The sequence below is a fragment of the Pygocentrus nattereri genome, chromosome 4 (assembly GCF_015220715.1).
Source record: "Pygocentrus nattereri isolate fPygNat1 chromosome 4, fPygNat1.pri, whole genome shotgun sequence".
Lineage (NCBI taxonomy): Eukaryota > Metazoa > Chordata > Actinopteri > Characiformes > Serrasalmidae > Pygocentrus > Pygocentrus nattereri.
The window spans coordinates 24,511,308-24,583,396 of NC_051214.1; the positions used below are offsets into that span (position 1 = coordinate 24,511,308).

General features: G+C 40.7%; 2 protein-coding genes across 5 annotated transcripts; both read right to left on the bottom strand.

The window, feature by feature from the left end:
* Positions 1–7,180: 7,180 nt before the first annotated feature.
* prrx1b (paired related homeobox 1b) lies at positions 7,181–32,288 on the bottom strand. 4 transcript variants are annotated; one of them, XM_017718468.2, is made up of 6 exons: positions 32,199–32,288; positions 16,355–16,784; positions 12,222–12,397; positions 9,858–10,039; positions 8,924–8,989; positions 7,181–8,725 (listed from the first exon to the last, which is right to left on the bottom strand). In XM_017718468.2, the coding sequence occupies exons 2-6, from the start codon at positions 16,563–16,565 to the stop codon at positions 8,593–8,595; spliced, it is 768 nt and encodes a 255-aa protein (XP_017573957.1). In that variant the 5' UTR covers positions 16,566–16,784; positions 32,199–32,288; the 3' UTR covers positions 7,181–8,592. The 4 variants fall into 4 exon arrangements, with proteins under 4 accessions (XP_017573957.1, XP_017573956.1, XP_017573958.1 ...); XM_017718467.2 differs by lacking the exon at positions 32,199–32,288 and having other exon boundaries at positions 16,355–17,094; XM_017718470.2 differs by lacking the exon at positions 32,199–32,288 and having other exon boundaries at positions 8,575–8,725; positions 8,928–8,989; positions 16,355–17,091.
* A 3,315-nt stretch (positions 32,289–35,603) lies between these two features.
* Positions 35,604–41,541, bottom strand: gorab (golgin, rab6-interacting). Its single transcript, XM_017718472.2, has 5 exons — positions 41,335–41,541; positions 40,227–40,545; positions 39,606–39,707; positions 39,384–39,524; positions 35,604–36,205 (listed from the first exon to the last, which is right to left on the bottom strand). Exons 1-5 carry the CDS (start codon positions 41,396–41,398, stop codon positions 35,788–35,790), a joined length of 1,044 nt encoding a protein of 347 aa, XP_017573961.1. The 5' UTR covers positions 41,399–41,541; the 3' UTR covers positions 35,604–35,787.
* Between the last annotated feature and the right edge of the window lie 30,548 nt (positions 41,542–72,089).

Consider the following 72,089-nt stretch of genomic DNA (forward strand, 5'->3'; position numbering starts at 1 on the left):
TCAGAATGGGGGAAGAAATGGGATTTAAGGGACTTTGAACGTGGCGTGGTTGTTGGTGGCAGACGGGCTGGTCTGAGTATTTCAGAAACTGCTGATCTACTGGGATTTTCACACACAACCATCTCTAGGGTTTACAGAGAACAGTCAGAAAAAGATAAAATATCCAGTGAGCGGCAGTTGTGTGGATGAAAATGACTTGTTGATGTGAGAGGGCAGAGGAGAATGGGCAGACTGGCTCGAGATGATAGAAGTGCCCTAGAGTAAGGCACCTAAACCCCAAGTGCTCGCCGGTTGCCGTGGATAGGGTTGCTCACCACTCTGGGCAAGTGTGCTCACTGCCCCCTGGTATGTGTGTGCACTGGTGAGTCACTATACAGAGGTGACAAATAAGGACTAATAAGGGTCTCTAAAGCTAAATGTGATGAGACGACATCTGTAGAAAACGATCCAAAAGACCGCCGGACTGTCTCGAATGATTCTCATATGTAGGGGCACGGCAGGGGTGAGGGGGCATCATCATGGGGCAGTGATGTTGACTGACTGGTTTGCATACTGTGACGTCATTGTACTTTGGTGTGATGACATGTCATCCACGCCTATAGCACAGTTGAACCAAAGCAGCGCTGCAGAGGTGGAACTGACCAAGATAAAATGATATTTTTACAGTTTGGAAAGACGTTTTCACATCTTAAGCAAGGCTGGTATATTTTTTTATTACAGAGCAGTGCATTTCAGCGGTTAAAGAAAAAGGGTCTTAGGGTGGAGTTACTGTTTAAAGCTCTAAATGATCTAGCACCCGCTTACGTCACAGTCTTCTACAAACACCTTCTGTAAAATATAGGAAACATGGAGAGACTCAGTCAGTGATTCTGCTTCTAAACTGTAGAGCTGAGTTCACCCTTTATTGGAAGGTCAAGTTCAGCATCAAAAACCATAAGTCCTTAACTTAGTGTTTAATTAAAACTGTGCATATCTTTTATGTACTTTTTAATCTGATCTGTGTCATTTTCTTATATAATTTCAAATTGATATTCGCAGTGGTGGACAAAGTACACAAATTATGTGCTTGAGTTAAAGTAGAGACACCCAAGGTAAAATATTACTCCAGTAAAAGTAGAAGTTCCTCCCTTTAGACCTCCACTTGAGTAAAAGTACTAAAGTATTTACCTTCAAATGTACTTAAGTATTGAAAGTAAAAGTACTGAAAGAGTAATTATGGCTCTGATGTCCTGTTATCATTTTATAACAAGACTCGCTTCATGAACTAATTTTAGGTGAAAGTCCTCCAGTGTCTCTCTTGGTAAACCAGTCTTTTAATAGAAGGTCATTAATTAGTGACGCTGACGTCTATTAAAATGATCATAAGCACAAAACACTGAAGGTAAACAGTTTCCATCAGGGAGAACCGAGTGGCTCTGAAATCACTTTTTACAAACAAGCAAAGTTTCAGTTTCAGATTTATTTACAACTTAGTTCCAAGCTTAAGTTTAATAAAAACTGGCTTTAAACTCAGGATCACAAATGAGTTTCCTTTACTATGTTGATCTGTAGGTCTCTGTTCATAAACATAAACCAGCCCAAACTAATTTACTATAAAATGAAATGGTGTTTGTAGAAATTCAGAAAAAAGCCGCGTCAGTCACGACTGCATATGTGGACATATTTCTATATTGTGCTCTATTTACACAAAGTTAGGTTAGTTCATCATTTATGTTGAAGAGACTCTCGAAATTTTATGCTGCTGTGCTGACGTTGAACCGTGTGTTGCACTGGGTCGGTATGACCAACAGGTCAAAACAAGCTCTAAACAAAGTGACCGCTGTGCCCTGATTGGTGCTCTTGCTTTGCGCTTCTTTCGTTTTGACCTGTTACGTTTTTATACACACAGAAACCAAAAGGAACGACAGATTTCTCAAAATGCAGTGGAGTAAAAAGTCAGATATTAGACTTTGAAATGTAGTGGAGTGAACAGTAAAAAGTCACCCAAAATAAAAACTTCAGTAAAGTACAGATACACAAACTACTTAAGTACAGAAACCAATTACATTTACTTAGTTACTGTCCACCACTGGATATTTAAAATTTCTTCTATTACTGTTAAACTTTATCACCTGTCTGTAAAGCACTTTGAAAAATGATGATGATGATGATTATTTTTTTTATTATTATTATTATTTTTTTTTTAATAGCAGTTGTTGATCTGCACATTGTGCAGTTTTACACAGGGCTGCTATCTGAAAATTAAAGTGTGTTATTTTTTTTTTTAAACTCACCTTCAAATTATCTCCGAAGTTATTTCCTGAGAGAAATAATTAGCCACAGGTACAACTTCCTTGTTTTTAAAGTGACACATTTTTTCTCGGAGGAAGTCCTGGCCTGTTTGTGTTTTCCTGTGGTTTGGCACTGTGGAGGCTGGTGACCTTTGCGTTTCGCTCGGGTGCTGCCATCGCAGTGCTGTTTTCTCTTCAGCAAAGGTGGCGCCGCCGAGACCTCCGTCATCCCCCTGCCATGGCGACAAGAATAATGAGGGCAGGAAGCTCTCCCTCTTTAAATTAGCCATAGTTTTCCCCTGGAGGTCAGCCCCTCGCTATATCAACACACGCAGGACGGCCGAAAGGGCTCAGAGCCTGTCAGCCACTTAAAAGGGTACTTGAGGTTTGATCTTTTTTTGAGGTTCATGTGTTTGAGGAGGTTATTTTAATTTAGTTTTATTGCCTAGACTTTCTGGGTCATTTATGTAACAGAGATCAGGAGAAAAGGTTTACTTTGTTTAAGGAACACGTGAGCACCATCCATGTTGCCCTGATCCTGCTGTAAAACCTACTTCTGTTACAGCCTTTGACCAGAAGAAAGTACTGCTGTGTTGCTGACCTGAGAGGTCCTCCAGCGGTCCACAGGATGGTGCTGAAGAGCTGATTCCTCTCTTGTAATGACTTCGATAAGTTAGGTCTAGTGCTTAGATCTTTGAGTGAAATTGATATCTTGAACACCAGCCTTCACAGGCCTGTCACAGCAGAGTACTCAGAGTTGAATTAACGCTTATAGCGTTAAAGCCCCTCTGGACTCCAACGAACATCATGAAAGTCAATTCAAAACTGAAGATTTTGCAAAAGGTTACTGAGAGTTTGTGCTAATATATGTGTTGTCGGTCTTCGTGACCACCGCCAACGAGCCTAGACTTTTAGTCTTGACCACAGCAACACTTTTCTAAGATTCCTAACAATGGCCGATGGCTAATAGGGCTGAGATAGCATAACTAATTAATGCTAAAGTTTGTTCTTTGTTAGGTGAATTGTCATCAAGGGCCATGTTAAAGCTGCCAAATGATTAACAGTGCTCTGTAGTGAAAAAAGCGAAAATAGGAGGAGAAAGGGATTTTGTTTTCCAGAGCGATTTGGCAGCCGCCGTGGAGGGGAGCGATGTTTTGGTCTGTGCTTTCTTCTCTGCTCCTCACTCCAAAACTCGGAGAGTTGAAAGCTGTCACCGGCTCGGGCCTACGTTCATGTCTTTCGCTCTGAGTTCTAGAAACCAAAAACCCCAGTCCACATCTCCACATTTCACTTACAAATAAAAGCCTTTTAACAGCACATACTTTAAATAGTTTGGCTTTTGGAGGCCTACGTGTGCCTCTTCGTACGAAGTAGAACCGAGGCTGATTATATGGCATCGATGACAGGGGACCAACGTCACGTCTGTCACCATAATTACCGTTTTGGTCTGCTCTTGCTTGGCGGTCTGTTTGAGGTCGAGGAAATGAAAATGCAAATTCATCCTGGGCTGAAACTGCCAAACAGCCAGTTAGCACGGCCCAAATGTTTAAAAGCACGATAATGAGCTTTCTTTGAACATGGCGAAACATTCGTAATTACAGTCTGCTAGCTGAGCGCAGAGAGTGGGAGGAAAATGGGAAAATAGAAAGTTCAGTGGCTGTGCTCCCACATGGAGCTGCAGAAAGCTTTCGCTGAAAGTAAGGGCCGGTCCATAAAATGGAATCCTGCTGAACTTGCACAGTAAGCATTTAAACAGGGCTATTTCTGAGCGTTCAGGGGCCCCAAGCGACATCCTACTTGGGAAAATAACACTACTTTGTAAGAAAGAATTAGCAGTGAAACTTGCTAGCTAACATAAGGACACAGGACTGAGTCTGTTTGTTTTGCTACTATTACCAGTGAAGATCTAATCACTTACAGTCCAAAACATCTGAGGAGCACTTTAGAAAATCAGGACATGAATAACAAACAGCAAAAAAAAATTTAACTGTTTACCAAATGAAGGAGCATTTCATTAAGTATATGACTACATTCTTGCAGGGCCCCCTGGTGGCTTAGGGGCCCCGTATAGCTTTCAGCAAGATATGACCATGCGTTTAAACACTGAACTACGTTCTCTGATCTCAATTCGATGTACTAGACCTTTTTAAATATGAGCCTTTGATCGCTGGGATACTGTGCAAAAAAAAGCATATATTTAATAAAAATATAAACAGAAACCTCAACAACTGCGTACAATATCACATTTGTCATTGTTTACTGTGTTCACTCTTGGCCTTTCCTGCAGCTTCCATTTCCGGAGTCTTGCTTTCAGTTTTTCAAAGAAGTCTGCAGGGATGTTTTTTTTTTTTCCAAAGCTCAAAGTTCAGTCTTAAAAGTTGGTTGAATTTACTGATTTTTATGATCCAACTAATCCCAAACACATTCAGTGATATAACTGACAGCTACACATCCTTTCAGACTCATAGTGTTGAGTTGTCTGCTCACAGTGGAAGAATGGCCAGAAACACCTGTGGATTTTTTTAAAGATCTGAAGCAAAAATGGAGCAAAAAAATAAATGATGAAAGCTTTAAGCACTGTTTAGCTGCTGGTGACAGGATGGTGGTCTACCAGGTCTTGCATGGTTGTTATCAGTCCTATTATCTCTACATATTTTAAGCACTTGTGGAACTCTACTTTTAGAAACTCCTGTCTTTTCACTTATGTTCCTCTGACTTCCCCTTTCATTATGCAAGAAGTTATTGTACATTTAATCTCCTCTGAATTATCTCCTGAAAAATGATTAACGTGCACTCGATGGCCATTTTGACCAGAAATTGAATCAATATAGGCCTCTCGTGTTTTGCATAGTGCTGTGCATGTAAAAGTAATTGAATTAAATAGCCCTTTTGTTTTATGCAAGTCCACTGTTTTCTGCTCCTCACTGCACAGGCGGTGCTGCACTTACACACAGCAGGTGGATAATGGTGCTGCGGCCTCAGTGGCTCAGTATGGCTGAAACGCATTTTGCACGTTCATTCTACATTGGCACTGGGCTAAGGACATTCTTTTGGTTGTTCACCCCAACCGCACGCTCTTAACAGCTGGGCCATATTTCACTCAAGCCCTGCAACATTTAATAGTTTCTTTTCTTTCTTTTCTCACAAAACCTCCGATCCAAGAGCTCTCATTAATAAATTTTCCGCCATCAGAAGGCCCTAATGCCTCAGCCAGCAGTCTGACAAGGGAGAGAGTGCGGTTATGAAATGGGTGTGGGGCGGAGAAAGAGAGGGAGAGAAATGAAAGAAAGAATAATGCTGAAAAAAGTTTTTTTTTTGTCTCCAAATTGATGCATATGTAAACATCCCGGCGTACACAGGCGTTCACCTCCCTCCCTCTCTACACATATACATTCCTTCTCATACAAACACGCACACGTATACACACACTCTCAGACTCTTCCCCCCCTCACTCTCTCGGACTGTCTCCTCTGTAATAGGCTCCAGATGTGGTGCTGAGGGGGTGAGGCGCTTGTATGTCATCCACTGTGAGCGTGCGGCCCGTCCAAGGGGACGCCGGCGGGGCTCGAGGTGCTGGGGCCAGTGCTGGGGCGAGCGGGTCACTGCCTACACACATCTGGAAGCACTTCAGGTCAGCAAGGCCTCGGCTGCCTGAAAGGTGAGACACCGTGCTCCGGCCTGCCGCGGAAAACACGGAAGGGCCCCGAGCGCGAGACGTACAACGTCGCACCATAATTTACGAACATATCTATAAACACATGGCATTTCATTAAGCTTCAAGAGTCTAGGGTTATCTTCATCTTTCCATACAACTGATTCACATGGTATAATTATTGTAATTACATAATTAGACCGTTAACTACAAAATTACACGAATAACACATACAGTTTATGTTCTATATTGACAGATTTGTGTATGCACTTTTGTCACTTCATGTTTGTTTTTTTATATGAAAAAAGGCCAAAAACACAGCACAAATTTCAAGAATGCTTTTTTCTTACTGCAAAAATCGAGGCTCTGCGCATAATATCTTTTCATAAAATTTGGATCATAATGAATAAATTTCCTCTCCTACTGCAAACACAAATGTGGAATGATTTGATAGATCAGGATCCACACTTTCCACAGAATTTCTCAATTCGTTTCAATAAACTACAAGGGAGAAATAATTCAACAATATGGGTTTCATGCTGTGCATGGCTTGGTGCACCACCATGACTTTAAGCACCATTTTAAATGCATATAAACAACATTACACTACATTATTGTGTAATATATGATATTATTGTTATTTGCACTGATTAGCTAAACTGCATTTCATTGGCCATTTACTTGTACTCTGCACAATATCAAGGAAGCAAAACCTAAATATAAAAAATACTGCTGTTGTTTATACTCATTTAAAAATATCAATATCAAAACAGAATCTGCTTTGCACATATGGAACTATGATCGCTGTTTATATTCCATCAATAATCTCTTAAATGTGCCAAAAATATACTCGTTTTTCCTCCACAGAGGACCCTGTAAGCATATGGTCCTTTCGGAGCAGCCGTACACAAGGGCAAAGCAGCAAAAGATGTATTTGTGCAGTAGTACCTTAGTATCAATATGACGTACATGTATACATAGACGTGCCCCGGTGGGAGGAAGATAATGTGCAAAGCTTGATTCTACATAAAGCGTAAGTCAGGAAAAACAGAAACCTGGCCTGCACCACTGTGGTGACCAAACCTTAAGCCCAGGAAGCTCCCATGGAAGTACTTGAATTACATTAAGAGAACATCTATCAAGCTCGGGGTGCAGTCGGAGCCTGCCAAGAACACACAGATAACAACCCAACATCTGAAGAGTAATGGGAAAGTAATGTCTGTGTAAACACAAGGATGCTCGACAACCATACAAAGAATAATTCAAGGAATCATTTGCTTTATCTCAATTACTTGGATTAAAAACAGCAAGTGTTAATCATCTCTGAAAACAAACACACTAAGAAAAAAGTATTAATTCACCAGCCCTCACACAACACTGCAACTTCTCTGCAAATGCTGCGATTACAGCATTTAAAAAATACATATTTCAGTTTTTGGACATGACCAGATATAGGCACAAAAGGAAAAGATTGGAAACGTCCAATGACTTTCCAATTTTCCTTTTTCATGGAAAGAGCCGGATCTGGAGTTAATAAAACATGTTTATAGATTTTATCACTATACTTCCCAAATTTAACATCATTATCATTAACATTTGGGAACTCCACGATATTAGGCCTTACTGACTTAGTCTTACCATGTTAGTTAAAGATTGAAGCAAAAAAAAATTAAATTTATGGTTTTATGTTATGATACGTGCTCTGTTGCCTGCAACAGTTATCAGCAAAGACCAGGGATGGGAAAGTAGCAGAAAAGCAAATGATGAACTAGCTTTGAATTTGGTGCCAAATCTGTAAAAAATCAGATGATGTGATGGTCAAAGTTGCACCACCTTTTTGAATCGATTAAAAAATGTCATTATTATTGATTTCAAAGCTGCTCGAAGTGAAGTCATTTTTATTCTCATAAGCTTTGCAAATATAAATGTCATACAGATGAAAAGAGGAACTATGAATGGTTGTTCTCCAAAAATACAAATAAAAAGAGTTACATTTGTGTTAGTATGTGGAGCAGTTAGATAGACCAAGGGCCAGCAGTTACTAGTCAGTGGTATAGTATCAAGAATAAAATGCATTTAGAAACTTCCCCTGGTTGGCACTGAACACAAGGTCTGCTGTTCTGAGTGTTCTCGATCAGTCCATGGGTCTTCGTTCTCACATAACAGAGTCGTAGAATTCCACATTGTTTTCAGTGAGTTTTCATACTTCAAATTCAGCAAACTACAGTCCTCCACTGGCTTTCTTTGAAGAACAAATCCAGTTGAGCCAAAATTTAAAAGCCACAAAAAGAAGAACAACAAAGAAAGAAGAAATGACCTCATCCAGACACTATGACTGCCTCGCAGTCTCCGTATCAGAGTCCAGATATATGAACAAAAAAAGTAGCTACATTCATCGGCAGTGATGAAGATGGTAACGAAAAAAGCCAGAGCAGAAGGGGAATGAACCATAATTCCAGGAGGGTGGTGGGGGGGGAGAGCAGGGAGACTGTTCCATTCTCAGTGGAGTTTGGCTCTGCAGAAGGGTGAAAGAAGGATCTCTGCTTCAGACCAATTCATCCAGCTCTTTTGAGGCCTTCCAAGTCATCCAACTCCGGCGAGGCCTTCTCTTTTCTCTTCTGTCCTCCCCTCCCTCACTCTCTCACTCCCCTCTCGTCGTTCTGTCTAAGCTCAGTTAACGGTGGGCACCTGGTTGAGGCTGTACTCTTTGGCTTTCAGTCTTAGGTTTGCGATGCTGTTGGCCATGTTCATTCCCTGGGTGGAAGTGGTGTTGGCACAAGTGGGTGGGTAGTTTGCCATTGTGCTGATGGAGAGGAAATACAGAGAGCAAAAGTCAGGTTCCAGTGCTGAGAAAATAAATGTAAAACTTTACGTGGTCAGCTGAGATATTTTTAAGCAAACAGTCTCCAAATGGGAGGGACTCCAAACAATGTACAGTACAGATTAAACTATATAATGATTTAGAAATATAAAAAAAGACACATAGTAAAATGAAATGTACTTGCTTTCTGTGGGCAGCATTTTCTGTGGCATTCGCACTGGCCCTCCCTCCGACCTTGGGAACCAGCTTAAGAATATATAAATAGTTATTAATGCTTTGTATATATGTTATTAACATGTAATAATCATTGCAATATATATGCACATCAGTGCCTTATGTGTGAACTGGATCAGCAACGCCTTGTTTTACTGGCATGGTTACTGTTCATGATGGTAGCCGTGCCAGAAAACATTCCCGGTTGAGGAACACATTTGGACTGCCGGGAACCGAGGTTTTGGCCTGGACGGCCGGGTCAGCTATTCAATACAGCACTTTTAAGGGCTGAGATTACTGTAAATCAAAACCAATGTAACCAGAGTCACAGAAAATCCTGCCCAGTGGAGCTTTTCTCCTGTGTTTGTTAGCACGTATCCTATAACCCAAAGGTCATGAGGTTCAGAGGTGGATTTAATATGGTTTGTTTTCAGATTATCACCTTATGGTGAAGGGATCGCTCCCACCCCTCCTCAACTGAGAGAGAACACTGCGCAGAACTGGCAGAGTATGCAGTCAGTCTACACTGCTTTATTTTACTGTCATTTTGATTAGCGAAGCATTTCATCATAGTATTTCATATGCTCCTTTTGGTCATTCTGTTTGGCTACGAGAAATATTTTAAAAAGTGTCAAAACCATTCAGCGAGAGTAAAGGGTATGAATATCATGCTGCAGGAAACTTTGAAGACAAATATCCAGACGGGTGAAATGAGGCAAGGTGGTACAAATAAGGAGAGCGAAAGGCTGGGTTAATAATGCAGGGATGGCAGCAGGCATGAGTCAAGAGGAAATGAAAGCAAAACATAGCGGGTACCTGGGGGCATGCTGGGATTGAGGGGGCCATGAGAGCAGGGGGTACACGCTGGGGGTAAATGCTGCTGGAAGGTTATCAGGGTTACCTGTATGGGGTGGCGCTGCCCCATGATAGGTAGTCGTTGGGCCGGGGGGCAGGGCGGGGGACGATGGGCTGCTCGACCGCTGTTACGTCTCCTGAGTAGGATTTGAGCAGTGAGGCATTCTTGCTGGCCAGCATGGCCCGCTCGTTACGGCGAAACTTCGCCCGTCGGTTCTGGAACCAAACCTATGAGGGACACAGCACGAAACAGAATATTTCTGTTATGAGAATCTGTGGTCAAAAAATGCCTTTTAGTATAAAAACTGTCCATTGTGTTGAGGTAAATTCTTTGTCTTCCTTTTCATTTAGTTCTTGCTCTTTCACTGCAGTTCTAATACATCTCTGATAATTACACTGATGAACGTGAAATTTGACAGACAATCTAAGGCACACAAGATTCAGTGCATCAGAAGTGGTGAAGGACTGCATATATCTTTTAAATGATAAAGTGCTATAAAATAATAAACAAAATATTTCTTCTCTCAAAAAAACCATGCAGAAAATAACATGGAGTGTTTCCATCATGTGTCCTGTTTGAAATTGTTGGAAAGGGTTTCCATGCAGAAATAAATGTAGCATGTGTTTGATTATTGTGATTATTATGCACACATATGAGAAAGGCACAAGCAAATAAAAACAGCTCAGCATGTCTGCATTTCACCATGTATTTGTCAAGGAGGGTCAGGAATTGGAAAAATGGTGTCATTTTCATTTAGATGAAGAGCTGTGTAAAACTTAAAAACAGTTAAGCCCTTAAATGGCCAGGGCCCAAATGCAGGCCTAAAGTTTTATTACACACTTCTATAATCTAGGATTGCATTGAGGTCCCTGTAGTTACTGAATAATACGTTTTAGTATGTAATACTTCAGGGATATTAATGGGGTCACTGGACAGCAGAACTGAACAAACTGAATTAACTGAATTATATTTGACATCATGTTGAAAAGGCAGTTTGCAGATGCACTTTTGTCTAAGAGTTTTTAAGCCTGAATCCTCCATGCAGGAGTGAGAAAATAAACCCAGGTGCATCGCACAGGCCAAATGGCATCCTAGCACACACATACAGGAATCTCACATCTTTCTACAAACTTTACGCAATACAGTTATTTTGTGATGGTTAGAATTTGAGAAAATGATGATTGAAAATAGTTTTTTATATGATAACAGTATGGTTTTTTCAGCACATACTGCTTGTTGTGGTGTTAGAATAGTTGCTTTATGCTGCTTGGATCTACTTTTCTGCTATTATTAAAGGCAGACAACTGAAACCATGCTCTCCCTTCTTTACTTACTTTTATATTCACTTTGCAGTAATGTTGTATAAAAGCAATGCAACATGTGAGATCACAAAAACACTAAAACACTCAAGATATCCTGCTCTGTCTCCTGGTCTGTTGTTTAAAGAAATGCACTATATCACACTCTAAAATACACAGTACAGCATGCACTATCTACGGTGTGCTACTTTCTGCATATACAAGCACAAATGACAGACCTAGGAGTCATGAAACGCCACTCATCTTTCTCTAAACGCTGGTGGAGCCAGACTCTCCTCTTGCGAGCTCCGGCCGCAGCCGGCAGGCCTGGTGGAGGCGCAGTGTCCGGTTACGCAGTGCCTCAGGAATGAGCTCCAAGTCGCTTTTATCAAAGCCTTTCTGAATCGTTCACCCTCTCTGGGACACATTAATCACAGATGTGTTTTTGCTCGCTTTATTTCTCTCTTTTCCTCTCTCTCTCTTGCTCTCTCTTGATCTATAAACGGGCATAATCCCCATCGTTTGGTGAAAAGGGGGAAAAAAGCCTCTCATTACAACATGTGCATTCAAACTGAGCGAGAGCTCTCAGCCGAGCATTTTCAGGACGCCAGCAAGGTCCACACACAAATCACAGATGCTCTGAAGTGCATCTATAGCAGTCTCTTCTAGACTGAGTAGAACATCTGGGTTAAATGTCCTCCAAAAGAGTGACAGATGTTCCTAATTAAGTTATTTAATGGCGTGGTATACAATGGGGTATCACAGACAAGTGCGATCAGAACTGGATATGCAGAATATCTCCTGGTTGAGCAGAACCCAAGGTGTCTTCCATAATTATCCATTGGCGGAGTGGTGTATCCAGGGGCCAGACCTGGTGTCACACACTGAGAAACCAGAGAAACCGTCTAACCATACACTTTGGATGTCTTTCCCACAGGTCAGACAAAATCTACATCGTGAAAAGCTGAGCTCGTTTGTATCAGACATCTCGATCCTGACTTAGGCCTGCATTTTTTTAACTTTTCGTATCATATCAGTATCACCACATGGCTAATTTCCAGCTCTCGTGGCTAGATTTGAGACATTTGATGCATTTGGGCTGTAGGCCTACCTGCACTCTGGCCTCTGTGAGGTTGACCCTGCGGGCCAAGTCCTCTCGAACGAAAGCATCGGGGTAGTGCGTCCTCTCGAACACTCGCTCCAGCGCCTGCAGCTGGCTGCTGTTGAACGTGGTCCTGTTCCGCCTCTGCTTGCGCTTCTTCTTCTCCTCTGAGTTCAGCTGTTCATCTGTCCACACCGTCACATACAATATGCACATTAGCAGTGTTCTCTGACTGCAAATAACACTGTTAGAAGCCGCTTCTGTCAACCAAATATCTAATAAATAACATTCCAAAGGTAGGCCAGTCATGCAGTGTGATAAAATCAGTAAGCCCTCAAACCTCAGGCTTGTTACTTGGTTATGAGTCTTAAGATTCATTATTCAGGAACTATTCACTGTTAGGAATGGAGCAAATTAGAGTACGAGAGGTTAAAGTGAATGAAGAATATAAGAACTATTTATTAGGCCTTTATCTTCAGATCTCTTGTAGAACAAGAAACTGCTTCGAGGCAATAGCGCTGACTGTTTGAGGCCTTTGAGCCCGTGTTTAGTTTTTGTACAGGTAGGCATATAAAGTCTAGCCTGCTGACATATTAAACCTTAATGGGACTCTTACTCATTAGAGGATTAGCCTATAAATGTTTACTGTGCTGACGGGACGTTTTACTGTCTCTGACGACTGAGGAAGTTGAAATTAGAAATATGAAGTAAATGACTTCAAGGCACCAGCTGTAAAGGCACTGTAGGCTATCGGATATAAGCAGTCTAATGCTAACTGTGAGCTTCAGACCGAAACTCATCTGGGAACCTCAGACATCCTCAATATTGTTCGGATAAACTTATTATATTTCAGTCCTAAATACAAAATGAAAAGGTAACATTTTAAAAGAGCTGATCATATATTTTTTTGACAAAGCTTACTTGATTAATATATAACTGATTTGATCATGTCGCTGTTTTGTCGGAACAAAATCACATCTCCATTTTTGACTTTTTCCGTTTTTGACATGATTTGAAAGTACCTGTTGTCCTTCACATTATGCGCAAATTGCATGATGAATGGACCAAAAGAAACTGCCCAAAATGACCTGGAAAAAATTCTGGTTCCATTGACTTCCATTAAAAGTAAAGTAGTTTTTTCCTTCTCCTGTAAAGTTACCATTTTGGAGGCTTTCTTCTGACAACAGTGCTGTATAACACTGTCTTTATAAAAAGCTTTTAATTATCCATTCATTAGCATGAGTGATCAGTTTAACTGTCTGTGATGTGATTTGGGACATGGCCTGTATTTACAGTGTATGAGCTGCGATGTGTTTTGTACCGCAGGCACTCAAACGCCTTTTCACTTCACAGGGTAGTTTAATTAGGAGAGGCGCGATTAGCAGAGCAGAAAAATATTCAACGCTACGCAGCTGCCATTGGTCACAGCGCTATTAACGCTCGCTTTTCATTGGCTGTTCTCTCGGCGCTAATTAGAATAAATCCACTCTACCAGGATCATCTGCAACACTTAGGTCCCGCAAATACAACACAAACGATGTGTCTAATCTAATAACCAGCTGCGTTGCTCTTTTATATGAAACGCTTTTAATGCATATTTTATATATTTATGTTTTCGCTGATTGTGAAGGCAGAGCCGTGTTCAGACAGGTCGTTAAGAACCAGCAGCTCGAATAAAACGTGCGGATTGTCCGTGTGAACGCGCGGTCTGCGCTGTTCTGCCATAAACCGGAGTCTACAGAATTAACCGGGCTGGACAGATTAAGCCTGCCCTCAGTCAAGGTCATGGAAAAGTAATGTATGGCTGTTCACCTCGTCACCTCACATCTCCAAAACAATGACTTTACAGGAGAAGGAAAAAACCTGCTTTATTTTGAATGGAAGTCAATGGAACCAGACGCTTTCCCAAGCCGTTTTGGGCCGTTTCTTTTGGTCCATTCATCACGCAATTTACACGCAATGTAAAGGGCGATAGGCATTTTCAAATGACGTCAAAAAAAGACAAAAAATGGAGATACTTCCTTCCGACAGAAGCGAAATGATTTTAGTAAATAATGTTATCCAGATTTTACTAAATAAATAAATAAGTAAATAAATAAATAAATGTCTTTCGTTTGATATGTAACGATTTATGCATTTCAACCGCAGTATCTTACACACACACACACACACACACACACACACACATATATATAAATATATATAAAACGCACAAATAACACACAATGTTTTATATGTATATATATATTATTAACACAGGCCTACTAGAGTAATATTTTGTCCGCACTGTAAGAACAGATGTGACTGGGCACAGCAGTGCGTTCAGTTAGAGACGAAAGCATGTTGAGTTCGTTTAAACACAAGCTGTGCTGAAATATTTCAGCGCCCTCTTCACACGGTTTGCGTTACTTTTAACAGAGAATGACTCAGAGTCACACGAGTGAGTGCGTTGCTATTAAACACACAGCGTTTCTGAGCGAAAACCGCCTTTACATTCATCTCTGTGAGCTGCGAGCGCTCTTCATGAAGGGAAAACAGGGTACTGACACACACACACACACACACACACACACACACACACACGCAGTGTCTTATAATCCGACTGGTTATATCGCTCTTCGCTCCTGGTCATTTAGGCCGCGCTGCTTTCAAGCTATTCACTAAATAAAAAGATATCAAAGAAAAAAAAGCGGCACGATCCACAAAGTCCTACAAGAATTATACACAACTCACAGACACAGAACCGCAGGCGAGACCAATAGGCTCATTTTATTAAACTGGAAAAAAACCTGAGATACAATCAAATAAAATCAGAAAAACTGGATTCGGGTTTTGAAATAAAGCCACAGCCCCAACGCGGTAAACGACGCGCTTTCTCCGCCTCACACAACCACAGATCTCCGCTCAGAGGGCTCAGGTGGGCTGTTCATGGTGGTCTGATGGGCTGAATTCGTCGCAGATTTCCCGCGCTGTGCCGTCAGCTCATTCGCACCTTCATCCTCCTCTTCACGATTCGCTTCTGTTCACGAACTCGCGGGTCCAGTTCTGAGCGCTGGACTCCCGGGCGCTGCGGGCTTCAGGTCAGAGCGGACATTGAGGAGCTCTTGTTTCGGCTGATGCTCCCAGTGAGTGTAAACGGACTAACTGCGCTTTAAAACGAGTTTATGCCGAATTGAACAGGAGTTGTGTTCATACGCGCTGTCCGAATTAACCAAACGATCTGGTGTTTTATTTTAAGATGCGAGCCTTAAAGTCTCTAACATGTCACTTAACTCAGGACTAACTCAAGATAGCACGAGACGACGCAGGGACAAGCCACGGTTCGGTCAGTTGTGCTCGGACTGATAAACAGCCAGCTTTTAAAGCTTCATCACTTCACTGCCCAGCGGTCCCAAACACAGAAGACACGGGGCTGAGAAACTTCTGTGTCATCCACACCGCTAGAAACGAAGCTTCTGCGCAGGTACATGTTTTTCGTGCAAACACCGTAACAGCCGGTTTCCAGTGTATTTGTACCTTTTCATAACCGAATGCTTTAAAACAGAAGAGCGAAATAAAAGTCCCGGGGCGAGACGCGGTGCGGGGGCAGTGCAGCTCAGAACACGCAGTTTCAGTGCATGATGGTACAGATATGTCCCCAGATATGTCCCCCGACTAAACGTACTGAGATGGACGCGACCACCCCAGTGACAAGAGGGGCCCAGAGACCTTTATTTCTGCATATTACTCGACATTAGGAGGTCGCGTTGAATTGGATGGGGGGCGAAAAACCCACCAAAGCCCCTCACCGTGGTGGCCACCTCAACGGACTTTTATCGACGACCAGCCTGCGCTTCATTCACGTGTGAAAACATCCGCGCGCTGAACTGACCACACTCAGAAAAAAGGGGCATTGAACTGTCACTGAGGTGGTCGCCTCAAGGGTCTTCGGTATCTTCGGTTAGACGGCAAACCTGCGCTGTAATCCGCTGAGATGTTAGCTGCGCTGCTTTATTTCACTGCGCTGCTCTGTTTGGTTATTAAAAAGCGTTTCTGACAGACGCGCTTCTCCTGCTTCTCCCAGTGCGACCAGTGTGTGTGTGTGTGTGTAAGTGTGCGTGTGTGCCCTTAGGTGGGCGGCTGTGAAGCCCCTGGTCACTCACTCTCGTGCTGCGCCGTGTCGCTGCCGCTGGTCAGTCCGGGCGACTCCAACATGGCCCGGCCCGCGTCCCCCGCGCTCTCCTCGGCCTGAGGGCCCACCATGTCCGCCGCCTCCTCCAGGTCCAGCAGGTGGCTCACCGAGAAGTTCTTCTTGGCCTGCAGGCTGTCCGTCTCCAGTCGTCTGTCCATTACAGGGGCATAGCTGGAGGTCATGACAGCGAGCAGGACGCCGGCTGGGAGGGGGAATCGAGCCGAGCCGGGGGTCCTCGCGCACGTACAGCCCAAACGAAAACACTCTCTCACGCACGCCGACCAGCTCGCGCAGAAGTGCGTGTGTCAGAGGTGGGCGCAAGCGGTGGTCCGAAAGTGTGCTCGCTGGGCTGGAGTCCGCTGTAGAGTCCGCTCCGCTTCAGCGCTGCGCTGCTCCTCACACTGAGCACAGAGAGGGAGAGAGAGAGGGAGAGAGGGAGAGAGAGAGAGAGAGAGAGAGAGAGAGAGGGAGAGAGAGAGAGGAAAAGAAGCTGAAGCGTCGTCCGAAAGCTCGCGCAGGAGGGCGAGCGCGGGCCTGCAGCTGTGCTGACGCGCGCGAACTCAAAAAGTAGCACACACGAGTGCGCGCGCGCTCTCACAAACGCTCTCACAGGGACTTCAAACGAGGCGTTCGGTCGCGCGCAGGAGAGAGAGAGAGCTAATAGGCGCGCGGCATTTACGTGGCACAAACAGAGTCTGTGTCTCTGACGTTGAACAGAGCAGACTGCCCTCCTCTCTCTCCCTCTTTCCCTCTCTCCCTCTTTCTCTCTCTCTCTCTCTCTCTCTCTCTCTCTCTCTCTCTCTCTCTCTCTCTCTCTCTTGCCCTCCTCTCTCTCTCGCTCTCTCTCTCTCTCTCTCTGTCTCTCTCTCTCTCTCTCTCTCTCTTGCCCTCCTCTCTCTGTCTCTCTCTCTTTCTCTCTCTCTCCCTCTCTCTTCTTTCTCTCTCTCTCTCTCTCTCTCTCTCTCTCTCTCTCTCTCCCTGTCTCTTTCTCCCTCTCTCTCTCTCTCTCTCTCTCTCTCTCTCTCTCTCTCTCTCCCTCTCTTTCCCTCTCTCCCTCTTTCTCTCTCTCTCTCTGTCTCTCTCTCTTGCCCTCCTCTCTCTGTCTCTCTTTCTCTCTCTCCCCCTCCCTCCTCTTTCTCTCTCTCTCTCTCTCTCTCTCTCTCTCTCTCTCTCTCTCACTCTCTCACTCTCTCTCTCTTGCCCTCCTCTCTCTGTCTCTCTCTCTTTCTCTCTCTCTCTCCCTCCCTCCTCTTTCTCTCTCTCTCTCTCTCTCTCTCTCTGTCTCTCTCTCATTAGGCGCAGTGATGAGCAGTGACAGATCAGAAGGCGAAATAATAGTAGCATCTTAATAAAGTCATTTCATACGTTTTATTTATTTAAATTGGCTCTGCTCAGCGTTTCTTCAGGAGTCGAGGGCACTAATATGGGGTTTGTCCTTCTTACTTACCAGGAAGGCTTTACAGATGTTGGAACATTTGTGAGAATTTGATTGCATTCATCCACAAGAGCGTTAGTGAGGTCACATAGTGATGTTGGATGATTAGCTCTGGATCTGGAGCTCAGTGCTGGGGAGCTTCAGCCGATCATTAACATTGTTCTGCTGTGTAGCTTGACCGATATCAAAGAATAGCCAACAGACAACACCGTGATCTTACGCCTGTGGCAGTGTTTCTGAGAGGGTCTGCTCCGGGACAGCCCCTCTGATAGATTCTGTCACAAATGCACACTCCTGCCAACATGCACCCGTTAGCTTCCATCAGAACTACACAGACAGCTCTGACTCCTCTTTATCTCCCTCTTCTTCATAATACAGCGCATTTCAAATTCTGTACAACCTGCAGTTTGATATATTCATGATTTATAACGCCGAGGCACCACTGAGGCACAGAATAGAGGGCACAGGTACAGCTTTCCTTCATCAAGATACAAGCAATTTAAATGTATCCTCAGAGGTTTAACGCTAAGGTCTTTCTCTCCAGCGGGGATGCACATATTTAATGCAAACTTAACTATATATATATATATATATATATATATATATATATATATATATATATATATATATATATATATGAAAATTCAAGTAATGAAATATCGCTGCTGTCAGAACAAAACAGTGTATCTCCACTTTTGTCCTTTTTCAGCTTTTGAAATAATTTGAAAGCACTTGTGGTTCTACATATTGTGTGTAATTGTAAAATTGTAAATTTATGAATTTCGTGATGAATGGACCAAGAGAAATGATCCAAAATTACCTGGAAAAACGAAAAACGTCTGGTTCCACTGACTTACATTAAACGTAAGGTAGGATTTTTCCTTCTCCTGTAAAGTTACCATTTTGGAGATGAAGGTTTTTTGATCCGACAACAGCGATATATATATATATATATAAAATGCTTATTTTTTATGTTCCCTCAGTAAAGGTACTGAAGACGTACTCTTAGGTGTAGCACCCCCTGTGACAGTTAATAAGTATAAGGGGTTTAGAAACGGTTTCAAATCAGTTTATTAATATTACATATTAGTAATTAGGTAATAAGTAGTTAAAAATCATCAATAAGCGGTTACAACACATAAATAAAGAGGGCAGCAGTGACGTGCTGTTTGGCTAATAGTGAATCCACACTCATTTACAGTGTTAAGGCTCAGATCTAACAGGACACTTATCTTCCTCTCCATCAGTCATTAAACCTGTCAGCTTCGTCAGATTTTCATATTGATCAGACACTGAAGTGGCCCGTCTGATCTGCCCGTACAAATGACGGTGGTATAACAACTGAACCAGGTTTATTCAACTCAGACACCGCACTGATTGAAAGAATCGTTCGTTTAAAGCATTTATTTGGGTTGAATAAATCGAGTTAATTTACTTGATGTCATTTTTAATAGGTAGATCTGACGAGCCACTTTTACAGTGCAGCTCATTTTTGCTGCTTTTATTAATGTGTTATAACAGTTTATTAATGATTTCAAGGTGTTGATAACCAGGAACGAATAAATTGTAATTAATAAATAAATAAATTGATAATTTTTCCTCTTGGGTGTCTGTATTTTTTATACCGAGGGCAATTTAAGACCCTAGTTAAGCCACTGCGAGTAAATGGAACCGATTCTCTTTTATTGCAGGTATTTTCAACAACGCATTAGCGCAGCACGCGCAGCAGCAGATCAGCTGATTAACACACAGAGGCGTCGCCCTTTCTAGCCGTCCAACAGCGCGAGACATGAGACTAGGTCAGTCTTCTGACCAGAGAGAGTCGGTGCGGATTGACGGGCTCAGTGTTTGTGTGTGTACGTGCGTGTGTGTGTGTTTGTGTGTGTGTGTGCATGTATATGTGTGTGTGTATGTGTATCTGTGTGCATGTGTGTGTGTGTGTGTATGTGTGTCTGCGTGTGTGTGTGTATCTGTGTGCATGTATGTGTGTGTGTGTGATTGTATGTGTGTGTGTGTGTGTTTATGTGTGTGTGTGTGTGTGTGTATCTGTGTGTGTGTGTATGTCTGTGTATCTGTGTGCATGTATGTGTGTGTGTGTGTGTGTGTGTTTATGTGTATGTGTGTATGTGTGTGTGTGTGTGTATGTGTGTGTGTGTGTGTGTATCTGTGTGTATGTGTGTGTGTGTGTGTGTGTGTATGTGTGTGTGTGTGTATGTCTGTGTATCTGTGTGCATGTATGTGTGTGTGTGTGTGTGTTTATGTGTGTGTGTGTATGTGTGTGTGTGTGTGTATGTGTGTGTGTGTGTGTGTATCTGTGTGTATGTGTGTGTGTGTTCAGGTATGGGGGGATCAGAGCGCTGCAGTCTGAGCTGCTCTCGGCTCTCCGGCCCGCAGATCTGGGAAAAGAACACTTGATGCCATCAAAGAGAAACGGATTGAAACCAGATGTGCTGCTTTCGTTCTTTCCATGTATTTAATTAAGCCGCCGTTGGGACGGAGTCGACTCTCTCTCCCTCTCTCTCTCTCTCTCTCTCTCTCTCTCTCTCTCCCTCTCTCCCTCTCTCCCTCTCTCCGTCTCTCTTTTTTCATCATTATTTTCTCTCTGCACGCTCCCTCCTCCGCGCGGGCCTCTCCAGCTCCAGCATGGTTGAGTCTGCGGAGCTGAAGTCTGAAGTGCTGCTGGTGGTTTTTTCTCAGACTGAGCTCTAAAGCCCGCAGACAGCGAAGCCTCCTCAGCTCTGGGAGATGTTGCAGCGTCACAGCAACGGGCCAGCATAATTGGTAAAGAGGTAAAAATGAGCTCATTGGATGAACATTAACATGACGGGAAACGACGCGAGGGGAAAAAACTAATCAGCAAAAATGTACAGACTGAAAGCGCTTAATGACACAAACTGCAGAAAAAATGTCTGAAATTCACAGAAAAGTCTGTTAAACAGCGACTTTAAAACTGTGGAGAGAAAAAGGAGAAAATACTGTTTCCAAAGCATCAAAACACTGTAAACAGCGAACAGAGCGAGCATGTGATTTTCATACATTTGTACAAATATAAAAGGAGCTGTATGAAAATACGATCTACACTGTTACTTCTCAGCTTTACTCGCCCAAACTGGCACCTATACAGACTTCACTTGTAGGTCAGTCGCTCTACAAAAAATAAAAAATGAGAAAAAAACTACATGCCAGTAATATTTCATCTCTGAAGAGCGATTTGTTAGTTTGGTAATTATTTTATAAAATAATAAAATAAAAAAAATAAATAATAAAATAATAAAAATTTTATTATTTTTTTTATCTTAATAAAAAAAGCCATTTGATGAAGCGACCCTTACATTTTCAGTGCTGCTCAGCTAAACTGCTGGTTAAGTGAACATTTTTATAGAAATAAATCAAACTATTCAGGCGTGGTGAATTGTATTATAGCATTTTCTCTTTAAGGTGCATTTATTTTTGCCAATCACAGCTGCCAGTATTTCACAGTCAATTGTCTGTATTTACAGAAAAATACTTCTGCACAAAAATAATGTTTTTATAGTGTATCTCTGGCAACCACAGCTGCCAGGGGTTTACTGTAAATTCCACCAGACAGCAATACGCCGTCTTTAATGATAATACTGTAAAAAGAAAAGATCAGCAAATGTCTGGACTTCAACCCACAGCAGTGCATTTACTGTAAATAAACAGAATGTCTGTTACCGTAAAACATACAGGATAACATACGCTGCCATGTTTTTACAGTAAAGTCCTGGCAGTTTTTTACAGTGTTGGTTTGGGATGATTTTTGATGCTGAGGTCAACAATGAACTCGATTATGTGTTAAAAATGTTTGGATTCAGCAAAGCTGTAATTATATACTACACAGACGGCTTTGACTCAGAAAAGTACACACTGCATTATAAAACAGGACCATGTGCTACACTGAGCTATAAACAATACAGAGGGTCTGTCTGCCTCATATCAAACCTCAAACAACATAAAAACAATAATCTGCCTCAAAAAAACCTCAAACAACATAAAAACAATAATCTGCCTCAAAAAATACTCAAACAAAATAAAAACAATAATCTGCCTCTAATAAAACATCAAACAAAAAACTACACTGCCTCAAATAAAACCTCAAACAACATAAAAACAATAATCTGCCTAAAAAAAAACTCAAACAACATAAAACAATAATCTGCCTCAAATAAAACATCAAACAAAAAACTACACTGCCTCAAATAAAACCTCAAACAAAATAAAAACAATAATCTGCCTCAAAAAAAACCTCAAACAAAATAAAAACAATAATCTGCCTCAAAAACCCTCAAACAAAATAAAAACAATCTGCCTCAAAAAAAGTCAAACAAAATAAAAACAATCTGCCTCAAAAAAAGTCAAACAAAATAAAAACAATCTGTCTCAAAAAACCCTCAAACAAAATAAAAACAATCTGCCTCAAATAAAACCTCAAACAACACAAAAACAATAATCTGCCTCAAATAAAACATCAAACAAAAAAACAGCACTGCCTCAAATAAAACCTCAAACAACATAAAACAATAAACTGCCTCAAATAAAACATCAAACAAAAAACTACACTGACTCAAATAAAACCTCAAACTAAATAAAACAATAATCTGCCTCAAAAAACCCTCAAACAAAATAAAAACAATCTGTCTCAAAACCCCTCAAACAAAATAAAAACAATCTGCCTCAAAAAACCCTCAAACAGAATAAAAACAATCTGCCTCAAATAAAACATCAAACAAAAAACAACACTGCCTCAAATAAAACCTCAAACAACATAAAACAATAATCTGCCTCAAATAAAACATCAAACAAAAAACTACACTGCCTCAAATAAAACCTCAAACAACATAAAACAATAATCTGCCTCAAATAAAACATCAAACAAAAAACTACACTGCCTCAAATAAAACCTCAAACAACATAAAACAATAATCTGCCTCTAATAAAACATCAAACAAAAAACTGCACTGCCTCAAATAAAACCTCAAACAACATAAAAACAATAATCTGCCTCAAATAAAACATCAAACAAAAAACTGCACTGCCTCAAATAAAACCTCAAACAACATAAAAACAATAATCTGCCTCAAACAAAACATCAAACAAAAAACTACACTGCCTCAAATAAAACCTCAAACAACATAAAACAATAATCTGCCTCTAATAAAACATCAAACAAAAAACTGCACTGCCTCAAATAAAACCTCAAACAACATAAAAACAATAATCTGCCTCAAATAAAATATCAAACAAAAAACTGCACTGCCTCAAATAAAACCTCAAACAACATAAAAACAGCAATCTGCCTCAAATAAAACCTCAAACAAAATAAAAACAATAATCTGCCTCAAACAAAACATCAAACAAAAAATCTAAACTGCCTCAAATAAAATACCAAACAAAAACTACACTGCCTCAAATAAACCTCAAACAACATAAAAACAATAATCTGCCTCAAACAAAACACCAAACAAAAAATCTAAACTGCCTCAAATCAAACATCAAACAAAATATACAATCTAATTTTACTCAAATCAAACCTCAAACAAATAAAAATATCAATCTGCCTCAAATAAATTAACAAACAAAAAATCTAACCTGCCTCAAATAAAACATCAAACAAATAAACAATGTAAACTGCCTCAAATAAAACCTTAAGCAAAATTTAAAAAATCTAAACTGCCTCAAATAAAACCAAAGAAACGTTTTAATCTAAATTGCCTTAAATAAAACATCAAAGTAAAAACATCTAAACTGCATCAAATAAAACATCAAAGTAAAAAAACTAAACTGCCTCAAATAAAACATGAAAGTAAAAAAAATCTAAACTGCCTCAAATAAAACATGAAAGTAAAAAAACTAAATTGCCTCAAATAAAACTTCAAACTAAATCTTTAATATAAATGAACTCAAATAAAACATCAAACAAAATAAAAAAATCTAAACTGCCTCACATTAAACATCAAACAAAATTTTAAATATAAATTGCCTCAAATAAAACATCAAACAAAATTAAAATAAATCTAACCTGCCTCAAATTAAACATCAAACAAAATAAAAAAAAATCTAAACTGCCTCAAACAAAACATCAAACAAAATTTAAAAATTTAAACTGCCTCAAATAAAACATCAAACAAAATAAAAATCTAAAGTGCCTTAAATCAAACAAAACAAAAAGAACTGATATGCCTCAAACAAAATAAACAAAAATACATAAATAATGAAAATCTGATTTGCCTCAAATAAAGCCTCATATTAAATAATAAAAACCTGATCTGCCTCAAATAAAGCCTCATATTAAACAATAAATACCGGATCTGCCTCAAATAAAGCCTCATATTAAATAATAAAAACCTGATCTGCCTCAAATAAAGCCTCATATTAAATAATAAAAACCTGATCTGCCTCAAATAAAGCCTCATATTAAATAATAAATACCGGATCTGCCTCAAATAAAGCCTCATATTAAATAATAAATACCGGATCTGCCTCAAATAAAGCCTCATATTAAATAATAAATACCGGATCTGCCTCAAATAGAGCCTCATATTAAACAATAAATACCGGATCTGCCTCAAATAAAGCCTCATATTCAATAATAAAAACCGAATCTGCCTCAAATAGAGCCTCATATTAAATAATAAAAATCTGATATAAAGCCTCATATTAAATAATAAAAATCTGATATAAAGCCTCATATTAAATAATAAAAACCTGATATAAAGCCTCATATTAAATAATAAAAATCTGATATAAAGCCTCATATTAAATAATAAAAACCTGATATAAAGCCTCATATTAAATAATAAAAATCTGATATAAAGCCTCATATTAAATAATAAAAACCTGATATAAAGCCTCATATTAAATAATAAAAACCTGATCTGCCTCATTTCGTTTTAAAAAATAAATATTAATAAATGAATGAAATGTGTGAGACTCAGTGAACAGTGAGATGCTACTAAACACAACGCGCTGCTCTGGTTTATTTACTGCACTGAATCAGCTGCACTCTTACAGACAGACTGGACCAAACCACGCATCATTACTGTTATACAGAAAACTAACTAACAGCATCACAGCATCACAGCCTGTAACACTCCACACACACACACACGCACGCACACACGCACACACACACACACACTTTCACTGTCTGTGTCTTGTTCAGTCATTCTGAGCACATCAGGCAAACGAATGACATCACCGCGGTTTGTTTGACTGTGACGTCATTGCAAATACACTCTTTCGTTCGTTGACAGACAGAAAATTTGCAGAATGAGTTCACACAGAAGCAAACGGGTCCGTTAGACCCGAAACCGCGCTCGGCCAATCAGAGCCGAGCAGCTGAGCTCGGTGTTCCTGTGTCTTTTCACTGAACCCAGCACGGCGCTTTCACCGCTGCGGGATTATTTAACAGACAGGTCAGAAGTCGTCTTCGGACAGCTCGAGCTGCAGGTGCGCGCCTACGTCATTAGGTGCGCTCCAGCCCGGCTTCAGTTATGACGTCAGTAAAGGTGATTCAGTACACGGCGAACAGAGGATCACAGGGCTTTCATTTACTGATATTAATAAGGCGGTGTTTTATTAACTTTCATCCCCTGAAAGTGAGGTAGATTTAAACTGTGGTGTGAGAAATGAAACGACCCCTCTTCCTCTCCTCTGTCAGAGAATCACGGATTAAGTAAATATGCGCTAGTGCACCAAAACGCACCAGAGGGGAAAGACATGATTTGAAATAATGTAATTAATGTTGTTTTTCTTATTTATAATTAATAAAAACAACAAGTAAAAACAACAGCAAATACAAGAAACACATAATAATAATAATAATAAGAAGAAGAAGAAGAAGAAGAAGAAGAAGAAAAAGAAGAAGAAGAAGAAGAAGAAGAAGAAGAAGAAGAAGAAGATGAAGAAGAAGAAGAAAAAGAACAAAAACAAGAACAAGAACAAGAACAATAATAATAATAATAATGCCTCAAAGTTTGTGTTCACTATTTATAATTATGCAGCTTATTGAAGTAATGTATCTGGGTACACATGATATTTTTGAGCTAACTGAACCGATATGAACAAACAAATAACTTGTGTTTGTCTTAAAGTATTTTTAAGTTAGACAATTCAACATGTGAAGCTGGTTTAAACTTTGAAAGCTGCACAATCTACTACGTTGCATGATTTGGCGGGAGTTTAGAAGATCAGACACTTTGATGTCAGCTGGAGGCACGTACCAATCAGCTTTTGAAGTTGGCATGGTAACGCAGAGTTGTACTGCAAGGCTGAAGAATGAAACCAAAACAACCATGTAAGATGGGAGCCAATGATGGACTGCAGAGATGAGCTGAGGTCACCGCTATACTGAACTGTAAGAGTCAGGACTCTCTAACAGACCAACACACTGAACTGTAAAAGTCAGGACTCTCTAACAGACCAACACACTGAACTGTAACAGTCAGGACTCTCTAACAGAACAACAAACTGAACTGTAACAGTCAGGACTCTCTAATAGACCAACACACTGAAGTATTACAGTCAGGACTGTCTAACAGACCAACACGCTGAATTCTATCAGTCAGGACTCTCTAACAGACCAACACACTGAACTGTAACAGTCAGGACACTCTAACAGAACAACAAACTGAACTGTAACAGTCAGGACTCTCTAATAGACCAACACACTGAAGTATTACAGTCAGGACTGTCTAACAGACCAACACGCTGAATTCTATCAGTCAGGACTCTCTAACAGACCAACACACTGAACTTTAACAGTCAGGACTCTCTAACAGACCAACACACTGAACTGTAACAGTCAGGACTCTCTAACAAACCAACACACTGAACTGTAACAGTCAGGACTCACTAACAGGCTAATACACTGAACTGTAACAGTAGGACTATCTAACAGACCAAGACATTGAACTGTAACAGTCAGGACTCTCTAACAGACCAACACACTGAACTGTAACAGTCAGGACTCTCTAACAGACCAGCACACTCAACTGTAACAGTCAGGACTCTCTAACAGAACAACACACTGGATTCTATCAGTCAGGACTCTCTAATAGACCAACACACTGAACTAATACAGTCAGGACTCTCTAACAGACCAACACACTCAACTGTAACAGTCAGGACTCTCTAACAAGCCAACACATTGACCTCTATCAGTCAGGACTCTCTAATAGACCAGCACATTGAACGGTAACTGTCAGGACTCTCTAACAAACCAACAAACTGAACTATAACAGTCAGGACTCTCTAACAGAACAACACACTGAATTCTATCAGTCAGGACTCTCTATTAGACCAACACACTCAACTGTAACAGTCAGGACTCTCTGACAGATCAACACACTAAACTGTAACAGTAGGACTCTCTAACAGACCAACACACTGAAATGTAACAGTCAAGACTCACTAACAGACCAACACACTGAAATGTAACAGTCAGGACTCACTAACAGACCAACACACTGAACTTTAACAGTCAGGACTCTCTAACAGATCAACACACTGAACTGTAACAGTCAGGACTCTAACAGACCAACACACTGAACTGTAACAGTCAGGACTCTCTAACAGACCAACACACTGCACTTTAACAGTCAGGACTCTCTAACAGACCAACACACTGAACTGTAACAGTCAGGACTCTCTAACAGACCAACACACTCAATTGTAACTGTCAGGACTCTCTAACAGACCAACACCCTGAACTTTAACAGTCAGGACTCTCTAACAGACCAACACACTGAACTGTAACAGTCAGGACTCTCTAACAGACCAACACACTGAACTGTAACAGTCAAGACTCGCTAACAGACCAACACACTCAACTGTAACAGTAGGACTCTCTAACAGACCAACACACTGAACTGTAACAGTAGGACTCTCTAACAGACCAACACATTGAAATGTAACAGTCAGGACTCTCTAATAGACCAACACACTGAACTGTAACAGTCAGGACTCTCTAAAAGACCAACATACTGAACTGTAACAGTCAGGACTCTCTAACAGACCAACACACTGAAATGTAACAGTCAGGACTCTCTAACAGACCAACACACTAAACTGTAACAGTCAGGACTGTCTAACAGACCAACACGCTGAATTCTATCAGTCAGGACTCTCTAATAGACCAACACACTCAACGGTAACAGTCAGGACTCTCTAACAGACCAACACACTGAACTGTAACAGTCAGGACTCTCTAACAGACCAACACACTGTACTGTAACAGTCAGGACTCACTAACAGGCCAACACACTGAACTATAACAGTCAGGACTCTCTAACAGACCAACACACTGAACTCTATCAGTCAGGACTCTCTAACAAACCAACAAACTGAACTATAACAGTCAGGACTCTCTAACAGACCAACACACTGAACTCTATCAGTCAGGACTCTCTAATAGACCAGCACATTGAGCGGTAACTGTCAGGACTCTCTAACAAACCAACAAACTGAACTATAACAGTCAGGACTCTCTAATAGACCAGCACATTGAGCGGTAACTGTCAGGACTCTCTAACAAACCAACAAACTGAACTATAACAGTCAGGACTCTCTAACAGACCAACACACTGAAATGTAACAGTCAGGACTCTCTAACAGACCAACACACTAAACTGTAACAGTCAGTACTGTCTAACAGACCAACACGCTGAATTCTATCAGTCAGGACTCTCTAATAGACCAACACACTCAACGGTAACAGTAGGACTCTCTAACAAACCAACACACTGAACTCTATCAGTCAGGACTCTCTAACAGACCAACACACTGAACTATAACAGTCAGGACTCTCTAACAGACCAACACACTGAAATGTAACAGTCAGGACTCACTAACAGACCAACACACTGAACTCTATCAGTCAGGACTCTCTAATAGACCAACACACTGAACTGTAACAGTCAGGACTCTCTAACAGACCAACACACTGAACTGTAACAGTCAGGACTCACTAACAGGCCAACACACTGAACTCTATCAGTCAGGACTCTCTAACAGACCAACACACTGAACTGTAACAGTCAGGACTCACTAACAGGCCAACACACTGAACTCTATCAGTCAGGACTCTCTAACAGACCAACACACTGAAATGTAACAGTCAGGACTCACTAACAGACCAACACACTGAACTTTAACAGTCAGGACTCTCTAACAGACCAACACACTGTACTGTAACAGTCAGGACTCACTAACAGGCCAACACACTGAACTCTATCAGTCAGGACTCTCTAATAGACCAGCACATTGAGCGATAACTGTCAGGACTCTCTAACAAACCAACAAACTGAACTATAACAGTCAGGACTCTCTAACAGACCAACACACTCAACTGTAACAGTCAGGACTCTCTAACAAACCAACACACTGAACTGTAACAGTCAGGACTCACTAACAGGCTAATACACTGACCTCTATCAGTCAGGACTCTCTAATAGACCAGCACATTGAATGGTAACAGTCAGGACTCTCTAACAACACAACACTTAATCCAGTAATCACCATCAACTCTTGATCCCTCTTAGCTTCTGGTGTCTCTGTAAAAAATGTGCTTGTGTGAGTTTGATGTGTGTGTATGTGTGTCGGGGGGGGGGTGTTTGAGTGTGTTTTCTACATATGGTGTGGTGTGTATGTATGTGAGAGAAAGAGAGAGAGAGAGAGAGAGAGAGAGCCTGGTGTGTGTGTGTGTGTGTGTGTGTGTGTGTGTGTGTAATCAGCACGGGCCTCTTAAAGCTCCATTAGGGAAATGGAGGAGGACAGTGGAGCTGTAATCAGTGGCAGGGGGTCAGAGCAGCGAGGAGCCGTCACATTCTGACACACACACTCCTAAAACACATCAGCTCACTACACTCACTAAAATCACACATTCAACACTCACCTCAGAAACGATATTAATACTGACATCCACCAACAACCCTAAACTCCACTCACTCTCACTAATAACACACACTAACAAACTCATAAACTGCATTCAGGACTCAGGCCTTTCATTCTTGCATTGATTCAAAACCAAAGATTATAAATGATATTGTCAAATCATAGGGGGGGCATTAGTGTACATGGCATGGGTGATGTGCTCAACTGTGAAAGTCATTAATGCTGAATGATATATACATGTTTTGGCAACATGCTTCCATCCAATCAATGTCTTTCTCAGAGAAGGTCTTTGATTATTTCAGCAAGACAATGTCAAACCACATGCTGCATGTATTACAACAGCATTGCTCCATATTAAAAGAGTCTAGGTGCTAAACTGACCTGCCTGCAGTCCAGACCTGTCACCACTGAAAACATTTGCTGCATTATGAAATGAAAAATATGATAAATGAGCCCCTGAACTGTAGAGCAGCTGAAACACTATTTCAAACAAGAACGAGAAAACATTTCACTTTCGAAACTACAGCAGTGTCTCCTCAGGTCCCAAACACTTACAGAATGTTATTAAAAGAAGAGGTGATGAAACACATTAGTAAACATGCCCCCGTCCCAACTTTTTTGGAAGGTGTTGTTGGCATCAAATTCAAAATGGGCATTTATTTTTCAAAAAACAATAAAATGTCTCAGTTTCAATGTTTAATATCTTGTCTTTGTACTGTTTTGTTTTAAAAAATATAGTTTAAATGATTTGCACATTATTGCATAGATTTTGTTTTTACAATCTGCACAGGGATTTCAGATGATCCATAATCAGATACATTGTTAATAATGTACATTAACAGAGCTAAACCACAGTCACTCCTGTTTGTCAAAATAGAGAAAGAAAATCCAGTTAAAAAACCTGAATGACGTCTTAAATGTGTTTGTCTACTTTGGATATTTTTGCTTATTATTTGTATTTTTAACAGAAAATAAACAGGCTACAAACAAAATAAACTGTTGCTGTGGTTATTTTTATCATTATTATTATTATTTTTAGTAGTAGTAGTAGTAGTAGTACTAATAGTAGTAGTAGTACTAGTGGTAGTAGTAGTAGTAGAGAAGCAGTAGTAGTAGTAATAGTAGTAATAGTGGTAGTAGTAGTAGTAGTGGTAGTAGTAATAATAATAGTAGTAGTAGTGGTAGTAGTAGTAGTGGTAGTAGTAGTAGTATAGTAGTAGTAGTGGTAGTAGTAGTAGTAATAGTAGTAGTAATAATAGTAGTAGTAGTAATACTAGTAGTAGCAGTGGTGGTAGTAGTAGTAGTAATAGTAGTAGTAATGGTAATAATAATAATAGTAGTAGTAGTAGTAGTAGTAATAGTAGTAGTAGTAGTAATAGTGGTGGCAGTAGTAGTAATGGTAGTAGTAATAGTAGTAGTACTAGTGGTAGTAGTGGTAGTAGTAATAGTAGTAGCAGTAGTAATAGTAGTAGTATTAGTAGTAATAGTAGTAGTAGTAGTGGTGGTAGTAATAGTAGTAGTAATAGTAGTAGTAGTAGTAGTGGTAGTAATAATAGTAGTAGTAGTATAGTAGAAGTAATAGTAGTAGTAGTAGTGGTAGTAATAATAGTAGTAGTAGTATAGTAGTAGTAGTGGTAGTAGTAGTAGTAGTGTAGTAATAGTAGTAGTAGTAGTGGTGGTAGTAGTAGTAGTAGTAGTAGTAGTAGTAGTAATGGTAATAATAATAGTCATAGTAGTAGTAATAGTAGTAGTAGTAGTGGTAGTAGTAGTAGTAGTAGCAGTAGTAGTGATAGTAATAGTAGTAGTAATAGTAGTAGTAGTAGCAGTAGTAATAGTAGTGATAGTAATAGTAGTAGTAATAGTAGTAGTAGTAGCAGTAGTAATAGTAGTGATAGTAATAGTAGTAGTAGTAGTAATAGTAGTGATAGTAATAGTAGTAGTAATAGTAGTAGTAGTAGCAGTAGTAATAGTAGTGATAGTAATAGTAGTAGTAGTAGTAATAGTAGTGATAGTAATAGTAGTAGTAGTAGCAGTAGTAATAGTAGTGATAGTAATAGTAGTAGTAATAGTAGTGATAGTAATAGTAGTAGTAATAGTAGTAGTAGTGATAGTAATAGTAGTAGTAATAGTAGTAGTAGTAGCAGTAGTAATAGTAATAGTAGTGATAGTAATAGTAGTAGTAGTAGTATTGGTAGTAGCAATTGTAGTAATACTAATAATACTAATGCTGATAATAACATTGTTTGTTTGATGCCAAAATGTTTTCCTAGCTAATTGTTAGTGTTATTTATTTATTTGTTTGTTTTTTTGTTTGTTTATTACATTAACTGATTTGTTCACAATCAAATCAAATCTTCTACATTTTTTATTGATTGTGGACAAAAGCCTGAAGTGAAAGGGATAAACATGACAAATCAGCGCACTTGTATTGTCAGTATTATAATATGAATAAGTCGTAAAAACTCACTGTTCAGTGATGTGGGTGCAGACACGGGCCATTTGTCCGGCTCTCGCTCTGAGCGAACACTCCGGCTGAGGGAGACCCTGACTGAGGGGTCGGTGCGCTGAGCGGGGCTCAGACGTGCGGCGGGTTTAGGCCGTATTTAACCCACAGAGCTGCGTCAGAGCCGCGTTGAAATGGCATGTTTTACACTCGCCGACCTGCATGTCCGACAAACAGTCATCATAGCCTTTTTACCCCCTTCAGGAAAAGTTCATCTCGCCCTTCGTTCCCCCGCAGATCTCGGGTTACTGAGCTGAGGGGGGTTTGGGGGACTCGATCAGGAGCCCAGACACTGAGACGGGCAGCCTTAACCGGCCGCGATGTGTGTGTGTGTGTGTGTGTGTGTATATATATAAGTCACATTTCAATACATGAAACCATAATCTGTAACACATTTCACAATATGTTTGAAATTCTATACGGATTGGTGTATATTACTCATACATGTCAGCTGCGTGTATATAAGGTTTGCATTTATGTTGCTGGTGCGATTCATTTAGATTTTTTTGCTCTGAAAAAATCTCAGTGTATGTTTCAGACACACATCAGACAGAGAGTATATATATATATGTGTGTGTGTGTGTGTGTGTGATCCATAGGCTTTATCATGCGTGTGTGCTCACCAAGCTGTCAGACGCATATATACGGTCCATATATTATGCATGTCCATATATGTATATTGTGCACATTTTACATAACACACACACACTTTATATATATATATATATCTGTCTGTCTGTGTGTGTGTGTGTGTGTGTGTGTATGCACACTCATCATATATGAAATCCATGCCTGTGTCTTTATGATGTGTGTGTGTGTGTGTGTGTACGGCCATACATCAGTGACCGTTACACGCGACACGTCAAACAGCGCGAGCGACCAGTTTTATTTACTTTCCGCCATTTGAGTCTCGAGAAATCTTGACTGCCGACCCCCTGCAGTGTCCTGTACACACTCAGCGGCTCTTGTTATATTTCGGAGCTGAACAAATTTGTCCCAGGTGCCTAAAGATCAATTATTTAAGTGAATTAGCTCCATTATGGGCTGTGAAGGGGACCGAGCGGAGGAAACAGCATGAAGGCCGGGCGGAGGCCGCTGGGACAGCAGCCTAAAGCAGATTAAGCCGCTACAGAAGCAGCTGGAGCGTGAATCTTTCAGACTATACCGACGACACGAGCAGCAAAAAGCTCTCAGGCTTCGTGCCTTAAAGGACACGTCGAGAGATTTTTCAAAAACTCTGCACCATCCAGCGGAGCGGCTGAGGTGTAAGCAAAGCCACTCAGAGCGGTCTGCTGTGAAACGCTCTGCTCCAGAGAAACGGCCAGAAACGTTCACAGTGGTGGTGATAGGAACCAGGCGTCCACCTCTAAATGCTCCCTCACAGATTATTACATGAAGTGGGGTTATGAATAAACTCCCTGGTGTCTGTTTTTTTTAGTTTTGCTCAAAATGTTTTTGAATCCACTTATTTTATTCCATTCATGGCGGAGGATTACATGCAAGGCGTTGTGAGGCAATCACTCCTCAAATAAAACGTATTTCTGCCTATTTGACCACTATAAGCATTACATGGAAAAACTCAGAAGGCTCGCGTTGGTCATATTCGTGACCCCTGGTTCCCATCAGCAGCACTGTGAAGAAATCAGTTTCTCTACAACAAACCACTTCATATCAACCAGCTACCAACTGACCTGTTTATACTGCAAGAAATTCTGAAAAACTGGTGGAGTTCCCCTTTAACCCAAACAACTACTGCAGTGACACTGAATGACAGCACCATTCAAATGCAAGTAGCTCTTAAAAACAGGAAAACGGCTCATTTTCAATCATTTATTTTAAAATTTGACAAATATAAATATAAAATCTGTATATAAAGCCGACTGCTTAGAAAATGAATATATATAAACCGTGTAAAAGCACAAAAGTGTAATTATTCACTCCCCACACACAGACAGAAAACAGTATGAAAGAGCCCCTCCAATCAGCTACTGAACCACTCAGGCCTCTCACTGCTTTAATTAAGCCTTAAAACACCCAAAGCTCTGAGCTTCTGTCAAAACTGCAAGCGGACATCTTAACATCAGTCCACAGCACTCGGGCTGACCAGTAACGAGCTGACAGCAGGGTGGAAACCGGGTGAATAACCTCCATAAATTTGAAGAGATCGTCTTACCATTTTGTGAGCGCACTGCCCTTCAGGAGCGACTCGACTGAGAGTTTACTTTTCTGAATAATTCATAAAGAGGGGGTGAAAAAAGAAACCCACCATGTTCAGAGAGAAGCAGCACATAAACATGCCATACAGCTTCTCTCCACTGTTCAGCCCAAGCCCCCTTTTCCCTTCCTAATAGAAAAATAGCTGCTTTCATCTTCGCCTCGCATGATCAAACCTGCTGTTATCGATTTGGACGCAGTTGCTTTGGGTTATTTCATGCTGTCATTTATAGATTACTCTGTTCTGTGTGGTCTCAACACTGCCTTTGGTTTGCTGATCAAGCAGCTGGTGTGCAGGACTCAGAGGAGCTACTTTCAAAAACGTCACATTTTATGACGAGTTATAACGGTGCTGAAAAAAGGCCCACAAAGACACAAATAGTGTTACAATTAATGAATAAAGTCCTTTCAAAAGGGCACCACTCACAGAGAGAGGAGTGCTAAACGAAGCACCCACCAAAAACAGTTCAAAAAACAGCCCAAAAGTACTTCCTCGCTGTCCAAAGAGAAAATAGTCTCTCCAAAATTGTAACTTTACAGGAGAAGGTAAAAACACTCTTACCTTTCAATGCAAGTTAATGTAAAGACAGCTGTTGTGTTGAAATGATGTAGAAAAATAAACAAAAAAAAAAAAATGGAGATACATGGTTTTTCACTGGACAGCGACAATGTAGATAACCAAAGTATATAAAGTTTAAAAAAGCTTGAAGTGTAAAGATCCAAGAATAAAGTACCAAGTATAAAGTATAGAGTAAAAAGCATTGATCATGTTAACAATGATAACATAGAACTCATAGGGGAAAAAAACTGTTACATTAAACAAAGGCTCCATTACAATAGTTGCTCCATCACTGCCTTAAGATATTAAAGCAGCACCCCAAAATGTTTGATCTGCTGTTCTCCATCGTAATAAATAATTTCTCCACCATCTTTTGGTAATCAGCTTGTGCAAAACATTCATTCATAAAGCTGGCCTCAAAAAAGTCCCCGAGTAGTGCCAATATACTCATAATACAAATCAATAGACTAAAAAGTCTGGCCGTTTTAAAGAAATACTCCAGCATTTTCAACCTAATGTCTTTCCGCTGCACACGGCTACTGACCACTGACAATTACGACACAGAAAGGAAAAGAACTTAGAATGGAAGCAGGTGCTTAAGATCAGTGGATGTTTTCGTTCTTTTACCAAGTACAGGAAAACATGCCAAAATGAATACCCATAGTAATTCATCACAAGTTACTGATGTGGCAAAAAGAGAGTAGGTTGAAAAACTCTGGAACGTTCCTTTAACAGCCAAACAGCCCACAAACTACAGAGTGAAGGGTGGGAAGGTGGGGGCTAACTCCTGCTCTCTGCGGCTGCTGTAAACAGTTCCTTCTCCTGATCTTGGCTCGTTTTTGGCACCGTCGTGGCACCATCCTTGCTATTATCTACGTTATCCATCTGTGTTTTCTCATCACTTTCCACTGCGGGCCCGTTCACCGCAGCTGGCTGAGGGAGGCTCTCCCTCTCCTCCTTTTGCTTCTCTATGCCCCCCTCCTGTGCAGCCTGGTGGGCATGGCTTACTGTGACCGCCTCCTCTTCTGCATTGAGCTCCAGCTGCAGCATCAACTCCTCAAGCTTGCGGGCTTTGCGCAGCTCGTTCTGCTGAATGATAGCACTGAGGTGCTCTGTGAGCTGCTCCTTCGCCTCGGTCTTCTTGTGCAGGTCCAGCTTTGCTGCCACGTATTCGACCTCAGCCTTCTCCAAGCGCTTCCTGCCACGTACAAGAGGAACAATGAACACGTTAGGTTGGTTTTAAATTGCTAGTGCTGGGAAGGAATGGCAGTAAGGGGGCAAGTAAGAGCAGAAATCCCTTCATCACTGTTAAACAAGAAATCCATCAGTTTTTTCAAATATTTCTACGCAATTCATTCATTAAGATGTACATAAAGTCGTTCAGGGTTTTTTGATGTGAAATGCTGCGTTCTAGAGAAATTTACAGAGCCAATTGTTCAGCAGTTGTGATAGGAACCAAATGTCCAGAAGAGTTTAAGCCTCTAAAAGCTTCCTTACAGAAAACAGTTATTCATGCAATGATGCAAATGGCACTCCAAGAAAACTTTTAAAAAATGATTTAGCCCCATTGTAACATGAAAACAAATATATATATATATATATATATATATATATATATATATATATATATATATATATACACACATACACACACACACACTAGTGGTTTTGGATAATGAATAAAAAGGGCTGTATTTGCACTGAAGAAATCATGAGTTTTGCTGTCCGTCACCACCACTTTAAAGAAAATGAGTCTCTACAATGCACCATTTAATTTCCAGTCACTCTGACATACTGTTTACATCTGAACAATTGAAAAAGATGGAGAAATGCTGAAAAGTCGCCTTAAAACAGTGAATCCTGTTGTAAAATTCAATTAGGTAAAGCATCTTTATAGGCTACTGGGGCAGCTTTCCTTTGCTTCAAAAGGAAATATGGGCTATATGAAGGCAAAAAGGCAATGTCCCACATTTATTATTAATTACTGTCTGCGTATTATCTTTCACGTCTGTGGGAATATGCTCCTGCAAACAAGACAAAGCTGATCCAAATGCTACTTCCAGATCATCGCCAGAACACAAACAGCACAGAATATGTGAACTGAAATGGCAAATGTTTCAATAAACACTGATCTGAAAGACTGCAAGCGTTTTTCATCTTCATGCTTTAAAATGAACAAGCAGTCTGTGCTCTAGGGGGCAGTATTTTCACCTTCAACATAAAAGCAAATGTGACAAAAGCAAGAAGAACAAACCTCACAAGATCAGTATTTTGGATCTCTCAGATGCTGAGTGACTAGAAATGTAATGACCATGTAAGCAGACACTGTCTGAATACTGCATTTCAAAGGAGCATCCTTTCTAATTATGTTTAATTCCCATTTGAACAAACCGCAATTTAACTCATCTTGAATTAATACAGATGTTCCAGCCCTTGCTCAAGAATAAGCACATTGTTGTTATTACAGTCTCACTATGTCTTTTGAACAGACACAGCATGGATACTGCTATATTCCTCCCTCAGAATGTGGAACATATGAGGAACTGAAGACTTTTATACATTACAAGTCCTTAATATTAACAAAAGGTAGTCAATGGTGTACAATATTGACTACTAGCACTAAAATCCTTCATCAGTCTGCTGATCAAACAGACTCTCATTCATGTGTAATTTTCATTGTGTCACATTGTGTTATCCAATATTGACTATTGGAATCTACTGTAATCTCATAAAAGGCAATATTCAGACACTAAGCAGACTTATCAGATCAGGACCTACAGCAGTGCTTCTGCCCATCCCCATTCAGACATACCGCTAGTCTGAAGGATCATGACAGAATTAAGAGGAGCACATAGGACTAGTTGTATACAGTGGTCTACAAATTAATGAGCTCGATTTGATTAACAACAATACAAAAAAGTCTGTATCTTCATTTGTGTGTTTTTTTCTTAAATTGAAAACATTAGACAACCATTACAGCACTGGTCACCAACCCTTGTCCTGGAGATCTACCTTCCTGCAGCGCATGTGTCACACTCCACTTCTCTTCAGCACACTGCCTCATAAAACACACCTGATTCAGGTCATCAGTTAATCAGCAAGGCCTTCATAAACTGAATACAGAGCATTAGATGAAGGTAAACGCTAATCTCCTCAAATGGCCTGGAAGGTCCCCAGTTTGACAGGCCTGCTGCAGAGTGTAAACAACCACAATCCACACCTGCTCCAGCTAAGCAACTTCTTCAGAAGTCCTTGACTGGCTGGATCAGATGCATTAGTGTTTGGTAAAGGGGGAGGGGCACGTTAGATGCAGGCTGATACTAAACTCTGAAGGAAAGTAGACCTCCAGGTCCGGGGTTGGTGACCACTGCTTTATCTTGTGCCAAAATGTCACAATAAATGAACCAATCGAAAAAATTAAGTTATGTTTTTTTTTTTTTTTTACTCTTCTCTTGTAAAAAGTTAGCATTTTAAAAGATAAAAGGTTAACAGACAGTAACAATTTGCCCCTTGTAAGAAAAATGTAAAAAAGTAAGCAAAATGGTTTGGCCTATGAAGCATTTCTGGTAAGCTGGAGTATAAATTAAGTGAAAAACAGTGAGAAATTAAACAATTAATTAGCTTATTTTTGTTTAAAAATATCCACTTTCAAACATTTGTCTCATGTGATTTAAGTAAGCAGATATAGCCTAGGTTGGATAAGTGCTATTCTGCTTTGAAACGCCTACCCAGCTGAAGCCTGCCCAAGTGACACTGAGCAATGTTATCACTGGTACTGTGCGCACAAGGTTTAATTAAAGTAGAACTGCATGGCTTGAACTAATATTTTAACTATGACAGGGGTCCCTGTGGGTTGGATGTGAGACAGCTTCATATTATCTGTTACATACATACAATTTATCCTTAAAACTGACCTACAAATCATCCCGGACTAAATTTTCTCTTAAATGTATATATTCCATCAAATTTGCAATATGATATTAAAAAAACATTGCATACATTACCCTGTAAAACATCTGTGCTACATTCAAACTCAAATATTAATTTCCTAGATCATGTGAATGCCTTGATTTGCCAAAAAACACCCACAGAACATTGGCACTGATCAAAGTGCCATCAGCAAAGAACAAAAAAACATTTTTAGGAGTGCTCATTTGGGTATTTGTTCAAACACCTTCTGCAGTAACAACACTGCAAGCACAATTCAAAGTAGTGCACAGCCTGAGCAGAAAACGGCTGACGTATATCCCTAAAATGGGAAGACTGATGGGTCGTGTTGACGCTACACAGACTGCCAATACTGCTGCCTTAAAACCCCCCCTTCCTAGATAATTACAATAAAGTCAACCACAAAATGCAACAAACTGGTTTGTTACCATGCTACGGAATACTCCAGGCTGGCTTCCTCTATCAGGTTCCTGAGAATAGCAATGTCATTTGACACTGAATCATCCAGAGCTTGGAGCTCCTTCTGAATCTTCTTCAGCTTCACAGCTTCTGCCTGAGTCTGCTTAGACCTGTGAAACAGGGAGTTTGACTTAAACTAAAAATCTGAGATATCAGAGGATTTTTAGAAAGTTGGTGTGTGTTGGTCTTACTTTTCAGCGATGGTCTTAGCCAGGAGGGCTTTCCTCCTTTTATTCTTCTCTTCCATCACCCGTTGCTCCCACTGAAGCTGCTGTAGACGGGTCTTCTCTCGCCTACAATAAGTAAATGTATACAACAACTATGTAATTACTGATTGAAGACAATCACAGCATTAAACTACAATAATATTTCTAATTTCTGGAACACTTCTGAAATACAGTTTAGTACTTTTCCTGCTCTCAGCCAGACGTCTACGTGGGGGCATGCACTTCACTCTCAGCTTCAATGTTTGCACTTTGGTGAAAACAGGTTCGGCCACCTATCTAACTACTGCAGACCGATGCAGAAGTGTACAGAAAGCTTTAGCACCAATACTATCAATGAAGGTATTGCTGCAAACATATTACAGACTACTTATTAGTGCAGGGAATGAATGGATGGATGGATGAATGAATGAATGAATGAATGAATTAATGAATTGATTTTTGCTACACTCATCAAAAAACAGACACTTTCTTATAAAACACTAAAAACACTTCTGCTGACTTTATAAACAAAGTACTCTAAAGGTTCACCCAGGTAATGTTAGTCGCATTACCGCCACTCCCTTAAATGTCACTAGACTTACTAACAGTTCCACTTCCACTTTATCCAGCTCCTTGACCACTAAAGGCTGATCCTTTGGTTGTGGCTCCGGCTCATGTTTCACTGTCTCCGGTTCAGACGGCTTCAGCTCTTCGGTTCTTGGATTGGTCGGACTCATGTGGCTGGGACTGGACGGAGAAGGAGAAGAAACCTTGAGCTGCTGGTCAGGAGGCAGCAGAGAACCACCGTCATCGTTCTGCTTAGCGGCCAGCTGCAGGGCTCTCTCCCGCTGCAGCTGCTGCCTGCTCCGGTTAGTGGGAGCAGATCTCCGACCTCGACCCAGAGCAGCACGGACAGCAGCCTCGCCTGTTCAGACAGATCAAATCAGAGAGAGAAAAGAGAGTCAGCTCCATGTTCAACATGACCACCTTCTTATTCTAATTTTCCCGGTCCACCGTAAATGGTGCAGCAGCTAAATTACATGCCGGCGTCTCAGTCAAAACGAGACTTTTCATTTTTAAATGAAATCTGGCAGGAAGTAAAGCCAACATTAGCTACATAACCTACAGGGATTTCTACATGTCAAGGAAAAAAGGAGTTGAAGTACCTTCGTAAGGTGAGCAGCCAAAACAGCTTTAAAGTGGTGTGATGATGCACAGTTCTTCCAAAAGATATTTCCTCAATTAAATGTTTTAGTGACAGCGAAGAGTGATAATTTAATGTCCAGGTCCACACTTCCCCATAGACGCTTATTTGGTTTGAGAGGCCTTGGCAAGTAAAATCACGTGGCGTCATATTCATATTAATAAAATCATTAAGTGGCCCCTCGTGCCTTGTGATCCTTTCCTCTAAGGGGACAAATGTACACAAACTATGTCATCAAAAACTCCCTCACTGTGGGAGACGAGCATTTAGGCCTGTGCTGTTCTCCTGCATACTCATTTTAATTCTTTCATTTTGAAATGAAAAGCTCAGGAAGTGAAGCTAAGGTCAGCTCCATAACCCACACCAGTGTGAATGTGAACAAGCAGTAGTATAAAACATTATATTATCACCGTGATGCGGTAAAGATGAACGTTACTAATGGTTTTCAGGGGTTTTGCCGAAAGGACAGTCGAGCCGCTTTAGCTTTAGCTTTAGCTCATGTCAACTTACTCGGTTCGCCTTTCAGCTGAATCCTCCGCAGTTCTTCGTCTGAAAACCCAGCCCACGAAGCCATTGTGCAGCTATAGGGTCTTTGGTGGAAGGCGTCTGTAAAAAGGCAACAGTTTCCAACATTTAAAGAGGCAGAAAGTTCCACATTTCCACAAAAACTTTCAGCAAGCTCGCAGCCTAAAGCTTCTCCGCAGCCATGTCTGTTTACAGCTGCTGCCACGTTAAAGACCCACGACGGCACCCAATACAGGAGTCCTCAGATTTCGCCGTCAAAATAAAAATACGGTGAAGCTGCATTTTACGATGCACATTACTACAGTAAGCCAACGGTGAAATACAAAATATGTGAATAAATTCCGTTTACATTTATATGAATGAAATACCAGGTGAGCCACATATAAAAGAATGAAATCACGGGCAGTGTAAGAGGAGACACATCGATTCAACAGGTGATGTAAAACATTCTCAGCTGTATATATGTATATATTTGAGCAGTGTATATATATATATATATATATATATATATATATATATATATATATATATATATATATATATATATATATATATATATATATATATATATATATATACACTGCTCAAAAAAATAAAGGGAACACTCAAATAACACATCCTAGATCTGAATGAATGAAATATTCTCATTGAATACTTTGTTCTGTACAAAGTTGAATGTGCTGACACCAAAATCACACAAAAAACAATGGAAATCAAATTTATTAACCAATGGAGGCCTGGATTTGGAGTCACACACAAAATTAAAGTGGAAAAACACACGACAGGCTGATCCAACTTTGATGTGATGTCCTTAAAACAAGTCAAAATGAGGCTCAGTACCGTGTGGCCTCCACGTGCCTGTATGACCTCCCTACAACGTCTGGACATGCTCCTGATGAGGTGGCGGATGGTCTCCTGAGGGATCTCCTCCCAGACCTGGACTAAAGCATCCGCCAACTCCTGGACAGTCTGTGGTGCAGCATGGTGTTGGTGGATGGAGCGAGACATGATGTCCCAGGTGTGTTTAATCGGATTCAGGTCTGGGGAACGGGCGGGCCAGTCCATAGCTTCAATGCCTTCATCTTGCAGGAACTGCTGACACACTTCAGCCACATGAGGTCTAGCATTGTCCTGCATTACGAGGGACCCAGGGCCAACCGCACCAGCATATGGTCTCACAAGGGGTCTGAGGATCTCATCTCGGTACCTAATGGCAGTCAGGCTACCTCTGGTGAGCGCATGGAGGGCTGTGCGGCCCTCCAAAGAAATGCCACCCCACACCATTACTGACCCACTGCCAAACCGGTCATGCTGAAGGATGTTGCAGGCAGCAGATCGCTCTCCACGGCGTCTCCAGACTCTGTCACGTCTGTCACATGTGCTCAGCGTGAACCTGCTTTCATCTGTGAAGATCACAGGGTGCCAGTGGCGAATTTGCCAATCCTGGTGTTCTCTGGCAAATGCCAAGCATCCTGCACGGTGTTGGGCTGTGAGCACAACCCCCATCTGTGGACGTCGGGCCCTCATACCATCCTCATGGAGTCGGTTTTTAACCGTTTGTGCAGACACATGCACATTTGTGGCCTGCTGGAGGTCATTTTGCAGGGCTCTGGCAGTGCTCCTCCTGTTCCTCCTTGCACAAAGGCGGAGGTAGTGGTCCTGCTGCTGGGTTGTTGCCCTCCTACGGCCTCCTCCACATCTCCTGGTGTACTGGCCTGTCTCCTGGTAGCGCCTCCAGGCTCTGGACACTACACTGACAGACACAGCAAACCTTCTTGCCACAGCTTGCATTGATGTGCCATCCTGGATGAGCTGCACTACCTGAGCCACTTGTGTGGGTTGTAGAGTCCGTCTCATGCTACCATGAGTGTGAAAGCACCACCAACATTCAAAAGTGACCAAAACATCAGCCAGAAAGCAGAAAGGTACTGAGAAGTGGTCTGTGGTCCCCACCTGCAGAACCACTCCTTTATTGAGTGTGTCTTGCTAATTGCCAATAATTTCCACCTGTTGTCTATTCCATTTGCACAACAGCTGTGAAATTGATTGTCAATCAGTGTTGCTTCCTAAGTGGACAGTTTGATTGCACAGAAGTTTGATTTACTTGGAGTTATATTGTGTTGTTTAAGTGTTCCCTTTATTTTTTTGAGCAGTGTATATATTACGTACAGGCGGGGTGGCGGTTTCATTCATTAATCATTCCTAATTTCTGTAAAAGGCAACAAAAAATATCAATTGTGGCCAGATAGATAGATAGATAGCTAGACGGATGGATGGATGGATAGATGGACGGATGGATGGATGGACGGACGTATGGAGGAACAGGCGGATGGACGGACAGACGGACAGATACATGGATGGATGGATGGATGGATGGACACATACATGGATGGATGGATAGATAGATAGATAGATAGATAGATAGATAGATAGATAGATAGATAGATAGATAGATAGATAGATAGATAGATAGATAGATAGATGCCAGTTAAAGTAGAAGAGAAACAAAAAGTATAATTGTCTATCTATTTACATGGCACATGAGACAGATTTGCTGTATTTACAAGACAGTCGGCACTGAGTGGTATGAGGTCTAACAGCACATATTATAGACGTGACTAACTTTGAGTTGCATCAATATTGCAGTGTAAAGTAAAGTGCACAGTGAAAAGTGTCATCACAGTAATAGTTGTGATATTGCACAGTGTGTATTGATCAGAGAGGAGATACAGTGATGTGGTTCAGCACAGTTCAGACAGCAGAAGATCAGTACCGTCTCTGCAGTGAGGAGACTCGTAGAGCCGTATAGCAGTAGGTAAGAAAGATCTCACACGACGCTCTTTAACACAGCGCAGCTGTAACAGCTGTGCTTCTCTGTTCATCCTGTGTAACATGCAGAGGGTGTGAGGCGTTGTTCAAGATGGCTAACAGCTTGTTGAGCATCGTCTGTTCTGCCACAACCTCCAAAGAGTCCAGCTTGACTCCTACAACTGAGCCAGCCATCCTAATAAGTTTGTTAATTTTGTTCAGAGCACTGTTGTTAATGCTGCTGCCCCAGCACACAACAGCACAGAATAGAGCACTCGCTACAACAGACTGGTAGAATGTCCATAAGAGGTTAGTGCTCACACCAAAAGACCTGCTCAGGAAGTAGAGACGGCTTTGGCCTCTCTTGTGTCTCAATTACGCTTATGAGGTATATCTGCTTACATTGGCGTACAATTACACTTCTTTTGCATTTGGACAGTTACACACCCAATCATCTGTTTCAATGCAGAGTTTGCTAGTCACCCTCTAGCACGAGTCATCATTGATCAGTTTCTGACTGCAGAACTGATGCTCACTGTTCTGAAAACAATAGTGCACAGGCAGTGCATTTACACTTGCATGTATGGCAGACGCTCTTATCCGTAGCGACTTACACTTTTTGTTGAGGAATCTGGCCCAAGAACTTGCTTTAATGTTAGGTTTGGCCAGGCAGGGAATCAAACCCCAGCCTCCAACATCGAGGGCAGAGGTATTAGCCACTACACTATACCAACCACAGTGCTGCTGGGATTTTTACGTGTCAAGGAAAAAGGACTTGAAGTACCTTCGTAAGGTGAGCGGCCAAAACAGCTTTAAAGTGGTGTGGAATACATTCTACTGTACTGCTGGAATGATGCACAGTTCTTCCAAAAGATATTTCCTCAATTAATGTTTTAATGACAGCTGAGGAGAGTGATAATTTAATGTCCACGTCCACAGTTCCCCTTAGATGCTTATTTGGTTTGAGAGGCCTTGGCATGTGGTTGGTGTCATATTCATATTAATTAAACCATTGAGGGGCCCTTGTGCCTTGTGACCCTTCCCTGTAAGGGGACAAATGAATAGAAACTCCCTCATTGTAGGGGTCAAGCATGTAAGCCTGTACTATTCTCTTGTATGCTTTGCAGATGACTCATTTGAGTATATCACTTTTTCCATATCTCCGCAGATCTGTGGCAAAGGTTTTTACACCACTAAACACTAAAATGTGCATTCGTCTTTGTGATGACAGGCTTATGTTATGTAGCCCCACAACAATATCTCTCTCTGTTTTTTGCTCACTGTCTTATCACGTCCTGCATTTACATTCTTATCTGAGAAACAGCTCAAGTCAAGTCAAAGTTTCTTTATATAGCGCTTTTAACAACAGGCATTGTCATAAAGCAGCTTTACAGAAAAGTCTGGGTTTGAGCCCTCATGACCGTCGCCAGTGGCAACAGTGCCAAGGAAAACTCCCTAAGAGCAAGAAGAAGGAACCTTGAGAGGAACCAAGACTCAAAATGGGAACCCATTCTCCTCTGGTCAAGACCGAATAGCAAAACTATGACACAGCCTGGTTCGATCCTCTGAGCCAACAGTCCAGTCTGTGATTGAGGTGCCCTTGAGCAAGGCACCTAACCCCCAGCTGCTCCCCGGGTGCTGTGGATAGGGCTGTCCACCGCTCCAGGCTAGTGTGCTCACTGCCCCCTAGTGGGATGGATTAGATAGAGGAGGTGAAATTTCCCCAATGTGGGTCTAATAAGGGTCACTTAATCTTAATAAAATAGTAAAATACAGAAAAGAGAAAAAGGGGACCAGCTGCGCTTCTCTCCTTACTTATGTGTTGCACTAATGCATGAGCATCACAGTTAGTGAATGTGTGAATTCTATTAACCGATGAAAAAACTCACCAGTTGAACCATCTTTGTGACTGAAGCTCTTGCCATCTGTGCCCAAATACAGAACCCTCTTTCAAAGTCACTTAGACGTTTTCCTTTTACCATCTTAATCCAAAATCAAGGTCAACTAAGCCTGCTCAAAAATTTTATGCATGCCACAATGTAAAGGTACGTAACTGTCACTGGGACGGTACCATCAGGTGTTTAGTCAGGAAACATAACTGTGCCATAATCCGATGAAATTATATTTTCTAAGTTGTATTGACTCCACACCCCATCTCATCTCCAGGCTTTCAATTTATTGTCCTGTTTTAAAACATTTGGTTATGAAAATGTACAAATACATACTTTTCACCTGGAAAAACTTATTTAAGGTGCACAATCAGACCTTAAAACCACTGTTGTACCTTTGAGGGAACATTAACATTGTTTCTACCTTGATAAATGATAAATGTACCCGCACAGAGCCTTCATTTCTTAACTGTATCATGCAGTACACCAATCTGGAAGCAATCACATTCGTTATGTTTCACCAGTAATTTATTCAAGTTCAGCACTCAAAAATATCCAAGTGTGGCTCTTTGATAAAGGGCTAGAGGATGACCTGCACATGACTTGGCAAAAAGATGTAGGCCATTTGATAATGATAACCAGTTCTCAAACACAGAGGCTACAGGGTGACAGAGCTTCCTTTGCTAATTATTGAATTGTATCTCAAATTATTATAGTGTTAGTATTATCGCAGTTTTTTAGTTGATGGTAATTCACAGTGGGTATGTAAGCTGTCATGGTTTTCCAATTGGAACTACAAGGTAAATGAATATCAGGGGTCTGCACATCAAGTTAGGCCACATTACAAGCAGGCATTTGTGTGTGTGCGTGTGTGTGTGTGTGTGTGTGTGTGTGTGTGTGTGTGTGTGTGTGTGTGTATGTGTTTTGTCATAAACAGTCTTCCAGGAAAGCCAAATCAGACTGCTGGAGTCAGTGGCTTATTTTGTTTACTCGTTTCTTTTTATTACCCTCTTCACCTTTAGCCAGCCGCCTTCTTCTTGTTCTTGCGTCTAGAGAGGTTGAAGGTCAGTGAAAGAAAAGCTCAGTATAAACAGTGCAGTGCCAGCCAACAATATGGCAAAGTCAAACAGTCAGATCAAATGTCATGTTTTACTCTCGGGGGAAACATCAGCGAGTGTGACAGAAGTAAAGGCAGATGTGAAGCCAACTCTGTGAGGTTTAAGGAGCTGCGATGTATTTGGTTTCAGATCAGTGCCCAGTTATTATCACACTTCATTTGAGGAAATATTACGTTTGTCTTACTAACACACACATACATACACATATACACACACCACACACACACACACACACACACACACCCCACACATACATACACACACACCACATACACATACACACACACACCACACTCTAGACACACACACACACACACACACACACACACACCACAAATACACAAACACATACACACACATACATACACATATACACACACACCACACACACAAACACACACACACATTCACACACCACACACACACACCACACATAAACACACACACAAAATTATTTCATTTCCTGTCAAAACAACCATGAAGTCCTAGTCATTTATTGGATTACTTGGATCGTGAAAAGTAGAAAATGCAACCAACTTCTAAGATTTGAACTTCAGAGGTGTGGAAAAATATGCCTGCAGTTTCCTTAGATAAACTGAGCAAAATTCTCCAAAAAAGATTGTAAGCTATAACAAAGGCAAAGGGTGGACACATTAAATACTGAGTAAATGTAAATTAAGGCTTTTGTGTAATTTTCTGTTGAAGTACTTTACTTTTAATGTAAGTCAATGGACCCAGACTTTTTCCAAGTAATTTTAGGCCGTTTCTTTTGGTCCATGGATTGTGAAATTTGCACACAATGTAAAGGACAACAGGTATTTTCAAATCATGTCAAAAACTGAAAAAGGACAAAAATGGACATATGAGATTTTCTTCTGACAGCAGAGATAGACAGACAGACAGTCAGACAGACAGACAGACAGACAGACAGACAGACAGACAGACAGACAGATAGATAGATAGATAGATAGATAGATAGATAGATAGATAGATAGATAGATAGATAGATAGATAGATAGATAGATAGATAGAAAAAAATAACATGCAGCAAACAATAAGTGTTATATAAAACATTTTCCAGAAACAAACCCACTCTGAACATTTGAGCATTCAAGCCAAGGTGGAAAAGAACTTCCAGAATCGCTGAGGCTAAATGTCATGCAGTGCTGCACCTAATTCTCCCTCATAACCACGACCATGTGTCATTCAGTAGCACATTTTGGGTGAGTTGAGCTTTATTAGTGGTGAGCTGTTGTGGTCTGCTGGCAGAGGCCGCTGCATGGAAATGTCAAGAAACGAAGACAGTGGGCTAACAATCTTAATTTCAAACAACCCTTCAGAGGTAATGTGAAGACTTCAGTTCACATTCTGTCCCCAATCCAGACCACCGAAGCTTAAACGTCTACTGCAAATATCAAGTCAACACTGCATACAGAAGGAATATCTTTTTAGACTACTGGGTGGCATTTGTAATTTGTCAAATGCAAACAAACCTGAAGTTTCCATCTTTAGATGATGGTGCAGCACCCCCTCATCCCTCTCCCTCTCTCTCTCTCTCTCTCTCACTCTCTCAGTGAAATGACTAAGCTTTTGAATATAGGCCACTCTTTTGAAGTCGTTACTCCAAGCTGCCAACAGCAACACTGTTCACTGCCTTAAATACTTCACATAAAACATGACTGTTTTCTCAGAGTGTTTCCTCGTAATGATCACCTATTAATTCATACAAATTGGCAGGCGCCTTTGGAGGATCCCATTTGATGTGCTGGCCCCTTTCACCTCAGAGCTGGAGGGTTGTCATGAGAGCGTCTTTCATCGCACAGGGAACCAGTTGGAAGGAAGGGCTTCAAGAACAGAGCTGACGCAATGCTAATCCCTCAAATTCTGTCCATCTCTCTCTCTCTCTCTCTGCTTTTCCTAGGTAATAATTTCTTTATTGCCCTGCTAATATAATGAATCCTTATTATGATCTCCTGCAGTCTAGTTCTTGTGCATTAATCAATAATAATTCATTATATTCTATTCTATTATATTCTTACTATATCGCTGCTATAGAAGAAAACCTTGTATCTCCATTTTTGTCATTTTTTAGTTTTAGACATAGTTTGAAAATGCCTGTTGCTCTTTACATTGTTTGTAAATTTCATGAGGAATGGACCAAAACAAATGGCCCAAAATGACTTAGAAAAAAATTCTGGTTCCATTGACTTGCATTAAAAATAAAGTTTTTTCCTTCTCCTGTAAAGTCACTATTGTGGTAATGCAAGATTTTCTTCCAACAACAGCCATATATTAATCAAGCTGCTGTACAGCAATGCACTTTCCTGAAAATTTGTAAATGTTTTTGAAATCTTTTGCCAGTATCAGTGTTATTTAAGGGTTCTTACTGATGGGTTGTTTTTCATTGTTTGTGTTTACCATTGTTGACATGAAAATAAAGCTAAATACTATATTATATACCGCATACAAGCACACAATGAAATGAAATGATGCTCCTCCAGCGCCTTAGTGCAACATAAAAAGATATAGCCAGTGCTAACAGGAGTGCACAGTATAAATAACTAAGATTGCATAGAAACAGACTTTTCAACAATTCAGAGCAGTACTATACTCGGAGAGAACCCCTATGGTCTTCAAGGCTTTCATAGAAGGCTTAAAGATTTCTGGGAGCTAAACATATATGTCTTCATTTGAATTCATTTTAATTTAACATAGTTTTTATGTTTGTTGTATTTAAATTCTGCAAAGGGCTCAAATCTTAAAATGACCTGAGGATTTTTTTAAATTAAGGATTTTCTTTTCATAGTTGTTAGATAGATAAAACCAAGCTAAGTCTCCCATTTGTTAGGATTTCAGCAGCTGGACTGGAGGCCTATTTCGGGTGCCTACAGTCAAAGCAAGGGTGGAGTGATGTGCAAGCAGACCTAGACAGCATGTACACAGCTGGACCAGGGGCAGGCTTTGTATAGTTTGAAAACAAGAGGGCAAATTGCACTTTTGTCTTTGCCTGCCAATCAATGATACCATTCCTAACAGTGTTTTAAGCCCATTTTTTTATATTTATGCCCTAATTAGAGGCCTAGAATTAGCAGTCATGGTTCACCACTAACAGTACTACATTAGTATTTAAACAATGTGCAAAACTAGGCTCAATACAGTAAATGATGTCCAGTAAAGATGTAATGCAATACAGTATATCTGAGACAGGTAGTAAAAGGTAAATGAACATGAATGGAGCCTAAGTGTTCAAATCTGAGTAGATTACCTGTGCAAATTACTTACTTTACTTAACAGCAGTATAACACAGTGCGAGTGAGTACAACTGATTACAGATAGCAGCTCTATATATTTTATATTAGCAACCCTAATGGACACCCCTTGAGTGGTAAACGGACAGCCGAGATAAAGAGACTGTCATGTAATAAAGCAGATAATACGAGAGGGAGAATTATTTAACCAGACTCGCTCATTCACAAGCTGTGATGGAAATGGATGCCAGCCTCTATTGAGCACAAACACAAGTGATTATAATGGACCTGGGTTCAAGTGCAGTGAGGCCAATTATGCCTCTGCCCTCCCAGCCATCCTTCAGCAGTATTTAATAAACTCTGCTAAAACAAGCTGTGAAAAATGTTTGTGTGAGAGATTGAGAGAGAGAGAGAGAGAGAGAGAGAGAGAGAAGGAGAAAGAGAGAGGAAGAAACAGAACCCCAATCTAGGGCACTCAGGGCAAGGAAAACAATAACGACCCCTCTCGCAGCAGCCTTTTAAAAGCAGAGTCACATCTTTCATCCATCTGGGGGCCAATTATTTGTGCACTTAAAAGGCGAAACACCTTGGCGGAAGATGAACAGGGGCCGGCGGGGACATGGGCTGATGCATGGGCTCCAGATGGTAAAAGTGTGATGGTTGTGATGCCATAGAACCTATACGGGTCTTGGTAGAACCAAAACCCAATTACTCAGGGGACTTGCAAGGTGGCCCCTGCTTTCCTTTGAGGTAAGCCAACCCATGTTATGGTTCATAAGTTGAAAAGTGAAGCAAAGATTGGAAAGCGTGCATGACAGCCTATACCACACATGGCCCGAGAGCAGAATAAACGCTTCGCCTTTGTTTCAAGTTCAGTTGTGGTTCTATGTAGAGGTAAGGCAGTACACCTGAACTTTGTTTGAGTGAATTGTCCCCTAGGGGGGGTTTATTATGTGCTTTTATAGCAACAATCATCTATATTAACATAACATGTTGTTTCAGCGCTGACTGAAATGTCTGTTATTATACTCGTCTAAGTAGAGAACAAATCTAAGGAAATGGAAGAGAGCGAAGCTGGAACATCACCCAACGCCTCAATGACAGCCCTCTAAAATGAGCTAGTCAGAAAGAGTTCTCATGACCATAATGTACTGTAACCTCGTTAATCATTAGAGGTGGTTCCTTCAAAGCAGAGCAGATAGGAAAGCATGATGCATTACGTGCAATACTGCCAGAGGACATTCCTCTGGCCAAAAGCAACATATTTCTGAAAAACGCCAAGCTGCATGGTCCAAAACTGAGAACTATTTATTGAGTGACTAAGATGAATTCCCATGTGAAATGTCTTGAAGCTGTGAATTATTCAAAGAGAAGGAGAGCGTGGGTCTGTTGGACAGGCTTTTGGTGGACACATTAGAAAGCAGGTTTGTGTCATTAGGACCAATCATGTCCTGGTATAACTCACAGGCAATTAGCTAGGAGTCTATGAAGGCTGAGCAAGTGCATGCGGTGCCCTCTCTTTGACTCGGCGCCATCAATAAAAACACACTTCGCGTAATCAGGCAGGAAACATGTCGTAAGATAAACAGCCTATTCTGGGAGCTGACCTGAAGGAACGGAGGGTGGAGGTCAAACTGGGGATGATTAGGGGTCAGAGGCGTCCTCTGCACTCAGGCTGAACTCAGGGCAGGTCTAATGGCTCTTTTGAAAGGCCATGTGGCTGCACTCCGCCGCACGCCTGGTCACTAGTCCCTTCATGGTGAGGGACATGTGAGCACACAATATGCGATTAGCTAGCATTTTACTCTCTCGCTGGAAACTAGACAGTGCTAATCTTGGGCAGTGCAATACCTAAGCACTAAGTACTCTCACCAATCATGGCTAATGTGGGTCATCTTGCCAACACATCTTTAACAAAACTGGGTTCTCCAACAATGTTCTTCCCTCTGTTCAAGCTGGATAACAAACAAAAGCTAAACTAGCAAGCTAACAAGAATGTCCCCTAGATCGGTCTATAAGACTATTATATAAAAGCTGGATAATGATTTTTGTGAACTGTAGTCACAGTGGGGACTACAACACCACTTGTTAGCCTATTTTACTCATTTCTCCCCATTTCGCTCCCCATTTTGCCCATTTCAGTGTCGTAGCAGACTGGGAGTGTTGGAGTCAGTCACATGCACTCGTCAGAATACTAGCCCTGCACAAATGGTCCTTTGATAGGTCTGATCAGTGTTTTTAAGTTGTGTTGTATTCTATGAATGTCACGTTTGTAAGCATCTATAAAGCCATTTATAACATGTTATAATGCATTTGTAAGGCATTATAAACATGGTCAAAATGTTTATAAAGATGAATTGTACTTTATAGCCATGTTTATTATACATTATCAATGGTTCATATAATGCATTATAAGTAGTTTTAATAACATGTTATACTATCAGTGCCAAAGAAGTCATTCCCAGCTTGGTTTATTTACACCCTGAGATTTCCAATGTTTTAGTTCTCATTACTGGTGCTGTTTGGGCTGCATCTTTGGGGTGTCAGTCTTGAATATTCAGATGCTCCAAACAGGCCATCCAGCCTAGAATTACTGCTACAGTGTGCTTTACTTACCCAGCTCTCTTATCCAGCTTCAACCTGCCCACTTCAACTCAGGGTTTGTTTTTATGCAATTAACTGATTAGCTGGATCTAACTGGGAAAACACCAAAACGCACAAGACAGGGCTTCTTCAGGATTGAGAGGCCCAAAATTGGTAACCAGCACTGGGATATTACTGGTGAAATGCCATAAGCAGTAAAATCCTCTAAATATCCCACTCCAAAGAATTTGCAGCAGCAGAGCTTTCTCCAGAGCCTCTCTGGCCTTCTTATCAGGACACTCCCAAAGCAGACAAGGTGTTGTACAATCAGATAACTCCCATTTGCTGTGATCACTGTCAATAAAAACACATTCTTGGTCAGCAATTCTACTAACATTTTAATATTAAATCATATATTTTATTTATATAGCACAATTTATGACAAGGTAATGTCATCAAAAAAATCCAGGATTACAAAAATAAGAATAAAAGAAATAAAAGATTTGAAATTTATAAACAAGGAACAGTTTACGTCCCAGGGACCACAGTGTAAAATATTAAATATGAGTATGTTGTTGGATGAAAACCTCATATCTCTATAATGATAACTTTACAAGAGAAGGAAAAAAACCTACTTTACTTTCAACGTAAGTCAATGGAGCCAGACATTATTCCAAGTCATTTTGGATCCATTCTTTTAGTCCATGCATCATGAAGTTTGCATACAATGGAAAGGGTCAAAAAGTTACAGGCGGCACGGTGGCGTGGTGGGTAGTGCTGTCGCCTCACAGCAAGGAGGGCCTGGGTTCGATTCCCCGGCTGGGCGGTCCTCTCTGTGTGGAGTTTGCATGTTCTCCCTGTGTCTGTGTGGGTTTCCTCCGGGTTCTCTGGTTTCCTCCCACAGTCCAAAGACATGCAGTCAGGCCAATTGGACATACTAAATTGCCCCTAGGTGTGAGTGACTGTCTGTCTGTCTGCCCTGCGATGGACTGGCGACCTGTTCAGGGTGTATCCTGCCTTCCGCCCGAAGACTGCTGGGATGGGCTCCAGCACCCCCCTGCGACCCTGACGGAGAAGCAGCATAGAAAATGGATGGATGTCAAAAAGTGAAAAACTTCAAAAATTTAGATTTTCTTCTGACAACAGCGATATGTTTATATGATACCAAAATTAAGTGTTATATTAAACATCCAGCAAAGTTTTAATCATAAAAAACAAGATTGAAAAAAAAAAAACTGCTTATGACCTTCAGAGAAGTGTATGGGTGTGGTTCTAACATTCTACTGTGGCAGGTTAGCTTTCGCTTGGTTGTTAACTTCCACTTGCTAAATCTGACTTAAACATACAGACACGTCAGAGGAACTTGTCTTGTTAAAGCTGTGTGTGCATGACAAACCACATTAGCTTTGTGATGGTGCTGCTTACACTGCCCAGGTTACATCAAAAGGATTTTTTATGAAGTTGGTCATTAGGAGATTGAAAAGTCATTAATATGGCACACTTTGTACAAGTATTTTGCGTGTCCACAAGAGCAAGATTAATCTATTAAGTAAGAAAGCACTGCTCCATTTCCTCTGGAGCTTTAACCCTTTACACGTCCAAGGCCTGCCAAAGTTTTATTGCACATTTCTGTAACCTAAGAATAACTCAGCTAGTTTGCACTGAACAATAACCCTGGGAGTGAATTAATAAAACAACATATAAAAATATACACTTTTAAATTTCCCTTGTAAACAAGAAGAGACTCAGAATTTCATAAGCATTCATAGAGCACATTCCAAAAACTCAATGCACACACAGCGTGATTATCCAGAATGTAGCTGCAAAGCTGCAAACACATTTGAGGATCCAGACCTCAGAGAAAGTGTAGTGTGTGTTTCAGAAATGAGGAGATCCTGCAAATTTACTGGAGATTTATGGCAAATATACTGCCAGGCCTGGATTAGTCATCTCTGTGCTGACATTAGTTCAGAAGATTCAACTTGGAAGCAGTTCAGGCTCTCAGCAAGCTTTCAACTACCTGCCTCTGGAAGGCAAAGCAGCAGCGCACATCTGGCTTTGAGCTACCGCAGCTGAACAGAGCCAGAGCCGGGCAAACAGGAGGCTCTCTTCCAAACTCTGCATGAGACCAAAAAATACTGGAGTTTAGGAATTAAGGCCAAAATGTTCCATAGAGATCAACACCTCAGAATTACAGGGTAGTATCATACAAAATAAGACCTTCCACCATGAAGTCCGAATGTATGCCAGATTTTTAAAGGGGAATTCCAGCAATTTTACAAAATTGCTGCATAATTAGATCTCTGTAAACCTTCAAAGTGTTTTGATGTGAAATGATAAACTGTAAAACTAGATTTTTTTACAATGCTGGTGATCAGCACCAGTGCTTGCAATGTCTTCAGTGCAAATATAGCCTTTTTATTTACTCTCCAGAACAAACAGTGAACCTATACAGCGATCAGGCATAACATTATGACCACCTCCTTGTTTCTGCGCTCACTGTCCATTTTATCAGCTCCACTTACTGTATAGGTGCACTTTGTAGTTCTACAGTTACAGACTGTAGTCCATCTGTTTCTCTGATACTTTGTGAGCCCCTTTTACCCTGTTCTTCAGTAGGCAAAACCCCCATGGACCCTCACAGAGCAGGTAATATTTGGGTGGTGGATCATTCTCAGCACTGCAGTAACACTGACGTGGTGGTGGTGTGTTAGTGTATGTTGTGCTGGTCTGAGTGGATCAGACACAGCAGTGCTGCTGGAGTTTTTAAACACTGTGTCCACTCACTGTCCACTCTATTAGACACTCCTACCATGTCAGTCCACCTTGTAGATGTAAAGTCAGAGACGACAGCTCATCTGCTGCTGCACAGTTTGTGTTGGTCATCCTCTAGTCCTTCATCAGTGGTCACAGGACGCTGCCCACAGGACGTTGCCCACAGGACGCTGCTGGCTGGATATTTTTGGTTGGTGCACTATTCTCAGTCCAGCAGTGACACTGAGGCAGAAATAAGGAGGTGCTCATAATGTTATGTGTAATCGATGTATGTGTGAATGTTAATGTGTAATGTTGATTATCTCTGCAATCACTGGTTTTAAAGAAATACATTTTAGACCTAAACTTTACAAATTACAAATCTATCATAAAACAATGTCTCAGACATTAGGCGGCACATTCATTCCCATTTCATCTAATCATTTTCTGCGATGGAGCTTTAACAGGCATGAAACGCTTTGGACATTTGGTTCCTATCACCATCAATGTGAACAATTCAGTGTCGGTAAGTTTCTTTAGAATGTGTTTGACATTAAACCACTCTGAACGACTGTTTACATCTCAGAGTTATGTAAAAATCTTAGAAAAACTAATGAGTTTTGCCTTTAACTGAGCACAATTAAATGTAAAATATTTTAAACTAAAGAAATCCTGAAAAATGTGTGAGTTTTGCCATTAATTGAACACTTTTTTAGATTTCTCTGGTCTAAAATGATAAATATAAAATATTTTAAACTGTACAAGTTAAAGTTTTAGAAGCATAAGGACAGTTATCATATTTTCTCCTCTGCCAATAGAGTCAGTTTCAACTTTAAACCAAAATATCAGTCTGAGATCAAAAGATATAAACAAAATTCACAATGTTGTAAGAAAGCAAAGCTGAAGTTGGGAGAAAATTCCATATGTTTCACAACATCTCCTCATAGTCTGACCTGGTTTGAGTGATCTAAACACCATCCATCTAAAGGTGACCTTAAATATCTCTGACAAACACTCTTTAAATTTGTGACTTCTGCCATATTTTCAAATTTTCCGCCATATTAGTGTAGTCAGCGTCTGATTGCCGCTTGTCTCTCATCTGGATGTATGTGTCTTTCCACATCTGCAGATCATCAGTACAAGAAGAGGAGAGAGCAAATGAATACCATTCCTGAATAGCATCACTGGCACAATGGTGGAGACCATTCCAGATGGACAGAATGGAGATTTATTGACACGCTATAAATGTCTGTGATGAGGCTGTTGAATTAATTTTCATAAAGTCATATTTCACTGCTGCTCTGATTACTGTATAATTCCAATAGAGTAATAATGCCAACCTGTATGTGTGGTGAGCTCCTAAAAACTGTGGCAGGCCTTTCCTTCAAAGCCCCCGAATCGCTCTCTACTTGCTTCTGGTGATGGAAAGTTGCAGTCAGTCAATGAAATGTTGGTAGACCTACAGATTTAGAAGGATTAGGAACTGGCCTGCAGAGACTAATGAAATGAGCCAAATTATCCTTCATAAAACGAGAGGTCATCAGAGAGGTCATCGTTCATGTAAACGCAATTAAAGTGCTTGTTGCTGTTCTACCTCAAACAGACATCATGAATCGAGCCATTTGCTTTCTGGCTGGTGAACTAACTGGGTAAACACCCACCACAATCCTCAGAGGGGAAGGGTTCTGATCTCATATAAAGCTCTCATGCATAATGCAGTTTTAATGGGAAGTCTTAAAAAAAACTTCCTGTTTTCTTTTGAAGTCTTCCACGTAAGTAATTAGTCATTTTTTTCTGACATACAAAAGTCTAGTTAAAATGATGACTTCATTACTTCAACTTGGTAATATGATTTTGTATGGGTTAATAGGCATGGGAGCATGGATGGACTATGGAAAAAGACTGTGTGAAGCTTTAGTTTACATTTTAATGATATTTATTTATAACTGCGGTCATAACTGTAATTTAGTAACCAGTTTCATAAGCAGTACTGTGCAAAAGTCAGAGACCGTGCTATTGATTTCATTTTCAGTCAGAATGGCCATCAAGTACACGTTATCCATTCTTCAGAAGAACCGCTGATGAATTTCTGACACTGGAGATTCAGATGCAAGACCACCAAAACTGTCACCAGCAGAAAAACAGTGCTTAAAGCTTTCATCTCTGAGAGAGAGGAGAAAATCAAGCTCCACTTTTGCTTCAGACCTACAGAGCCCCGCTGGGGACATCCTGTATAAATTAAAAATAATGTGTAGCCCCGACTTAGTAAAGGGTGAGAACGAGATCCTAATGCATGGCCACGACTACCTAAGAAATTATCTTGTTTCCACGCCTTACTAAGGTGTGGCCATGACTTAATTGTCTCATTCCCCACCACTTATTAAGTCATGGCCACACCATTAGGGTCTCATTCCCACATGTTAATAAGGCATGGACATAAATTACTGTTATTTATATGGCATGTCACTAGCAGCGCCTCGTACAGATCTGAAAAAATCCACAGTTTTTTTTGTCCATCCTTTCACTGTGTTAACACAACTCAATGCTATACGTCTGAAAGAATGTGTGGCTGCCAGGAAGCCATTACTGAGGAAAGATAATGGACAAAAAAGAAGAAAACGTGCAAATCAAAGACGAGTATTGTTTTCAAAATAGTGAGCTGGTCAATCCAGAGTCTGGACCTCAACATCACTGAATTTGTTATGGATTACTTGAATTTTGAGAAGCAAAAAATGCCACCAACTTCTAAGACTGAACTTTGGAGGTGTGGAAAAAGACCCCCTAACAGATCTGTGACTTTAGTACTATAGACCATGGAGATTATCTTAATGCCACATGGCAAGTCTGTTTTTATGGGAAATACTGGGGTTTCAGGAGATCCTAAAAGTCAAAGAAACTTCTGAACATCAAGTGACAAACTCAACTAACCACTCAGCAAACCCAGGAGACATGGACTTTTAACCTCTTCCCAAAGCCAGAGGAACCACAAGCAGAAACACAATGGGAACGGAATTAAGGGTCAGATAATAACATCTTGAAGTCAGAGCGCTGATCTATGATCAGTTCCTGCATTTCCTATCCAAGTGAACATGAACATATATGGCTGATCCTGGTCCTCAAACACTGATACATATGTTTCCTGGATCTCACGCAGTATAACTGAGCTTCCATGTGTGTACACTCATGCTCTGCTGTGAGTGGAATGCTTTTTTGAGGTGGCTCCCATGGTCGATCCGCCACAATGTTTTTTTAATTCGTTCTTTCTCTGACTTTATTTGGTAAATGAAGCATTGCGAAACAGTGGCCAAGCTCTCTTTCATCACCATTTGCTTTGTGTTGATGGCTCTCTCGAGTCTCAAGCTAAAAGAGCCGGCGTCAGGCCACATATTCCACGCTCTCTTTTTTGGAGCTGTTGGCATAATGTACAAGTAAATAGACGTGTTGCTATGGAGGCCCAACACTAGAGGCCCTACGATGGCACCTATTGTTCTAATGGAACAGTGGGTACCAGCCAGGCAAAGATCACATACTACAACAATTCATCCCCCTTTCTTTTTTTCTTTCTCTCTCTCACTCTGTCTTACCCAACGGTCTCCTAAAAACCCATTAATGAACATCTGGTCATAATTATTGAAGTGAAACCATCAGCAGGACAGAATTGGCCAGAGCTCTCTCTCTCATTCTGCAACCCCCTCCCCCTCTTACTTCACTCCATACAGCACCAGCCCCGGGGCCTAAAATAGTTTATATGGGACTTTTTAATACATTTATTATAGGAGGACCTGGCATAGTCAAACCACCACCACCCACAGAAACAAGCGCATTGTTATGTGTTCCCTGCCCTACCTGACACCAAATATAGGAAGCTGTTACTGAAATGCATTGGCTATTGTTTTCAGACTCCATATGCCCCTGAAACATCGTTAGTAAGGATTTAGCAGCCTACACCAGAACACATGTACAGTAACGCTTACACACCAGGAGTGATTTACTGCCTCCATCTACTTTATGAAGGTAATTAAACATTTACAGTTATTTTGTGCTGGCGAAAAGTGCAGCTTGTGTGTTTCGTGGATGGTTTACTGCTAGGGAGAGAGATGTTGTTGGCTTTTTACGAGAGACCACAAGGTTTCCGTGATGTGTCAGAAACACAAAGGGTGTGTCCGTTTGCAAAAAGTGTGGGTGCAAACTTTTGCATCCTTGATTCTCTAGTTTTTACCAACACGTTCAATTAACATTAGGCCACATAGCTGAGAGGACAGCTAAGGCCCAATCCAATTTCTTATTTTTACCCCTAGCCCTTGTTTTCGAGTGTCATTTTGCCCCTTGGAACTCAGATAAAAGGGGTAGTGGTTGAAACCCTCCCCTACAAAATGGAACAACCCTCAGATGAAAACATTGCTTCATTAACAGCTACTAGCACTGCTTTGTAGGCTACCTTGCCCATCTTCAGCTCCTCACTGCTGGGTTTTAGTTACATTTAGGGCACCATATGCCTTCAAAGAGGGGTGACACGAAAATTGAAGTCAGCTAATCTTGTTTGAATTTTCTTGTTCTATTTGAGGTGGAACTGGAAATTGAGCTAGCTAGCTACCAAGACATCAGCAAACAACTAGCGATTTTTTATTCTTGTTATGAAGAAAAGGACCGTAATACATTGAAACAGCATTAAATTAAGACAGTACAAAGGTTGTCATAATTATTTATAAGAAAAAAAAATACTTACTTGTGAGTTTCTCTGGTCACTCACGCAGCCATCTTGCCAGTTTTTCTGCTACAAGTCAGGTGGACCTTATAGACTGGCCCCTCACTGGATATTTTGTATATGCTTGAATAGAATTTTCATCAGGCAATGGCATCCTTGTCCTTTTCAGTCATTCCAGCCGATGGCAGTCCAAGGTTAATTTAAACCAACCGGCAACAGGGCCTTCCAAAACTGTGGGTGGCCGGTCATTTCGTCTTTCAGCCCTGTCGGCTGTGACGGCCATGCTGTCATCAGCACCGGCTGCACCATCAATGATCTAATGCCATTCATCTTTCAACCTCCGACAGTTCTTATTATATGTAAAGCTGGCTGACACTGACAAGAGACCTTGCATTCTTGTAGGCTAATTCTTCGCTTGTTGGATACTTCAGAGTGGATGCTATACACAGCTGACTTGGGATATTGGAAATGTGTTTCTGTTTTGGCATGGCAAGATTTGTGGAAGGAGGTAAAACTAAGGGCATCTGTCTTTATTTTAGCATAAGCTATATATACAAAACATGACTAAACATGCATGTAACACTCTGGGCAGGTCTAATTGGATCCATACCGTAATGTGTGCCCAGTGTGTGGAGGCAGTTACAGGTTGTGAAATTCTTGTGAAGTTTTTGTAATTACAGCAATTTTATAGCTATGATTGCCTACAGTCTTAAAATAAAGGTACCAAAGAGAGCTCTCAAACGAGAACATGGAAGAACTATTTTTTTGGTCCTCTAAAGAGCGTTCAATTGAATGAGTTTTTAGAAAAACATCTATTCAGGGACTCTAGAGAGAACCAAACGTGGTTCTTCTATGGCAGGGGTACTTAATTAAATTTCAATAAGGTCCACTTAGAGAAAGGTCCGGAACATCATAATGTCTAACTTGTGTCATAAGATGCTTATCTCCAAAGTTCAGTTTTAGAAGTTGGTTGCATTTTCTTCATGATCCATAATGCTAAACATATTCAGTAATGTTGAGGTCTGGACTCTGCAGTGGACAGTACAATGTTCTAATATCACCAGCAGTTTGTTTGCTTGAATTGCAAATTTTCTTCTTCGCCTTTCCGACTCACAGTGTTGAGTTGTTTTCTCACAGAGGAAGGATGAACTGGATTTTTTTGGTTTGTTTGTTTAAAGGTGGTTCTCTGGGGAACCAAAAGTAGTTCTTCAGTGACACCACTCCAACATTTTTGACAGCCAATATCCTTCCATTCTAATGTCTCAGAATGCAACAGGAACCTTTAGTGCTTTTAGCCCATTTTGGATGTCGGTGACCAGGGCGAATTTCAGCTTCATCAGTTGCCATTTGATGTTCAGTTCTGGTAGCGATGCCCAATTAACTGCCCAAACAAGCTCCAACTGAGCAGTCAGACAACCTGATGGATTTCTGACATGTCAGACATTTGGTCTCTTGTTTTGCTGTTTGACAGTGTCATTATTTAAACATACGGTGTGAGTTGTCACCAAAGAACATGATTTCTAAAATCACAAACTGCATGTCTGGCTTAAAGCACAAAGGGATGAGCACTGTATCCTGAATGATGTCTACTGGACTCAGCTTGCAATCAAAAAACAGCAAATTAAAGAGATCTTCTACACACACACGCACACATGCCACACACCATTAAACTTTGACACTCTAAACCTCCATTTAAATCATGCTAAGCTCTTTTTTGCTTCAGACCCTGAGTACTAGGCCCCTCTCTGTGATGGTTGACTTGGACAGGCTTAATTTTGGACTGTAATGGCTAAGAAACCTGTTGCAGCTGTCACTGAGCTAATGAGATTCAATCACTCTGTGCCTCCCTCATTAAGGCTACATGAGAGATGAGCGAGATTATGAGAGACAGATGGAGCCAGAGATGGACCGCCTGCTGATGAACTGTCACTCAGAGGGGCAAAAAGGAGTCACTCGCACTCCATGTATTCCCCTGCTGGAGGATCACCACACAGACAAAAATCCACTCAATTCCTCATCTCTAAACGCAGTCAAGGAATGAAATTATGAAGGAGGGCATTTGGGTTAATCCTGCCTACGTTATTTAGTGATTCACTATCTTTGTGAGAGTTCTGTTGCATGAAGGTACAGTGAGGAATTATCCCTTAAAGTCCCTTGTAAAAGTGTACATTTTTTTGAGGAGCAAAGCCAAAACTCCAGGGCCGCTGCTCAGAACCAGAGCAGGCAAAAAACACAGGCTGTATTCACAAGGACATTTTGATTGTCATCAATCAGTGATTTTAGTGACGGACAATAGATGGCAACACATAGAAACACCCTCCTGTAAAATCACCCTCCAATGTTTGTTGAAAAGTTCACCAGAATTTAACAATTAACAGAACATTCTCTGTTATCCATGAGATCAGTCAGTCACACCAATGCTAAAGAAAGATAACAGGAAAGCTAATCACTGTTGTCAGCTCTCATCCAGAGGTATACAATTCAAAACAGACCTGTAGACCCCTGCTGGCCACTGCACCGGTAGAATGGAAATCCATTGATCTTTACTTATAATAATATGCAATAATCAAACTATTTTCCCAGTAATTCCCAGTATTATGGTCAGATTAAAGGGGACACTGTTGGCTCCCTGTGTGCGAAATTTTTAACTTTTGAAATTTTGAATCTCTGTGTTGAGCTGCTAGCGAGCAATGAGTCCACAAAGAGGAAATCATACAGCATAAATACAGCTTTTTATGTCAAACAATAGTGTATAACTGCCACAATAAACATAGCAGTTAAACACAATAAAAGCACTTTTATAAATGTTGACATCCCTGCTCACGCACGAAGACAAACTTCTAGCTCGCTTCTGGTTTCTTCTGAGCATACATTTCCATCAAAATCAAAATGAGCATACATTTCCATCAAAATGAGAACAAAAAATGCATATTTCAACTTAGGAACCTCCAAAAACAAGCAGTGATTGCATTTTATGGCTACTTTGAAAAGGGAATAAGGATGACCCACTTGGGATATGGCAAATGGGATAAAGACAGCTCTCAGCAGGCTAGCTACAATGAAATACTCGGAATAGCTGCTAAAAGTGAACACTATGTGAGAAGTTTCAGCAGTTACACTGATCAGCCTGTTTACGTCTTCCGGTTTGTTTTCGGTTTCAATCAATACAGCAAAACCATTTATATAGTTAAAAGGATAATTAGAAACTGAAAACAGAATATTAAGGATGTGGGGGTGTTTTTGTTTCTTAACTATGTGCTGTTTGTAGCCATAAGGCTACATCCACTTCCTGATGCATCAAACCAGCATACAAACTTTTTTTTTTTTTTGTGGTGGTAGACAAGAAAAATGTCCTTGTGAATGCAGCCTAAGAAAGAGGAGGCATTCTCAGGGTCCCTCTGTGGCTCCTGGGGCTGAGTAAACCCTCCACAGTCATTAATAGGCAGAAGGCCCTCGTCCCCTGAGATGGAAAAGTGGAGATGATGAAATGTTAACCCCCTCACACCCCGTCCCCCCTACACACACACACACACACACACACACACACACGCGCACACACACACACACACACACACACACACACACACCACAAACAAACATATATACACACATACGCATGCACACAATTCTCTCTGGGCAGGACAGAATGCATTTCATGTTCATGGGAAAAACACGGGGAGAGAATGAAGACCCAGTGGGCCATAACTCATCAGCAGCAGCCCACTGCTTTCACATCACATCCCTGCGACTGCGGTAATGGATGATATCATTACTTCATTACACTAATTACACAGAAGAATAATGCGTGAGGATGAGGGGGAGGCTGGAGAGAGCAGAGAGAGAGAGAGAGAGAGAGAGAGAGAGAGAGAGAGAGAGGGAGAGAGAAAGAGAGAGAGAGAGAGAGAGTTTCCACACCCTGAGGACCAGATGAGTTATATCTGAGTCTGTCAACATCTCTTTTCTCTTCAGGCACGTGTGGATCTCTCAGCAACAGGGACTCCAGCCCCTGTGCTCTCTCTCGGTTTCTGCACGGCGTATCGGGCGATGAGCAGTAAAGGCATCTCCTCTAAGGTGGCTGGCCAGCCGGTATTTGAGAGGGTTCATATTTTCCACGCCACACGTCCGGGCTCTTTTTTACAGTTGGCGTCAGAGTGTGCAGCAGGTCTGCGAGCTGCAGCTTTGAAGTGTCTGCTGTCTTGCCACATCTGCTGGCAAGATGTTCCTGTCAGTGTGTGTGTGCGAGGGAGAGTGAGAGTGGGGGGGTTTTCAGTGTGGAGGCATATGTGTGTGTGTGTGTGTGTGTGTGTGTGTGTGTGTGTGTGTGTGTGTGTGTGTGTGTGTGTGTGTGTGTGTTGGGGTTTGTCTGTATTCTTAACATCATGTGACAATGAACAACATTTCTCAGCCGTGTCTCAGAGGACGCTGTAAAATCTTAAGTGTCTTGTTTTAAGAGTGCTGAGAAGTTTCAGGAGTTACACAGCTTGGCCTGTTTACAACAGCCTGTTTGTTTTTGGTTTCAATCAGTACAACAAAACAGCAATTAAAGGCAGTAAAAAACCCTTTAAACAGATAAAAGGATAAATAGATGGCTGAAAACAGAATGTTACGGGTGTGCTGGGTGTTTTTGTCTGTTTTTTTGTTTGTTTTTGAAAAACTAAATGAATAGGACTTAAAGTCATTCAGAGAGCTTTAATGTGAGATGCTCTAGAGAAACTGATCGATTCAGAATTTTGACATGACAGACGATAGGAAACGTCTAAGCTACACTCTTAAAACAATGCCTCTTAAGTAAAAGTAATAGTTCTATTTGGAACCATGAGTTCTATGTAGAACCATTTCCAGCTTAAATGGTGAAATTGTTCTACAGATTGATGCAGAGAGTTTTCTGTATAGAAGCATTTCAAAAAAGGGTAACATAGTAACAAAAATAATCTGAAAAACAATTTCACCATTCAATTTTATTATTACTAATGCACTATTGATACTATGTTAGCATTCTCAAAACCGTTCTATACACAAAACATTCTGCATCAATCTGAAGAGCGATTTCACCATGCAAAGAACTGTTTAAGCATGAAATGGTTCTATGTAGAACTCATGGTTCTAAACAGAACCATTCCCTTTACTAAAAACCTCTTGAAGAAACATCCTTTTTAAGACTACTAAGGGGCGCTGCCAGGGATTTTGAGCTCCATGAAAAGATATTGCATCGGATCCTGCTACACCACCACCACAGGCCATGCCAACCCTGAAAATAAAACACTGTGAAGACATGCAGGCAACGGCTGGCTATTTTAAACCATAACCCAAGGCTTCGGATTGGCTAGTAGTAGTATGCCAATGCTTCAATGTACTGAAAGCTGGACACACACAAACCTATTATTGCAAATCACTGTTGGAACAAAACCTTGTATCTCCATTTTTTTTCAGTTTTTGGCATAATTTGAAAATGCATGGTGTTCTTTACATTTGGTCCAATTTCAAGATGAATGGATCAAAAGAAATGGCTCAGAATTACTTGGAAAGACGTCTGGTTCCATTGACTTACATTAAAAGTGAAGTTTTTTCCATGAAGTTACCATTTTGGAGATACGAGATTTTGTTCTGACAGCAGCAAAATATAATGCCATGTGTGTATCTTTATTACAAAAACACACACAATAGTAATAATAATATAAAAAAAGTATATATATATATATATATATATCACATATTCAATTATGCCAATGGACATGTCAGTCGACACAATGCTGCTCACCTCCTTCTTCAGTTGGGAGGAGGGTGGGTTCATTGGTAGGGGTATGGGGATGGGGAGGGCTATACTCTACCATCACTCCTCACTTGCATTGGACTGCTAGCACGTACCTCTCGGGCATTAAGCAAGTTGGTGCTTGGTTTGGTGGTAAAGTTGAATTTAATTGAAGAGACAAGTAAAAGAAACTGTTACTTTTATAACTACATTGTAAATCCAATATTCTACTTAGGGCCTCTATCAGTCACAGGCATAGGCCTTGCTTGAAACAAATCATATTTAATAATAATCTTGAGATAAGGTTTTGGCCTAAAATGAATGAATTCATGGCAAATTAAGACTCCAAAAAAACTTAACAGTCAGTTAAGGCTATACTTGTGTTATAGACATGGCAACTCCTGGTTCCTATCAGCACCACTGTGTAGATCAGACTGTGCCAGTTCCTCCACAATGAACCATTTAACATCAGAGCACTTTGAATGACTTTATTTACATGTCAACAACTGAATGATGCAAATATTGGGAAAATGGTGGAAGTCCCCTTTAACAGGAAGCATGCGATATTTCTAACACCAGTGTAATAAATTCAGTTTTAATGAGAATGTGTCAGTCAGTTTGGGTTTTAAAACGCTGGCACAGAGACACGAGTCTGCTGCGCAGAGCTGTCAGCACAGTTTCTTCTCAGCTGTATGTCTTTATTTTTCACACCTTCTAAATTTAGTGCAGGCAGAGCTGAGTGAAACAGTAAAAGGGGGATTTTGAGGCGAGGGGCTGTTTTAAAGTCTTTGGTTTTCTTCTCCCCGGGTCTTTAAAAACGCTTTGCTTACCACATGCAGCCGACTGAGAGGAGGGTAATGGGCGGCTGGCTCGCCACAGCACTGTGTCTGTGGATCGTCAGACACGTTGTGCCATCTCCGCTCAGTTTCCCGCCAAAGCCACGAGCTGCCATCACAGCTCTGATAAAATGGCGGAGAAAATGCCAAGACGGTGGTTTTAATGACGAGTTTATAGAGGCAACTTCAGCTGTGCCTCTATCTGACGTACCGCAAGTTATTTTCAAGTCAAGGGACAGCTGGCCTAGAGCCAGTTATTTTAAAGCTACAGGCCCAGGACCGGCCCACCATTTGTAACCATTATTAAAGTCGTATTTCTCAGCTTGGCTCGTAAACTTCACCCAGAATGAGCTGGAGAGCGGCCTGCTCTGTTCATCAGCCTTTTGCTGCCACTGTGAAGTTTGGTATCTGAGTAAAATCTAGCTGTGCTTTGTTTTTGTCCATTGACTCTATTGATCCGAAGCTGGGTAGCTAGCACATCCCAAGCAGATGCCGACAAATGAAAGTTGAACATCTAAGCTAACGGGTAGCATCAATGTCATAAAATATTGTGCTATCAGAGCAGGTCTAGTGCTGCTCAGTTAAAAATAATAGTGAAGAGTGTACTATTTACTTTTAAAATATATGTTTGCATGTTAATTTTGGGCTGTTTAGTTCTGTTGGTTGTTGTTTATTCACTGGGTTTCCTGATAGGAAGTGGATAGTGGACCACTGTTGGCCTGCTGATGGAAAAGCTGGCGGTCCACTTTTTCGGCATTTTGCTGGGCAGCACTTCGGTGGTTAAGCAGAGTATTAAACAAAATTCCACTTATTATTGCTCATTGTCCATTCACAGTCCAATTTTCTTATATTTCCTTCCTTTTTTTAGATCTACTTTGTAAATCAGTTTAGTAAATAAGTTTAATCCAGCAACATTTTCTATAAAATCATTTTATATTAGACCTAGTCTTTTTTTCTGTGAGTTGTTTGTGATATTATCTTTGTTTATTTTTCAAAATAAAATTCTCTGTGCATTTAAAATCTGTTTGAGGAGATTAAAAACTACTTAGATATTGTATGCAGGACAGTAATCTGGGTGGTCTGAGGGTGGACCAGCAGTGGCAAACAGCCGACCTTATACAGCCAGCAGACCAGTATGTGCTTTCTATCTGACTGTGGACTCTTATTTTGAAGGGCGGGGCTAGGTTCTGCTGTGTGTGGAAGTAACAGCCATAAAGGGTCCTAGAAGAAACAAAACGGAGTGAGTCTAGCTAAAGAACTGCAACTTTCTCTCTTATATTCTGTTTGCTGTGCAGAGTTATGCAACTCTGTTTCTAAAAAAGTTGGGATGCTGTGCAAAATATAAACGAAAACAGAATGCAGTGACGTACAAATCATTTAAACCTTATAATTAATTGAAAATAGTACAAAACAACTGTTGAAATGGAAAAAAGGTTGTATTTAAAAAAAGTCATGCCCATTTTGAACTTGATGATAGCAACACATTTCAAAAAAGTTTTTTAAGGACTTTGGAACTAAGGAGAACAAGTGATGTAGTTTTGAAAGTGAAATGTTTGTTTTCTATTTTTGCTTGATACAGGATTTCAGCTATTCAACACTTCAGGGTCTCCTCTGTTGTGTTTTTCATTCCGTAATGCGTTAAATGTTTTCAGTGGTGACAGATCTGGACCGCAAGGAGGCCAGTTTAGCACCTGGACTCTTTTACTATGGAGACATGCTGTTGTAATATGTGCAGAATGTGGTTTGGCATTTTCTTGCTGAAGTAAGCAAGGCCTTCCCTGATGTCCTCTGGATAGCAGCATGTGTTGCTCTAAAACCTGAATACATATCGTGCACCATTAATGGTGCCTTCACAGATGTGCAAGTCACTCTTGCCACGTGCACTTATGCTTCATACCATCACAGATGCTGGCTTTTGAACTGTGTGCTTATAACAAGCCAGATAGTCTCTTTCCTCTTTAACCCAGGGGACATGATTCCTAAAATGAATTTAAAATCTTGATTTATCAGATAACTAGAACCACTTAACTTCATACTTCATTTCAGTTCATCTTAAATGAGCTCAGCCCAGAGAAGGCGGCGGTGTTTCTGGATCCTGTTTATATCTGTTTTTTTCTTTGCATAAGTTTTATCTTGCATTTTTGGATACAACTGCTTTCATAAACAGTGTTTTTTGGAAATGTTCCTGAGCCCATGAATTGATTTCCACTGCAGAATCATGCCCTCATCTGAGGGCCCAAAGATGAGTATAGGTTTTTCAGGCTTGTCCCTCGCATGCAGAGATTTCACCAGATTCTCTAAATCATTTAATTATATTATGTACCATAGATGCTTTGCTGTATTACATTATTCTTGAGTTGTTGCACTATTTGCCCACACAGTCTTTCACAGAGTAGTGGACCCCTCTCCATCTTTCCTTCTGAAAGATTCAGCCTCTCTCTGATGCTCTTTTTATACCCCAACATGTTACTTACCAGTTGCCAATTAACCTATTAGTTGTGAGACGTTCCACAAGGTTGTTTTTTTTTTCATTACACAACTTTCCAACCCAGCTTTTTGAAATGTGTTTCTGGCATTAAATTCAAAATGGCCATTTATTTTTCAAAACAACAATAGCATTTCTCAGTTCCAACATTTGACATGTTGTCTTTGTGGTATTTACAAAGAAAAAATGTGGGTTTAAATGATTTGCACATAACTGCTTTCTGTTTTTATTTACATTTTGCACAGCATTCCAATGTTTTTGGAATCTGGTTTGTACGTAAAGTTGAGTTCATTCAGATCTTTGACTTATCTGAGATCTTTGGAGAACCCAAAAGGCTACAATATGCGCTTAGAATGAATGGATTCACGGCATGGATTCATGTTGTGCAAGTGTGCTAACCAGGTCCAACATGGGCTTGGCACAAAGACATTTACATTTACATTTATGGCATTTGGCTGACGCTCTTATCTAGAGCGACTTACCATTTGATCATTTTACACAGGCAGGCCACGGCGGTGTTAGGAGTCTTGCCCAAGGACTCTTATAGGTGTAGTGTAGGATGCTTGCCCAGGTGGGGATTGAAGACTATCGTTGAAAGAATTCAGCAACAAATAGAAATAATCACAGCTTTTAATGTAAACCAAACCACACACATTCAATTAAAAGCATGTGTTAAATAATAAACCATGTTATTTTCTATATTGTATAACTGAAACTAAATAAAAATAACCAGCCCCCCAAAACATCAATGTGCCAACCAACCCCACCCACATGGAACAAATCTCTATTCACTTCAGCAATTTTAGCTAGCTGGTATTATATGTTGGCTTTCAATTCATCTATCAGAATGTAGCTGATTAATTTAAATGAACATATTTTCAGCATCCATGCATGTAACAGTCTTATAATGTATTTATCCAGGGTGACATTTTTTTAACAAAATTGAACCCAACAAGAGTCAAGTTATCCTCACCTTAACGAACTGTAAGATTAAGAGTTCATTTCAAAAAAAGATGAACGTTGGTCATAAGGGGGCAGTTATTCCCACTACTCTACTTGAAAGTTTATACTGTGCTAACCAACACTTTGCTGACCAATCCCGTTCTCTCCTAAGTGGTGTTGCCAGGCATAAGATGTGTGAATGCACATTCATCTGTCTTATTATAATGTGGCTAAGACTGGGGCGTAATCACGGGTACCAGTCAAATGAGGAAATAATATTAATTAAGCCTTTTTCAGATAATAAAACTTGATTTGTTTTCTGTGGGTGCTGTTATTGTAATATGGTCAAACAAATCATTATGGTCTCTGCCAAGCGCTGCCTTATCAAGTGTTGCTATTCATCATTGCCTCAAGTCAGTTCATTCAGTTCATTATCAGCACACCATTGTTCAATTCGAAGCCCCAGTTGTGGTCAAAAGATGTACCTGTGAGACCAGGAAAAGTGAACCATGATGGAGTAAGGTATATCATTTTCTACTTATCTAAGCAGTTTTAAAAACTTAATTTCAGAGTGATTTAATGGTTTAATATTTCTCTTAAATTTCATTGCTTTGATTGCTGGTCTATGGGTATGTGGATACTATCATAACACGACTCCCACAATTAGTTTGTCTTTCCAAAAATAATAGTAACAGAAACAAAACAAGTTTTTTGTGAATTCGGTACTTTCAATGTTATTTTCCAACAAAAGTTTATGTGGGCTGTGTCAAAAGATCAAATCAAACTTTATTTCAATGCATTGAGTCAAAGGTAAGACATAAATGATCCATAAACATTTTTCATACTCACCATGGCAGTGATTCAGTTTCAGTTTTTAAGTTCTCTGTGGCATTTTTGTCTTTGTCTGTTGTCTGATTTTAACTTAGCTAAGTCTGCTTTGTCAGGGTGAATATGTTGGTCGTGAGTGGACACATGCTTTATAGTGATGGCTGGTTGTTTTTATGTGAAACCAGCATTCTGATCGAATGCTATTGTCTTGTGTCACCATAGAGCGGAAGCATTGGAATAGGTAGGGTGATGGCTACTGCTGTCAGAAGTAGATTATAGCCTGATGTTATGACATTTTGGGAATTGTTTAGAAATTTGGAAGCTGAATTTGAAAATCTACCAAGTTGGCATACCCCGCTTTTTCACAGGCCCACCCAAAAATGTCTCTCTGCCTATTCCACTGAGCTGAGGTAAGAAAGCAGTAAAGTCTGACTAAATCGCTGACATGTGAATCTATTTAGTATCAGCCTTTGTAACAAGCTCAAGAACAAATTTCCCTGTTAACGTGAAAACCTGACAAGTGGGTTTCTCTTACTCAAGCCTCAAGCCTCCTGACAGCAATGAGCAAGTTAAGGTGAAGAAGGCAAGCATGCCATAACGATAGCACATCCCTGAAGGAACTTTAGGGAGGGAGCAGCATGAGAATCAGACAATATGGCGGGTGTACAGAAGACAGAGGCGATTACATGATTGGAAAAAAAAGCTTAGCATTGCAAGACTTCACTACAGGAGACTTGCTCTTGCTCTTGAAATCAAGCCAGTTGCTTAAACAACCTCTATGCCCTCCACCTCCAT

Excerpts from the sequence above, each read along its gene's own strand:
- gorab (XM_017718472.2), bottom strand. The coding sequence starts at position 41,398 with ATGGCTTCGTGGGCTGGGTTTTCAGACGAAGAACTGCGGAGGATTCAG. Across the intron at positions 39,708-40,226 it reads GATAAAGTGGAAGTGGAACT|GCGAGAGAAGACCCGTCTAC; the intron begins GTTAGTAAGTCT and ends TACTTATTGTAG. Across the intron at positions 39,525-39,605 it reads GCTAAGACCATCGCTGAAAA|GTCTAAGCAGACTCAGGCAG; the intron begins GTAAGACCAACA and ends CCTGTTTCACAG.
- prrx1b (XM_017718468.2), bottom strand. The coding sequence starts at position 16,565 with ATGACCTCCAGCTATGCCCCTGTAATGGACAGACGACTGGAGACGGAC. Across the intron at positions 12,398-16,354 it reads CGACACGGCGCAGCACGAGA|ATGAACAGCTGAACTCAGAG; the intron begins GTGAGTGACCAG and ends CGGTGTGGACAG. Across the intron at positions 10,040-12,221 it reads TCACAGAGGCCAGAGTGCAG|GTTTGGTTCCAGAACCGACG; the intron begins GTAGGCCTACAG and ends TGTCCCTCATAG.